General features: G+C 40.0%; 3 protein-coding genes and 2 non-coding genes across 5 annotated transcripts; 1 reads left to right on the forward strand and 4 right to left on the reverse strand.

The window, feature by feature from the left end:
• Positions 1 to 1,287: 1,287 nt before the first annotated feature.
• Positions 1,288 to 19,863, reverse strand: LOC124276111 (N-acetylated-alpha-linked acidic dipeptidase 2-like). Its single transcript, XM_046711769.1, has 18 exons — positions 19,644 to 19,863; positions 18,369 to 18,657; positions 17,527 to 17,652; positions 16,292 to 16,478; positions 15,904 to 15,997; positions 15,700 to 15,792; positions 13,964 to 14,049; positions 12,158 to 12,277; positions 11,859 to 11,944; positions 9,206 to 9,269; positions 8,717 to 8,784; positions 8,160 to 8,251; positions 7,935 to 8,025; positions 7,217 to 7,300; positions 6,263 to 6,428; positions 5,495 to 5,576; positions 2,741 to 2,833; positions 1,288 to 1,707 (listed from the first exon to the last, which is right to left on the reverse strand). Exons 1-18 carry the CDS (start codon positions 19,778 to 19,780, stop codon positions 1,503 to 1,505), a joined length of 2,163 nt encoding a protein of 720 aa, XP_046567725.1. The 5' UTR covers positions 19,781 to 19,863; the 3' UTR covers positions 1,288 to 1,502.
• A 2,121-nt stretch (positions 19,864 to 21,984) lies between these two features.
• On the reverse strand, positions 21,985 to 43,252 carry LOC124276112 (N-acetylated-alpha-linked acidic dipeptidase 2-like). Its single transcript, XM_046711770.1, has 18 exons — positions 42,938 to 43,252; positions 41,136 to 41,424; positions 40,038 to 40,163; positions 39,222 to 39,408; positions 37,636 to 37,726; positions 36,718 to 36,810; positions 34,890 to 34,975; positions 33,466 to 33,585; positions 32,406 to 32,491; positions 31,583 to 31,646; positions 30,331 to 30,398; positions 28,329 to 28,417; positions 27,610 to 27,691; positions 26,823 to 26,903; positions 24,857 to 25,022; positions 24,042 to 24,123; positions 23,741 to 23,833; positions 21,985 to 22,861 (listed from the first exon to the last, which is right to left on the reverse strand). Exons 1-18 carry the CDS (start codon positions 43,165 to 43,167, stop codon positions 22,684 to 22,686), a joined length of 2,211 nt encoding a protein of 736 aa, XP_046567726.1. The 5' UTR covers positions 43,168 to 43,252; the 3' UTR covers positions 21,985 to 22,683.
• Positions 43,253 to 46,667: 3,415 nt separating this feature from the next.
• LOC124276143 lies at positions 46,668 to 46,795 on the reverse strand. The gene has a single exon (XR_006898420.1). It is a non-coding gene; the product is annotated as a U4atac minor spliceosomal RNA (small nuclear RNA).
• Positions 46,796 to 48,203: 1,408 nt separating this feature from the next.
• LOC124276144 lies at positions 48,204 to 48,332 on the reverse strand. The gene has a single exon (XR_006898421.1). It is a non-coding gene; the product is annotated as a U4atac minor spliceosomal RNA (small nuclear RNA).
• Positions 48,333 to 48,807: 475 nt separating this feature from the next.
• LOC124276120 (uncharacterized protein YscB-like) lies at positions 48,808 to 60,225 on the forward strand. Its single transcript, XM_046711781.1, has 8 exons — positions 48,808 to 48,903; positions 52,839 to 53,075; positions 55,791 to 55,864; positions 56,789 to 56,872; positions 57,593 to 57,700; positions 58,290 to 58,397; positions 58,553 to 58,628; positions 59,048 to 60,225. The coding sequence occupies exons 2-8, from the start codon at positions 52,880 to 52,882 to the stop codon at positions 59,227 to 59,229; spliced, it is 828 nt and encodes a 275-aa protein (XP_046567737.1). The 5' UTR covers positions 48,808 to 48,903; positions 52,839 to 52,879; the 3' UTR covers positions 59,230 to 60,225.
• Positions 60,226 to 69,080: the final 8,855 nt, after the last annotated feature.

Raw genomic sequence — 69,080 nt, forward strand, 5'->3', positions numbered from 1 at the left:
CTGGGATCGACACATGATGGCAAGATTACGTCTCAGTTTAAACACACAGCCAAACACCAACCATGGCTTGCCGTTATCCTCATCCTGCTTCTTGTGATTCTGCCACTGGGGACCGTAATATTTTGCTATTCATCAATCTGCGTGTACATCTGTAAGTTGCGTCGGGCAGTATCTGCAGCGGGATCCTCCAGCCAAAGCACCGTCAAGTATTACCGTTGTGCACAAGGACTGATGATGATTTCCGTGATTTACATGACGTCATATCTTCTTGTGGTCGCCAGCAGCTTTGTTGACGAAGCGCATGACGAAACGCATGACGAGTCGCATGACCACAGCCAAGACGCTATGATCATAACGTTTAGACTAACTGCAAGTATTGTTCATTATACTTACACGTGTCTCAAGTTCCTTCTATTTATCTTGTGTTATACGGACTTCCGGGTTTGTGCCAAAAGCTCTTTTGTTTGATAAAACCTGAGGATAAACCAGCAAGTCGGGGTTAAAGCCTGAACGTGATCGTAATATTTTTTATTCCTTATCCCTCTTTTCAAATAACATCCTCCGCGTTTAACTCTGATTTACATCCGCCGCTTCTATTCGAGCCTTTGAATTGTAAACTTCTCTCAAGCTCCCTCGGGTACAATAAAACATCGTGAGTACGGACATCTTGCCTTACCGAACAATCACAGCTGGGTTAAACTACACATATAGTCAGTATCCATGATTCATTAAACCGGAAAAGCCGACGTATATGAACCGGACGAATTTGATGATGAAGGTACTATACTGATCAACGGAGTTTGAATTCAAATCCTATGTATCCTATTGTAATTATTGTAGTCCGTGTATTAATGATCCTCTACTTGGCTAGATTAAATACACATTTTAGGACTAGCAGCTGAAACACTTAAACGTCATAATCAAAACCTGATATTTAGGATCTGTTCGGAATTCTTTCCGATCAATTTTATTTTTCATTGTCGTCCTAATGTTGTTCTGACAGTCTACGGAAACATGGCAGAGGGTGTTGTTCTTGTGAAGAATCCTCTATGTTTAATTCCCCTTTGAACACATGCGTTTCTGGAATCAATTGACCAGAAAATTGTGGGTTGTGGGTAGTCTGTATATCGTCATTTTGAAATGTCTGAAAGAACTTTAATTATTGAAATGAACGGATAGCTGTTTTGTTGATGTTTTGTTTACAGCATTGTTTGAAGATGTGGCAAAAAGAACTGTGTCTAGAATACTCTCAGAAGACAGCAGTGAAAAGAAATTAAACACATCTCAGAAATTTAATGATTTTATTTTGGAAATCTAGGCTGACTTTAGCTACAAAAATCTATCTTTCAGTTGTATATTCCGAGACGTTTTAACACATTTACTCTGCAAATTCATTTACAAACATACAATAGGATATATGTTGTCTCGTCTCGATGTCTTGTGTATTTATTGTGATGAGGATGTAGTGAAATACAAATACATGTATGCTTGTCAATGAGTCATTAATGTTTTACAAAGTGTGACACATCTTTGAGTGTCGAAGCTGCTGATTGGATGACGAAAAGGAGAACAGAAAAATGGTGCTTTATACGTTCCCATTGGTCATCTTGATCATGTGATGTTTCCAACTCGAAAATCAAATCTGCAAGTCCAGGAAAACTTGATCCCTCATAGATGTTCAACATGCTTGGCGCCAAGAACACGTGTCTGAAATTTGTAAGCATTATGCACTTTTATTTGCTTGGAGGGGCACACTATCCTCAAATGAAGTTACATAACATTATATGTTTAACCCACATGGGTACATTGTGTGAAGCCCATTTCTGGTGTCCCCCGCCGTGATGTTGCTGGAATATTGCTAAAAGCGGCGTAAAACCAAACTCAGTCAGTCAGTTATATGTTTAACATGACTATAGTTTATCAGTCATGGCTCATGGGTATTTTAGGGACCGTACATAATCGATGGTCGATGGCTTGGTGGGGGGTTGGGGTGGGGTGAGATGATTTTAAGGGGGAGTCACCCATTTTGTTCTGGCGAGGTAGGGGTGATCATCAATTTTGTACACATGTAGAGGGGTGTTCAGCAATTTTGTATATAAAAATATTAAAAGATTATGCTTAAAAATTATAAGAGGGGTTGTCATTGATTTTGTACATGACATGCAGAGGGGGGAGTACTTTGCACATCATTTTTTTTTTTGGGGAGGGCACTTCATTGTACATGTTTCTCAATAAAAATCACATTGTACATGCTTCTCTAAAATCACCATCTCTCTCTCACACTCTCACTCTTTAGTATTTTAGGGACCGTACATAATCGATGGCTTGGTGGGAGAGGGGGGGGGTGAGATGATTTTAAGGGGGGGTCTTCTTTAACTTGAACATAGCATATCTAAATCACACAATATGTGGTGAAAACCTGCGAAGTACGTGAGTTCTGTTTGTTTAGTTTGTTGTTTAACGCCTGTGTGGAGGCGGTGGCGGTAAATAATCGAGTCTGGACCAGACAATCCAGTGATCGGCAGCATGAAGCGAAGTGCTTGAGAACATCGAATATATGGATAGTTCTGGACAAGGTAAGTGACACGATATATATTATATCAATGTTTATATTATAAACTGACACGGAACTATAGTTCTGTGACGCACATATCGTGTATTGAAATAGCTCATCAAAACATGATTCCATTGTTTCAACTCAAATACAACACATTTCCCTATAGACCGACTGCGTACATACCGGAAGTAGGATCTTCCCGGAAGTCCCGCGGGGTCAATAAAGGCTCTTTCCAGCTGCATCATCTGGTCATTGACCTTGCGTATAGCCAGGGGGCTGCGGAAATAAAGCACCTTCGATTTGGACAAAATTGGGGTTGTTGCAATAACTGTATTCGGGAAATTGGTGGAATTGGATTTGTTAGTAAAATGATGATCGATCCTGACCGTTGTGTTATAAAAGGCCTGGGGTTTGGCCTAATGCCCTGATCATAATGCATTAATATCTTGGTGATATTAGACAGTGAGCCAAAGTGACATATGTGATTTTTTATTTTGTCCATGTTATAGCCTGAGGTGCTTACATATTACTTAGGTGATAAACGTACTATGTTTGAACATTAGATGAATGATAGACCGACCTCATAGTCTCTAAATTTAATTTGAAACCTGGTTCGGTTTCAGGTGAAATGTAGAGACGATAAGTTCGTTCCGTTTTAAATGAAATTTAGAGACTATCAATTCGTTCTCACATTCATCTAATGTTCAAACACAGTATGTTTATCTCCATTCTACCATAACCGATTTGAACTCGAACTTCTTCGTTCCGCGGATGACACTGTGTAATCCGACATGACACGAGAGGCGAATTGAACTCTGTGAATAATGCCTGAACATTGACAGCAACGTAGTGTTTGAGGCGTTGGTCAGATATATTTTAGTTACGTCAGTTTGATCTGAAAGTAGTCGTATCGCCACCAGCGACATATGTGGTGAATAGCAAGAGCAAAGGCGGCCGCTATCGGCCACGTTGGCGTACCGCCACCTCCTTGTTAACGTTCTGTTACAGAAACTATTCTTACATGGTTGTCGGTATGGTTCAGAGTCTCGTTCACCTTTGATGAAAATACTGAGATGGTTCATGAATATACATTTCTATAGTATGCCAGAGGAATGGGTTCAAGCGTCATGGGAACTTAAAGATATCCCCTTCAAATTTGTATTGGTGTCGTAGTACTATATTCATAGATAAATTCATACAAACCGAAACATGAACCAATTCAGACAATGACCTACTTTTCAGCCGATCCGAATTTTCTCGTGTGAAAGTGAAAAGAGACACTAACAAAGAACTATGGTTACACGAAATTCCAATTCGTTGTTTCATAAGAAAATGGTATTTACAAATCAATTTTAATTTTAAAGTTTACAAAAATCGTATTTCTATATTTTATGTCGAGGTTTAAGCATCATGTCCTTAACTAAGACGTCACAGACTGGTTCACACTTCATCTGGCTCACTGGTTACATCTGTTATGTTTCTTTGCGCTTAGTAAGTGTATTTTTGTAACGTACAATGTGATTGATATAATACCAAGTCCGTACCAGACCGCCAAACTTGGCGTTTCTAATGGCCGAGCCTCGTTTTGAGATTTCCACGATTTCCGTCAGAGCACGCTGCACGACGTGTTTGCAAGGATTAGGAGCGTAGTGTTGCAATATACAAGTGATAAGATGTATCAAATACAGAAGTCGCTAGTGAAACGATACATCACATGTGCTGAGAATGGCCAACCCCAGACGCTAACACGAAGGTTAGCAATCCGGTTTGTCAAGTCTGCCTGGGATGGAGTGAGTGCTAAGTGTATCAACAACTGCTTCAAACACGTCGACATAATTCCCACGACAGCTGAGATTGAGGACGAAAACGATGATGACATCACCCTTGCTGAGCTGCGAAATTTAATGCAGCAATTACCAAGAAGTGATGGGGACGAGGTCCCAACTGCTGAGCAGTACGTGAACGAAGACACTATCGTAGACACCGGCCACGAGCTTACTGATGAGGAAATCCTCAACAGAGTACAGCCACCGACAGACGACCAGTCAGACGACGAGGACCAACCAGCAGTTGTCCCGCCAACAGTATCAGAAGCTCTTCAAAACGCCAACAGGTTGTTACAATTCTACGAATGTAATAGCGACGAAAGATCTGTGAATCTCGTGATGGACTTGGTTAAAAAACTGGATGAAATCAAACCGACGAAACAAACATCAATGACAGACTTTTTAAAGTAATAAGTGTGCTTCATGGGAAATGTCAAGATACTGAGTGAAGTGAAGTAAGATGTAATGTGAGTAAATGTGGTGAAAGACTGTTTATTGGTACATTTACGATCACTTATGTATATGTTATGATTAATTGTTTTTGCTTATGTTGACTATTGATTTATTGATATATATATAATACATGTACATGAATAAATTTTCAATATACATCGTCAATACGTTTTGCTTGTTTGATCCAGTTAACCGGACGATTTCTGAGTGTAACCTAAATGTCCGGATAAACGGGGTTCGACTGTAATACTGAATAATGTGTATGTATCCAGTTGAATGAGTTGGTGTCAGAATTCTGGACTGGTTATTGTACTAAGTTGCGCAATAGGACGGAACCCAGTCAGCTGGAAACGAGACTGTTGTGTAATCAATGTTTTGACTTGTGGTGTCGTACAGTATATTCATTCACGTACAATATATAAATTCACATCTTTCAACACATCATTTGACGAATTAAGATGGGTGCATGCTGTTCTATGTTGCAGTCAGCACACTAACGGCGTCTTAGACGTGGTTGAGTCTGGGACTGGCAAACCAGTGATTGATAACAAGAGTGCACCCAGTCCTGCACTTTGGCACCCAACCAGACATCGTAAGCTCCCAATCCCCATTAGCTGGATATAGCGAGGAGGGTTCTACATATACTAAATGAACTTACTCATTCTTGTTGATTGTTGTCGTTTGTTTCATGAAGTCATCAGCAACAGTTTGAAAGTCTTCAATGTTCTTTTCCAGAGCAGCTGAATAAAAAGCAAGAAACAGTAATGAGATTGTGGTAAACACAGATGAAAGAAAATAAGAAATTTGACTCTACCCTCTGCCCCAAGTGTGGTCCAAGTGTAATAATCTGGCTTAATATAGGATTTGAACCAGAGACCTGCGGATCCTGGCTGGGACAGGAACCAGACATACTCTCGGGCAGAAGAAAGTGTACACTTGAAAACTTTATTTGCCCAAATGATTACAAACTTTATCAAAATGTTTCTAGGTTGGAAACAGTCGCCAAAACACCGCTGTCTCAGTTAAATCCAGCTTTGATACCGGCCAAATATATTTCCTTTGCATAACCATTTCTTGATAGTTTCAGGGCGGTGGGGTAACTTAGCGGTTAAAGCGTTCGCTCGTCACGCCGAAGGCATGGGTTCGATTCCCCACATGAGTTCAATGTGCACATCCCATTCCTGGTGTCCCCCGCTGTGATATTGCGGCGTAAAACTATACACACTCACCCTTGGTAGTTTCAGTTTAAACCACCCTCAAACATAGGTGTATACCTATTTAACGTCTTGTAATATACTACAGATTATATTTATAACTACAGAAGAAAAACGTTGAATTTTTTAACGTTTCTTTTACAACAGCCAAAAGCCTGGACACGTTTTACCCCCATGATGTCATTAACGGCATGATATAGTGTACTACCCACAGTAGTTAGCTATTCTCTGTCTTAGCAGCTCCCCGTGGTTGTTGTGGAGTTCCAGCCTGCTCTGTTCCAGCATGACACCGTAGTCGCTGACGTTGTAGGGAAGGACAAGAGCGTCGGAGAGGCTGCGAGCTAGCTCCACCCACAGTGACGTCACGCAGGCATGAATCTGTGATGCATGTAACACAACCCTAACTATTATTATTTACTATTTGTACGACTAAGTCTAGCGAGTGGGGTTAAAATCAATGTAAATTATAGTAAAACACTACATTGTTAGATTCAGTCTCATGTGATAGTTCCAAGATGGATTCGAAGTCCGCTGGTTCTTTTGACGTGAACAAATTATAGATCTATGGGAGGAACGGATTTGTTGACAGAACATAAACAATTGCTACTATCCTTTGAAAGTCGTCAAACTGACCAGCACAGTGATGGCCTATTTTACCTGACCTGAACATCCGGGTTAGAGTTGGTCTTCAGCAACCCACGCATGTCGTAAGAGGCGATTAACGGAATCGGGTTGCCAGGCTCGCTGACTTGCTTGACACAATCATATCATCGTTTCCCAATTGCGTAGATCGATGCTCATGCTGTTGATCGATCATGACACTGAATTGTCTGGTCCAGACTCGGTTATTTACAGACCGCCGCCATATAGCTGGAATACTGCTGAGTGCGGCCTTAAACAAGAAACCAACAAAACCAAACCAACCTATACTGATGTGCAAAAGAAAGTACACACATGGTGCTTTGAGACTATCAAAACAACGTAAATATTTTGCTAGCAATGTTCCAGTTGGGTACGATATCTATGGTGTTATTGCAACACGTACACAATGTTTGTGACTTCTGAGTCGCAATCAAAACACTTTTCTAAATATTACGCTGTTTTCAGGAAAACATTGCACCAACGCATCAGGTGTGTACTTTCTTTTGAACGTCAGTTTATTTTACCTTAAAGTCAGGATCGTAGAACTTCTCCATGGCGTAGAATGTCTCGTACACAGAATGGTAGAGTGGGTAGGAGGAGAGAAGGGTCTGGAAGTAGATTTCAACGTCAACGGGGACGTCATATGCAACATCATTAACGGTAAACAGATGAATGGTATTTTACGCCGTTGTCATCGGTATTCATTCTCTACAACTCACGTAACTTGCGAACCTGTATTTGATCGCGAGGGGTCATACAATACTTAATTAGTCGACTGTCACAGGCATCTTGGGCCCGTTTCACAAAGCGATCGTAGCGCTACGACTGTCGTAAGTCTATGTTAAAGTATGGGAGTTACGACCACCTTAGCGGTACGATCGCTTTGTAAAAAGGGCCCCTGGTTATTGCCGCTGCATTCAGTCTCTGTAACAGTGGCATCCAAATGGCGGGTTAGCTTGGTGGTTAAAGTGTTCGCTCGTCCCGCCGAAGACCCAGGTTCGATTCCCCACATAGGTTCAATGTGTGAATCCTATTTCTGTAATACTGTCGTAATATTGCTGTCATATTGCTAAGAGCGGCGTAAAACTAAACTCACTCACACACTCACTCTGACTGGTGGAGTCCCGTAATCGCCCAAATGAGGTGACATAGTATCCATGTCGTGACCACTCGATCCCCAGTTAGTCGACTTTACCAAGTACAGGTTTGTTACAGTGACACGTCCTATATGCTATAGCTCACCTTATCATAGGTGTATGACATTCCAGATGAAGGGATCCCTGCCTTCTGAATGAACGGGGCGTAGTCAGTACCTGACCCGAGTTTATTGATCCTGAAATTATCAAATAAGGAGATATGTCTTAAAATATTCGATTTAAAGAAAATTATCAAAATGGTTCTTATCGTCGAGTCGATATCAAACCGATTTTCTTACATAACGACATAATGAACATTCGAAGAATTCACCTTGGTACATCACTTGCCACTCCACTCTGTGTCCAGGGAGTTGTGGTCAGCCAACGATCATAAACTGACCCCTCCGTTCGCGGGTCATCTACCTTCATTAAAACAAATCAGCAAATATCAAACAGAGTGCACTGATTGAATATACAGTCTAAGAGCGTAGGTCAACGCTGATTAACACTTGTCATCGTATCAAGATAGCGTAGATCGATGTTCATGCTGTTGATCACTGGATTGTCTGGTCCCCAATTGATTGTTTACAGACCGCCGCCATATAGCTGGAATATTGCTGAGTGCGGCGGTAAACAACCAACACCAACCATCCATTTGGCTACCTCCATACCACCAGCAAGGACACTCGCAGCTTGGCAATATTCCAGCAACATCACGGCGGGGGACACAGAAATGGACCACATTGTACTGTGGGGATTCGAACCTGGTCCGGCGTGAGAGCCAACGCTTTAACCACTAGGCTACCCCACCGCCCCCCACAAGCAAGGAGCCAACACTTCCAGAACCCCAGAATGAAGGGACAATATTACCTTGAGTGTGTAACTCACCCTTTTCGCTGCTTCATAAACAGCCCGGTACAGCAATGGCGTCGCATCGAAGGAGATTGTGTGATTTCCTGCATAAAATTATAACAATTAAACATCGCCTTTGGGAAGAGTGAGTGAGTTTAGTTGTATGCCGCTTTTGGCAATATTCCATGGGGTTTCACACATTGAACCCATGAAGGGAATCGAACCCGAGTCTTCGGTAAGACGAGCGAGCGCTTTAACTACTAGACTACCCCACCGCCCCTCGTTTGGAATGACGACAGGTTGATACATAATATGTTAGCTCCATCTCGTGCTCTCTAATCACAAGTACAGATAAAACAGATTAAAAGTTGTTTGAGTCCCGTTACCCCGAAGCCATAAGTATCATATTCGAAAATAACGCAGTATCTGATTAAGGAAACCCGTTAATTTGGACAATTGTTGGTAATCTGGATTATCAAAGTTTCCCTGTATCAGCAAGTTTGGACCAGCTTGCAGTGTCCCTACCACTAACGGCTGTATCGACGTTCAGGTAGGCGACTGTCCTCGCCCCCAGTGTCTTCACGTATTCCTGAAACACAAATATGTATCACGATTTAATGTACGGTTTTCCTGACAACGTCTTCAAACAACTCTGATGATATGCATATATGACTATTATTCAATTTTTCGTTAGGTTTGTACTAACATGTGAGTGAGTGCTCGAATACATGTGTGCAATTTACATAGTAAATTTTCATGAGTTTGGCGGCGGCGGACAATAGAAGTGGGCTTTACACATTATAACCATTAGTCGGAACGAACCCTGCTATCGGTATCATGACGAGCTAAAGCTTTAACCCACTACACCGTGTAAACTGTAACATTATAGACAGGATGACAGGATATTTCGATGTTCTGCATGGAATCGGACGGAACCCCAGTCTAAGTTTATACGTTGTAAAATGGTTAGCATTCTGAAATCAATGTATTCTAACGTTCGATCTTGTGTGCGTTGCAAAGACGGGGTTACATATCTTTTCGATTGCCCACTTGGTTTAAGACAAGGTTGATGCTTAAGTCCATTCCTATTTTCCTTCTTCATTAGTGAATTATATCACGATATCAATTTAGGTGGAAAACATGGAATCCAAATGTACCAGATCTTGTAGAAGTCCTAATCCTCCTTTTTGCTGACAACGTTATTTTAGTTTCGGATACTGTGGTCGGTTTACAAAATCAATTAAATATCTTAGAAAGCTATACTAAAGAATGGAAGTTAGCAATTAATTTAAGCAAAACAGAAATCGTGATATTTAGGAGGGCGGTCCTGTGGCCACAAACGAACGCTGTTTTATGATGGTAAGTTGATTAATGTATCCGATCAGTTTTCTTACTTAGGGTTTTGTTTTCAAACAGAATGAATTTGAAGAAATGTTCACAGAACTTAGCTTTACGTGGAAAAAGGTTTTAATACAAGTTTTATCGGTTTTATACAAAGTTGGACCTATGTCACCCAATGTGTTTTTAACATATTTAATACTCAGATTCAACCCATTTTATTACATGGATCTGTAATATGGGGTTTTCTGTGTTTCGATTGTATTGAGAGAGTACATCTTTAGCCTGTAAACGTAAGCCCAAAGACACCTAACTGAATGGTATATGGTGAATGTGGCAGATTTCCTTTGTATATTAATTCTAAAATAAGAAGTTTAGAATATTGGTATAAGATTCTAAATATGCACGAACAACCTCTGCCAAAATTAGCTTTACAATATGCTTTTAAATCTGATAATTTGGGAAAACTTGGGTAACTGATATCAGAAATTTATTAGTTTCTCACGGTTTCGGTTTCATATGGTTGTGCCAGACAATTGGCGATGTGAACAGGTTCATTAAATGAATTTCGTGTTAGATCAATACATATGTTCAATGAAGAATGGAAATCGAACTTAGATTCAAGCTCACGATATGAATATTACAGGATCTTTAAAACGTTACTCCAGCCAGAAATATACTTATCAATAATTACAACATATAGTTTAAGAACAATGTTTGTAAAGTATCGTTTAGGTTTCTTATCTTTAATGATTAATGACGGTTGAAAACCTCTGTCCGGAAACAAAGTCGATATTGTCCTTTATGTAACGTAGGGATAGAAAAAAATGAAATCTCATATTACGCTGATATATCCTTGTTATCACGAATTACGACAGAAATATATACCACACCATTTTCTTGCAAAGCAAACCCTATATGCGTATATATCTTTGTTACAAACTAATAATGAAAATATTCTTGTTCAATTGTCTTTGAATATAAAAAAATTGCATTAGCGAAAAGGGATCTTCTTATAAAAGCGTATACTTGTGTATAAAAATATATATGTAAATATCCAAAATATTCCTTTTATCACTGTAAAGCGGCCTTCACACGGTAAACTAAAGTTTGATAACAACACATGTTGTCAAACTCGAGTTTTAGAGTGTGAACATTCCAACAACTCGCCACCAACACCAATTTCAGAGTTGTCAAACTATTGTCGAGAAATAGGATCGGTCTCTATTCTGACCAACTTTTCCATCAAACTTTCTGGTTTTATTCAAATTGAGTTTGACGTGTGAAGTGTTGTCAAACTCGTGTTGTTCTGAAACAACCAATCGCAGTCAATGAAATTGTCACGTGACCGCACTGATAGAGACATGGCGCTCAAACGACGGGAAGGTTTGACAACATGTGTTCGACGTGAAAACACGAGTTTGAAAACTTTTAAAATTTCAACATGTGTTGTCAAACTTTAATTTGCCGTGTGAAGGCTGCTCATATATATGGGCCGGAGGCCTTTCATACAATAAACGTCTTTTGACTTTGACTGCTGTACATGAACAATGTCGGGAGCTTTCTCGGATATTCCAAATATTGAATGACTTGCATCAAACTATGATATCCAGAGGAAGTCCTTGTATGATACTCAAAAGAAGTTAAGATTCTGAAATATTCGATTAGTGACAGATTAACGATAGAAATAAGACAGAATCGGTGATTCTATCCCGGGTAGTATTTGATAAAAGAGGGTACACATAAACTGATCTTATGAGGCGATATTGTTGCCAATTCAATACAACCACGCTTGATTAATATATAAATTGAGGGGTAGATATTTTCACTAATACATTACCTCCACCCATTCGTTGGAGCCCAGCAGTCCGTACTCCTCTGCCCCCCAGCTGCAGAACACAATGGACCGGCGGGGACGCCATTCACCTGAAGAACATGCATTAAAGGTATACCATAACTGTGAGTGAGTGAGTCGCATTTAACTCCACATTTGGTATTATTTCCTTCCTGCACTACCCGTGTTGCAACAAGTGCACATCGAACCCAGTCGGATACAGCTTAGATGCAATAACTATGGTAGCATAAACTATTATGTTCTCTATTTCGATGAGAAGAAGATGAAAGTGCGGGTATACTGACCACTGCTGACCGTCTCCGCTACGACCCTGGCCGCTTCCATCATGACCGCAGAACCACTGGACGGGTCCATTGCTCCAAACACCCACGCGTCTCTATGGTTGCCAAGAATGACATAACGATCTGAAATTATTTTTTACAAAGTGCTTAATATAATATGACTCAATAAAGCTAGCTTATATGTGAGTGTTTTACCTTGGGTACAAAACAAATTATTTTAACTGCGCTCATTGAGTTAGACTGAATTATACCGAGCCTTGTCTCGTCACGACAGATCCATCATGTATACTGTACTTGATCAAGTTGTTAACCTCCACTAAGTCATATTGCTCCACACATTGCGTCACATTGTTAACCTCCATCAATTCACGACATAGACGTCACGTTGATAGCTTCCGCCAAGTCACGTCAGAGTGCGTCACATTGTTAACCTCCATCAATTCACGACATAGACGTCACGTTGATAGCTTACGCCAAGTCACGTCAGAGTGCGTCACATTGTTAACCTCCATCAATTCACGATATAGACGTCACGTCAGAGTGCGCCACATTGTTAACCTCCATCAATTCACGATATAGACGTCACATTGATAGCTTCCGCCAAGTCACGTCAGAGTGCGTCACATTGTTAACCTCCATCAATTCACGACATAGTACGTCACATTGATAGCTTCCGCCAAGTCACGTCAGAGTACGTCACATTGTTAACCTCCACCAAGTTACGTCAGAGTAAGTCACATTGTTAACCTCCACCAAGTTACGTCAGAGTACGTCACATTGTTAGCCTTTACCAGGTCACGTCACGTTGTTTACCTTCACCAAGTTACGTCAGAGTAGGTCAAGTCAAGACGCGTCCGGGAAGGGACGTCATCTGGACGAACCTTCGGCTAGTGGGTATCACCCCATGCTATACCGAACAATATCACACACCACGTCACACAAGCTGTACCTACCAGGCTCAGTGCTCCCCTTGATCACACCACGTCACACAAGCTGTACCTACCAGGCTCAATGCTCCCCTTGATCACACCACGTCACACAAGCTGTACCTACCAGGCTCAATGCTCCCCTTGATCACACCACGTCACACAAGCTGTACCTACCAGGCTCAGTGCTCCCCTTGATCACACCACGTCACACAAGCTGCCCTACCAGGCTTCCCCTTGATCACACCACGTCACACAAGCTGTACCTACCAGGCTCAATGCTCCCTTGATCACACCACGTCACACAAGCTGTACCTACCAGGCTCACATGCTGTACCCTCAGTGATCACACCACGTCACACAAGCTGTACCTACCAGGCTCAATGCTCCCCTTGATCACACCACGTCACGTCACACAGCTGTACCTACCAGGCTCAATGCTCCCCTTGATCACACCACGTCACACAAGCTGTACCTACCAGGCTCAATGCTCCCCTTGATCACACCACGTCACACAAGCTGTACCTACCAGGCTCAATGCTCCCCTTGATCACACCACGTCACACAAGCTGTACCTACCAGGCTCAATGCTCCCCTTGATCACACCACGTCACACAAGCTGTACCTACCAGGCTCAATGCTCCCCCCTTGATCACACCACGTCACACAAGCTGTACCTACCAGGCTCAATGCTCCCCTTGATCACACCACGTCATACAAGCTGTACCTACCAGGCTCAATGCTCCCCTTGATCACACCACGTCACACAAGCTGTACCTACCAGGCTCAATGCTCCCCTTGATCACACACCACGTCATACAAGCTGTACCTACCAGGCTCAATGCTCCCCTTGATCACACCACGTCACACAAGCTGTACCTACCAGGCTCAATGCTCCCCTTGATCACACCGATCGTGTTGTGGATCGTCCGTCTCTGGTTGCTGGTAGAGATCGCCATCTCTGCCTCCCTACAGAAGATTCAGCAAACATTATCCCGTGCAACGTGCACACTCAAGCGTTAGAAATAGTTCTCCAGTGATTACACTCGGCACGCACGCTTCGCTTTTACAATCCAAGGCAGTAGCGTAACATTTACTTAACTGACTGACTGAGTTTAGTTTTACGCCGCTTTTAGCAATATTCCAGCAATATCACGGCGGGGGACCATTTACTTAACATTATGTGCCATGTTAAGTTTAAAGTAAGGTTTAACCCAGAAAGAAATCTAGTGCGCGGTTCAACAAAGAGCGTTCTTGGCCAAAGATGATCGTAACCTCCATATTTTAACAGACCCACATGTCATATCCATTCTGAAACAAATATACCCAATACAGCCCATGCAAGTCTAGATTTCCACAGGGTTTTTTTATTCATCCATCCCTGTTACAAAGCATTGACCTTCATGCCAGGGAAATGAAGGTCATTGACATAGAGGAAATCTTTTTTAAGCATAATATTTGATGTAATCAGTACTTTACAGTTTACTTAGGTGGGTTTTAGTACAAATCACTCTCTCACACTCACTCACACACACACACACACACACAAACACAAGCCCCTTTAATATCTGACATAAACTTCAGATTATATTTTTTGGTCTTAGACATGAAAAATAAACATTTTACTATTACTGCTCTTCTGAAGAAAAGAAAATATGATACAACATCCAAGACTGATGAAATTTATCAGCAGTACAATTGCTTAAGGATATGTCTTTTTCTATTTTATATCTGACAAAAAGTTCCTTTAAAAATCTTTTAAACTGTGGTTTGCATTTCTGATGTTTACATTTGTATATGAATTTTTTGCAAACAACAGAATAAAGTCAAAAATTCTGTCTGTAACAATGTTTTCTTTTACACCAAACAATATCAATTCCATACTAAGGTTCATGTTACATATATGTGAACATTTCATTATCCACGAGCAGAGACCATTCCAAAATAACTGGGTAAACTTACAATCCCACAACAAGTGGGTAATTGTTTCACTATCAGTTTGGCAAAATGTACATAAATCATTCTCTGTGTACTTCAGTTTAAATAAGTAAGTATTGGTTGTAAGAATTCTATGTATGATTCTATATTGAAACCAACGAAGTTTAACTTCTTGTGTTGTTCGAATCATTTCCAATTACGATTATCAAACTGTGCTTCCCTGACCTTTTGTCTTTAAATCAGAGAATATCAGTACAGAATATATCTATAATCTAGAACAGCGTCAGATTGACCTTTAAGAAACTTCAAATATTGTTCGATACTGTTAACAATACCATAAAAATAAATAAACAATTGTGGAAGTATGGTACCTTTCATTAAATTCTTCAAATGATAAAAATTCTATATTCTCATCAACCAAATCTATTATTTGAGTGACACCTTTCTCATACCACTGTTTCATAAAAACAGGTTTATCATTAACTTTAAAATGTGTGTTATAGAATATTGGCTCTGTTAAAAAATCACTAATCCTTTTTGTCATATTTCATGAGTATAATTTAGGAACCTTTTTTCTGTTAAATATGTTCATTTCAGAGACAAGATGTTAGTCTGCAGGCGAACAAACGAAATCACAGCGTTGAGATTACTTTGCGAATCAAGGTTGGTTTATCCACTCACTTTAAAGTTGAGTTCCTGAAGCCCGGACCAAATCTGTACTGTATGTTCATACGACCCTGCCATTCAGTCGGTACTAGGCTTCCATCCATAAATCTGAAGACAGTGTCAAGGAGTATTAATGCACTGAAGAATAGAACTCCGAAATAATTCCGCTAGTGTGTTATATCAATGTCTATATGTTTGAGAAACTGAAACCTTTATTACTTCATGAGTTGTTCTGCTTCTCCGTAGCTGATGGGATGGACTGGGATCCTGGGCAGATGAGTTATGTCCGACTGTGGAACTCGGTAGGCTGTGTCTGGAAGGGAGAGAGTCACTAGGATTAAACAGCGGGTCAGCTTAATGATATACGAAATCCTTCATAACGTTACGTTCCATAGCTCAGGGGCACGGGTATGGTGCTGAAGAATCATTTTTAGGAGAAAAATGGGATTCGAACCCATGAGCCCGGCACCTTTCACGGCCGCAACTTTGAACAATAATTCCGGACTTTAGACAGGTCCGCCCGGGGATAAGGCAAGCATTTATAAGTACATAAGTAATGATTGTGTGGTTGTATAAATCCGGAACATTCATGACCCATATAGCTTACTTATTGATGGGTACCCGGGAGTTTCTGGATCTCCATCAGTTACGTAGAGGGAACCCCTCTGAGCCCCCGTAGGAGGCAGCCACCAACTGTTGGGATACACGTCACTAGAGTTACTCCCCTTAGCACAGTCTTCAGGGTCGGAGTATATGATGAGACCAATGGCGCCGTACTTTTCAGCTGCTTTAGCCTTTGGGGGAAATACAATAATTCATCAGAAAGCGATATGACAGATTGCCGATCTTTCAGTTCCATAAAAATCCATTGAGATTCTCTTTTACATATTTTCATAGAGATTTTCATAGTTCAAGTTTGTGTGAAAATACGAAAGAAAGCAAGTGATATCCGAAATGTTATTCGTGGTTGATTATCGCTGTGTGACCCACACACTCAGGCGGAGTGATGACTTAGCATAACATCACTGCCACATGCTAATTTGCATATCACGTGACCGGACTTTTCTCTTGTTTGTAAACAAGCGCGCATATTCAGAGACTGGTCTTAGGCAAACTTTTCGGCGCGTTCTTCACAATGTTTTACATTGTTACATATATATCCTTCCACAACTCCGACAGTAAGGTCTATGACAGTACATATTTAGATATCAAACTGGTTGCATCGTTTGCTCTCTGTTGGCTTCGATGACAGCACTTAAAGCCGTACAACCTATGTAAAGAAAGGATAGCTACGCATATCGAAATAGTGTTACATGTTTGAGGATATTTTCTCAGTGAAACTAAACCATTCTATCAAAGATGTTTAATTACATGTGTAGACTCGTCAAAATTAAAAGAGTTAAGAAATATGTAGTTTATATTGAATGGACGGTGCAAGATGTGACGAATCGTCACATCTTTCTGGCCTGTGGCAGAGGTACTATGCTGGCTGGCCCCATGGAACTCTGGGTAGGAGAGTGTGTGACCCATTGTATCCACTTTGAATCCAAATAGACATGTGTACGTGCGTGCGTGCGAGTGCGCAGAATTATAACAGAGCTATAACAATTACCTAAACCCATGCAAATGCATCAACCACGGGGCTACCTCACTGAAGTTGTGAATTGAAATGAGGTTTAACGTCGGGTTCAACCCTTTTACAGTTATTCAGCGAAGTGCACGTGTGTGTACGTGGTGTGTGACTGCATGAACTAGTCCGGACTAAGCCGGTTTGATATTGCTAGACCAGTGAGATACCGTGACGCAGGTTAACATGGAAGGGACGATCTGGATGACACGTACCTTATCGCCTCTGAAGATTTTGCCGTACCTAGCGATGGCGATCTTCCCCGTGACGTTGACTAAAGCAGTGTCGGTGACGTATTTAAAGTCTTCGTCACGGCCATAGTTGACGTACACTAGTTGTCCCTGAAGGGTGAGGTGGCAGTGACATTAGACATCATTAATCGACAATACTTGGAGCGTCATACATTTAGTCATAGAAGTATAACGGTTAAACACAAGTGTGTTGGTTTACGGGTTTTAGAATTATTCCAGCCCCGGTGAGAACTCAATAATACTCTTGACAGGTTGTGCTAATGTATAGAATCGAACCCGGTTGTTGGGAGTGACAAGCCAACCCTGTACCAACAAGAATAACTGACGGAGTTTAGTTTTACGCCGCTTTTAGCAATATTCCAGCAATATCACGGCAGGGGACACCAGAAATGGGCTTAACACATTGTGCCCATGTGGGGAATCGAACCCGGGCCTTCGGCGTGACGAGCCAACGCTTTAACCACTAGGCTACCCCACCGCCCCACCAACAAGAATAAACGGCGTACCAGAAAAGAAGCACATGAGTAAAATGCACTTTGTTGTTTGGGCATGCCCTTTGAAAGGTAAATAAACCACGGCATTGAAGCCTCCCATTATCATATCGATATACATGTATTGAAATGCCCTCCAAACTAGTGCACGTCAAATACTATATCCCCAACTTAAAGGGGCGTTTTTGTTGCCTAAGTGCAAAGATGTGTTCTCCTGTGTGTATAGTGTGTTGTCCCTTCCTGGTACCCACCGCTGTGATATTCAAGAAAATTGCTGAAAACGGCGTATAGACCCAACTCACTCACTCACTCTACCTTAACGATTCCTGGTGCCGAGTAAGCATTAAACGGTGGCACGACGTCGGGAACGTCCTCCCTCGGCGTCAAGATGGCTTCCTTCTCGGGTGACTCGTACAGCAACTCATCGTTCTGGCCTCGTAGGCGGACCACGTTAGGTCTCGCGGGATCTGGGTAGGACAGCAGTACGTCATAAGGCGTGATGGTGACGTCATCAAAGCCTTGTTGTGTCCACAGGTCAGCTAATTCCTTGGCCTGTCTGTAGTCGGCCGGCGTCCCCGCTAGGTGGGGTTTGGAGGTCAGTTGCCTTTGAGCAATATTAATGAATGTGTTCTATTATGTACGTATATATTTTAATAAAGCATTTATGTTTCCTTCGACCATATCTAAGATGATGCCTAATGTACCATACTAGAACAATAAGAATTTAAACAATTCACATTTCGATGAAAGAGGACGCGTGATTACACACGCGTGGTATAATAACTGATATGCGTAGGGCCGTTTCCTAAGACCATAATGCATACGCTAGAGCATAAAGTACCAAGTAAAAGAAAGTGTTAACTTGAAATTGGACCAAATATTTTAAAAAGTTATCAAAACCTTATAAGGCTGAAAACAGTCCCCAAAATACTTAAGATGCAAAACAAAACTGTGATACCAGTATCTAATACATTACCATTGAATAACCATGAATTTAATATATATCTTGTCTTTTTCGTTTTTAGACACCATCAAACATAGGTGTATACTTTCATGAGTCAGGCAGTAAACAGGCAACCTCTTCAGGGGACTATATGTTAAGTTATCGGTGGCCATGTATCTGGGGTAACATATTTATTGTTCGTACTCGTGTTGTAACATAAACCTAGAGTATTCCTGTGGAGTGGTGTTTGGTGCGTGGTTCTCATGGAGGTCAGTGCGGGGTACATAATGTTGTAAGCCATAGTCCTCAATATACGCCCATAAAGATCCAGTTCAGACATGGTCTTGAGAAATCCATGCTTATCTTAGAGGCGACTAACGGGATCGGATGATCAAGGCTCGTTAACTTGGTTGATACATATCATCGAATTCTCTATTGCAGAGATCGATGCTCCTGATTGTAATCACTGGATTGCTTGCATCAGGTTCGATTATTTACAGTTGCCGTCATGTCTCTGGAATATGTACCAACATCCCTACACAAGACGCCTGTCAGACATTGTAACCACCCAATCATCGGTTAGTGATGGATTTCAGAAGACCAATTCTACTTCAGAATCCCCACTGTCGCAGACACAGTTACCATACCTGAGGTTTTCCCGGATATTTTCCGCCTTGATCCTGGACGCCAGCTTCTGGTGAACGGTCTCGTCTGCTTCTTGAATAATCGCCTGAGGCATTCCGCTCAAATTCGCGCCATTTCCCTGAGAGGAGATGGCGAACATACCAATGAGCAGACCGACGATGAAGGTGGCCACAAGGCTCACTCCAGCCACGATCAGCTTCCTCCGAGATCCAGAGACGTTGGCCAACGCCATGTTGCAACGGCAAGGTGCGTCTTCTTGTCTAACCGCCAAGCCAGGAGAAGCGTGCGTGTTTGTGCTGAAATTTCGCGATTACCGGTCTCGCCATCAACGTGGTTTTGAATACATCAACTTTGAAAACTAGTTCAAGACATCCACATTTTGAATACGATGAATGGAAAGGAATGCGTGTTTTGCTGGGAGTCCTCGTTCAAAGACACATAATCAAGATTTTCAACCGTGTTTAGGAATTTGATCATAAGTTCATCAATGTATAATATAGCTTTGACCTATAAAAATCGTTTAAGGTCGCTTGGTCAAGGCTAATTATAGTACCACGAATTTGTTGTCGCTGTATTAGCTTGCTACCACACACAGAAGCATCTGTAAGTTGCTGGGGTTTAGCCGGTGTATTTCATCAGAGATAATAAAACATCAGCAAAATTACAACCTTGGACAATTAAGATCTTTTGAGAATCATGAATTAATTATCACATAAACGTTATGACAACGTATCTTACAATAAACAGTTGCAAAGATTACAAAAAAAAGTACAAGGAAACGAAGACACTTAACATTATATTCAAAAGATAATACACGTGATGTAGCGCAACTGAGAAAACTGTATGAAAATAAATTAAATAACTCATGCAAACACGCAATACAATACACAACACGTGCACAAGAATTTCTATACTTCAACGAGCCCGAATATATGTAATTTTGATTTACTAAACATATAAATGTCTAAACGTCATTATATTATATACTATAGCTATTCTCTATGTACACCAGGGGCGGTGGGGTAGCCTAGTGGTTAAAGCGTTGGCTCGTCACGCCGAAGACCCGGGTTCGAATCCCCACATGGGTACAATGTGTGAAGCCCATTTCTGGTGTCCCTCGCCGTGATGTTGCTGGAATATTGCTGAAAGCGGCGTAAAACTAAACTCAGTCAGTCAGTCTATGTACACCACATTGTTAGTATAGTGCTACATGACTGACCTAACTATAATCAATAACTTCACTGGTGCACTTAATACTGTGTAATTTAACTTGTTGAAATTAAAATCAACTGACAACATAGAATGCAATAGAAAGTTGGAACATAATTTAAGAACATACAATGAATGAAGTGAACATAACCTACCTTAAAATAACCAATAGAAGTATCTATTAATGGCCCGTCTTTATTCGGTGTATCTCATCAGTGGAATACCCCGAATAAAGGCCGTTATTTATACCACCGATGGTCTCGGATGTCGTGATATGGTCGCACGAACAATTGTCACTTTAAACAATACTTACAATGCTGCCAATCTACACTGATGACTATTTAAATCTTGAGATTACCTCGCAGCTTTGCAAGACTTAATGATAAATGCAGAAATGACTAAAATTATCTGATAGTTTTCTCAGAGAGCGTGTTTCTCGACAGACATGTAGTTTTAACGACTTGAACATATAAAGCTTATCAAGTAAACTTTGCAATCAAAACGAGCGTATATCGATCCCGACTGATTATAGACTTGGACCGGAGCATAAATGTAGTCTTAACGCTTAACACACACCGTATATTAGTTTACAACTTCGTAATGAAGGTCAGCACACATCAACGTTAACTTAGACAGACTTTTGGTATTCACAGTTTTTAGTAATACTCACAATATGTGTTGTTTAGTTCTATTTTATAAAGTCACAATTATGTATATAAGAAACAGGAAATGTGACCTATTTTGGAACTACGATAGAAGAAAAAAATGTTTCGGGGTGATAACATTTGTATCCTGCGGTATCTTCTCATACCTTACGTTATGTTATCATCACTCACTCACTCACTTATCACAATGTCATGTTGTTAAATCGTTTTAATATTGTGTCGAGCTTGATTGTTATATTATCATCATTATCAAATATATAAGTATCAGTTCTCGCACACTGTGTTTGAGAGAAATATATAAAAGCAGTTTGTAGATAATATCACATGAGCCACTACCAGCTATCTAAAATATGTACTTGAAATTCGAGTGTACACTCAAATATAATGAAATAGTAGAACGTCGAACGTTTACACATTAGTGAAAGGAAAATGACATAAACTGACGGGAAAAGAAGGGAACACATTGTAATGTGAGTGTATACTATTTATTGTTTGGTGCAAAACAAAATCCTCCGTACAATCTTGTTACACAATAAGTAAGGGAGTGAAATTCGAGATCTGTTCAATACTGCCCAAAACCTATTCTCCTAATACTATTTTCGGGTGTCATCGTTGTCTACCACTCCTTGTGCAGGATCTGCTGATTTGCACTGATTATGACCCTCGATGTCACAAAAGTGGTGAGTGAGTGAGTTTAGTTTTACGCCGTTTTAAGCAATATTCCAGCAATATTACGGCCGGAAACACCAGAAATATGTTTCACTGATTGTACCCATGTGGGGAATCGAACCCGGGTCTTCAGCGTGACGAGCGAACGCTTTAACCACAAGGCTTCCCCTCCGCCTCACTAAAGTGGTGAACGTCCAAGAAAAGTCTCATTTTGGGTTTTCAACACTGTGCGGCTAGGTCGTGGGGTAATTTTTAGATTGCTCAAAGCGGCGTTAAAGCCACACTCACTCACTCACTCACTCACTTACTCGTTGTACATCAGTAGCGCATGTTATTATTTCGTGACATGGGACACTTCAATCGTATTTTTATGTTTTTAATAATTTTCCACACCATGTAGTACCTAAACGAATGTAGTACCTAAACGAATGTTACCATTCGTAACAGATTCGCTACTCAAAGTGTGGAGATTATTTAAATACAAAATGGCTGAAATCTTTCAGTGACGAAGTAGCTGAATGGATGATGAAAAGGAGAATGGAGAAATTCTTTTTTTTATGGGTTTCCATTGGCTGTCGTGATCACGTGAGGCATCTAGTTGGCCCAGAAGGTCGACCAATCCAGGAAAGCTGGAAGCTGCATAGGCGTTGTACATGTTCGGGGCCAAGACCACGTGTCTGGATTAACCAAAAAAACATGTTCAATATTTGAGTACGATGTCTAAGTCATATTCTGATTTAGTTATATGGGCATGTTAGTTTAAGGTTAACGTAGCCCGTGACTTACGGTCAGGTCAGTCTTGAACTATTAAAATCTTGGGGTGGGGTGGGGGTGTCTTAGAAGAGCATCAAACATCCCAGAAGTGACAAATCGCTCTTGAATCAGTTCAAACGACACCTACGGAAAGGTCAATGTGTTTTAGTTCTGGTGCGGCCACATGACACAGTTTACGCTGTAGCCATGTTTTTACATAATATTGCTACCATTATGATTTTCGTTGTCGATGTAGTCTTTTAACTCGTGAAGATCAGGGTTAGAACTGGTCTTCAGCAGCCCATGCTTGTCGTAAGAGGCGACTAACGGGATCGGGTGGTCAGGCTCGCTGACTTGGTTGACACCAGTTACCGTATCATCAGTGTATGAAATAAGTCCCGTCCGACTGCCCGAGACGGGCTAGATTTCTGCCGGACGGTCTAATTTTACAGCTAGTCAGCCCGATGGACGGGTGAAAAAAAAATATTCAGATAACGTGTCCACTGGCACTGTCCGTTTAGTATTTAAGAAGGACTGGTTAAATCTCGTCTTGGCTGGTAAGTTTTTGAAGTTACCAGCCCAGATGTCTGGCTGGGTTTTTGGCTTATTTCATACACTGCGCCGTATCCCAATTGCGTAGATCAATGCTCATGATGTTGATCACTGGATTGTCTTGTTCAGACTCGATTATGTACAGACCACTACCATAAAGCTGAAATATTGCTGAGTGTGGTGTTAAACAAAGAAATATGCGTTAGTTTGAGTGAACGAACAACTAGACTACGTCTTCGAAAACAACGTACTTGTGATAGGCTCTTCCGGGAAGACCGGCAGGGTCAATGAAGGTTCGCTCCAGCTGCATCATCTGGTCGTTGACCGCACGAACCGCCAAGGGGCTGAAATACACAACCAGTTTTACAAAATGAAATTCGTGCAGACGTAAATGTTCATGACATAATAAATTGGGTGCAGCACGAGAACGGGTGATGTGACCTTCATTCAGCTTGCTAAAGGTAGGCTTACGATCTATGCCTCACATCAAAAGAGTCAACGTAAAATTCGTAATTATAAAAAAACATACATTGTATTTGAAATCTTGCATACTTATTTCTGTTGACTGCTCCTAGGCTGTTCATAAATTCAGCTGCTACTCTCTTGAAGTCCTTGATGTAGCTGTCAAGGGCAGCTATTGAACATAAAGAGAAAACAGGCTTTAAGACTTATCTAACCAATCACTTACGAATGACACTGTGCAGGTGCAGAATCGAATCTCTCGGAGTACTGAGCTAACGCTTTAACCACTACACGACCGACTCGGTGTGAGAACAATACTTATCGGCTTTACTCAATGGAAGGACTGGGATGATTAAAACATTAACAACGACTTACGACATTCGCATTATATTAAACGTACAACCTTTCTACTGGTAAAATAAAATAAAATTATCCCCTTATAATCTTTCATAAGTAAACATTGCTATTGTTGTCGTAGCCTTTTCTGTTTACAACTGACCGGATTGAACGTTTGAGAGGAAATTGAAAGCTCTGTGGTTCCACTTCCGGTCGCGTCATAAAAAATGTAGGTACTTATTGTTTCCTTGGCTGGCGCTCAACATTAAGGGTATAGAACAAGGACTGATAGGCTTGGTTAAGTGACTGAGGTTTTACGCCGCTTTCAGCAATATTCCAGCAATATCACAGCGGTGGACACCAGAAATTGGCTCCACAAATAATACCAATGTGGGGAATCGAACCAAGGTTTTCGGCGTGACGAGCGAACGCTTTAACCACTAGGCTACCCCACCGCCCCGATTGGCTGGACACAGTCACACACCTACTTATGTACACGTCACGGTAATTATGAGCGTGATGTTGAATCCCAATCGACCTTCACCCTTTTGCATTTGCTTACAACTCACAGTAGTTAGCCACGTTGAGCTTCAATATGGGTCCGTACTCATTATCTAAGTCGTGTCTGCTCTGTTCCAGCAAGACAGCGTAGTCGCTGACGTTGTAGGGAAGGACGAGGGAGTCGGAGAGGCTGCGAGCGAGCTCCACCCAGAATGACGTCACACTGGCGTGGATCTAAAGAACCAATGATAACGAGTCTAAACACATACTATTGTGTTCCTAAGACTCCGAATTAAGCACTTTTCACACTTATCATTAGTAAGTTTTTTGTGTTGATTGTTTCGCCAATTTAAGCTATACCTATAATATCGCAAAGGTTGATAAAAAATGGACAATGCATAATTCACAAGACGAAACACACAGCTGTTTCCATTAATATACTCTCCCAAAAAAGAAACGCATATAGGAATTTCAACTGTATTTTTATGTTTATTTTGAAACCTCTTGTAGGCGTTATGAGTCAATGAAATATAGCGAAATTGCACACTGGGAATGCAGACTTATCCGTCTTTGGCACCAGCTCGAGGAAAGTCAGTTTGAGTGTCACATGGAGACGTGTGGTGACGCTGAAGTCAATACCTCGTGTGACCACCGTGGGCATCCCAGAACTGCACGGCATCGCCTCGGCATCGAACGAATAAGTCTCAGAATCTCGTGTTGCCCAATCGCAGCCCACTCTGCCTGTAGTGCCTGTGCGAGTTGCTGAAGTGTCTGGGGCTGAGGGTTACGGCGTCGCACCCGTCTGTCCAGGGCATCCCACAGATGTTCGATCGGGTTTAAGTCTGTTGATCTTGAGGGCCAGGGGAGCACATTGATGTTGTGGTTCTGGAGGAAGTCTCTAGTGTGACGTGCTGTGTGGGGCCTGGCATTGTCCTGTTGAAACAACTCCCTCTGGCGATCAATGATTGGAAGGAGGTGTGGGCGTAGGATTTCGTCACAGTACCGTTGAGCTGTCAGGTTGCCCTGGATCATCACCAAATCACTTCTCCTACGGCAGGTGATCTCTCCCCCACATCATAACACTGCCCCGGCCGAATCTGTCCACCTGGGGAACGCAAGCGTCGGCGAAACGTTCACGTCGACGTCTGTACACCCGCATTCTTCCATCGCGTCGTTCCAATAGAAATCGTGATTCATCACTGAACCAGATTCTACGCCAATTCGGTAGGTTCCAGGCCTGAACGTTGGTGCACCATTGAACTCGATGTCGACGATGTTGTTGTCGAAGCACAGGGCCAAAATAAGGTCTTCTGGCACGTAAACCAGCCTCTCTCAACCTGTTCCTGACGGTCTGTGCAGAAAGCCTCCTCAATTCGGGTATTTGTCGAGCGGTACTGGTCGCAGTAGCAGTTCGATGACGCAGGTGATGTACCCAGATGTAGCGATCCTGCGCCGCAGTGGTCGCTCGAGGTCGCCCACTATGAGGAGCATCTGCTACCGAATTCTGCCGGCGATATCTCTCCCAGAGCCGTGAAATGGTGCTTTGGTGAACATTCATGCGTCGGGCAACTGCACGTTGAGACTGGCCAGCTTCAAGCAAACCAATGGCGATATGACGGTTGGCTTCACTTAGACGTGGCATTTTGCGTTCGTCAACAATATTCCAAATACAGTGAATAATCGACAGACAGCGATCAACCTTTTATACCCATCATTGACACTATCTGATCCCCAACTTTCACGTGCATTGCATGTGAATTGTGTATTCTGTGACACTACACGCCGAAATTGAAAATCATGCTATTAAATACGGGTATTTTACGGATGGTGCGTTTTGTTGTGATGTTTCAAAACATAAACACCATAGGACTCATAAACAGAGCAAAACCGTTTGTAAAATGAATCACGTTTTAATTCATTGCTACATGAAATTGCTATTTTCATGATGCGTTTCTTTTTTGGGAGAGTATATGACTTCTTGATATCCGATAATACATACTGGAAGTTTAGCATGTATTATTTCGCTGTCCAAACCTTAAAGTCCGGATCGTAGAACTTTTCCATGGCGTAGAATGTCTCGTACACAGAATGGTACAACGGGTACTGAGACTCGCTCTGAAACAAACAAAATGGTGTCCAATATCAGTCACCATACTCAATATTCAATTATTAGAATTTTTTTCGTGCATTTCTGACGTATGCGTGAATGCAGTTATAAAACGATAGTAATATTCCGGTTTTGCCACGATCGTCTGTGGTAATTAACCTAGTGGTTGATCGTATGAGCACGAACGGAGCACGACGACACACACACATCCTCATCAGCTGACCCTCGTGTCTTTGCGAGGATTCAAATTTTGTTTAAACATATATATAAATTTGAGATGACCCCTACTCGAAATGTTTCATTGTCAGGATGTATTGTACAGTGTGAACCATTTTGAGTCGGGGGTCATCTCAAGAACAATATTTTTTTAATCTTTAGTCCTCGCAAAGACACGAGGGCCTGTGCGAGGTCTGGATGGTGGTCGTTTGTTTGTTTATTGTTTAACGCCGCAATCAGCAATATTCCAGCTATGTGAGGGCTGTCTGTAAATGGTGTCTGGACCAGACAACCCAGTGATCAATCGATCTACGTAATTGGGATACGATGACATGCGTCAACCACGTCATACAGCCTGACCACTCGACCCCGTTAGTTGCTGCTGAGTAGTAGGGGAAACGGGATTCTAGACCACTGGCCCCCATGGTGTCCTATCGGTTCAATTAAGTTTACGACAAGTGTGGGTCGGTCTAGACAGTGACCTTGAAGGAGCGTTACCTTGTATCCAATGTTGGCTACCGGGATACCAGCTTTCAGCAGAAAGGGGTCATGGTCGCTCCCTGAGCCTGGGGGGTCAATCCTGAGTTAGGAAGCAAATATATCTTCATTGAAATGTGGCGATATTGTTTCTTTATTGCGGTATGTTAGTTACACGCCATGAACGTGAAATACACACAAATATATCTCAGTCAGTTACTTCCTTCCGGTCAAGAAAGTCAGGATACATGATAACGGGTTTGGGTAACTATAGTAACATCGCGTTAGTCGTATTTGGCACACGTCAAATGTTACAAACTAATAATGTACAACTATTGATTAGTATTGCTAAATGTGTTTATCATATCTTTAAAATGGAAAGTACAATGAATATACTGTAATTATTTACTCTTGGGTTACCATCCCTCATTTCTCTGTTAAATTATTGTATGTCAAACTTTATATGTACATCCACAAATACCCACGACTGTGCAATCATACAATTTTTTTGTAACCGTTGTTTTTGGCCCATGGCCTAAATAAATCTTCTGTCTGTATGTCTGTCTGTCAAGATACATTAGCTGTCGCTGCTGTAAGAAGTGGTGTGTTTGGTGTATCTTGCCTAATGGTTACTGATATCAGTAACTGTTTCAGTTTGGAAATCAACACTTAAAACGCAAGCACGCAAGTACGCACGCAAGCACGCACGCACGCGTAATATCCCGGTTTCGAGATCTCACCTTGGTTGAGGTGACTGTCCAGAAACTGTCTGAGGAACTGCTTTCAGCCACTCGTCGTACAGTGACCCGTCCCCTCGTGGGCTAACCACCTGGCCGTAGAACAGATAACAATAAGTTATATAGACAATATACATATGATAAATAACAAATTTAACGGAATGAAACTGGGAATTAGCTTTATATTCGTATAAAATTTGTGAAATTAACAGAGCTGAAAATAAAAAAAAATTAAAATTGCTTTTCATGACCTACTTACATCAAGTGACCCGGTTATGTTAAAGGACCTTACATGACTTACTTAAGTTTAATTATATTACATGAACTTGATACGTTACATGACCTAGTGACCTAGTTATGTCATTGACCTGGACGCTGCATGACTGATTACTTTACATGAAGTGGATCTTTCACTCGATTATATAGTAACCTGAAATTTAAATATTTCTTTTTTATGCTTATTGTTTATCTGGCTTCACCACTACATGAATTTCTAAATAACGATTGATTACCATAACATACCAAACGATTGATTACCATAACATACCAAACGATTGATTACCTTTACATATCAAACGATTGATAACCATTACATACCAAACAATTGATTGCCATTACATACCAAACGATTGATTACCATTACATACCAAACGATTGATTACCATAACATATCAAACGATTGATTACCATAACATATCAAACGATTGATTACCATTAAATATCAAACGATTGATTACCATAACATATCAAACGATTGATTACCATTACATACCTAACGATTGATTACCATTACATACCAAACGATTGATTACCATTACATACCAAACGATTGATTACCATAACATACCAAACGATTGATTACCATTACATACCAAACGATTGATTACCATTACATACCAAACGATTGATTACCATTACATATCAAACGATTGATTACCATAACATGCCAAACGATTGATTACCATTACATACCAAACGATTGATTACTATTACATACCAAACGACTGATTACCATAACATACCAAACGATTGATTACTATTACATACCAAACGATTGATTACCATTACATACCAAACGATTGATTACCATTACATACCAAACGATTGATTACCATTACATACCAAACGATTGATTACCATTACATACCAAACGATTGATTACCATTACATACCAAACGACTGATTACCATTACATACCAAACGACTGATTACCATTACATACCAAACGACTGATTACCATTACATACCAAACGATTGATTACCATTACATACCAAACGATTGATTACCATTACATACCAAACGATTGATTACCATTACATACCAAACGATTGATTACCATAACGACTGATTACCATTACATACCAAACGATTGATTACCATTACATACTAAACGATTGATTACCATTACATACCAAACGATTGATTACCATAACATACCAAACGATTGATTACCATTTCATACCAAACGATTGAGTACCATTACATACCAAACGATTGATTACCATAACATACCAAACGATTGATTACCATAACATACCAAACGATTGAGTACCATTACATACCAAACGATTGATTACCAAACCAGAAATTAAGGCTTCAATGCACACACTGCGCATATCAAGATCTACACTATGCTCTTGGTTAGTTCACCAGCAAACACTCCCGGACAATTTCAGAAGAGAAAGTCCTTTCTAATAAAGTTAAAATTATACCAAATACAATTAATGTTCTATTTTATTTGTTTGTTGTTGTTTAACGCCGCAATCAGCAATATTCCAGCTATACGGAGGAAGTCTGTAATATTCGAGTCTGAAACAGAAAATCCAGTGATCAACATTATGAGCATACATTGAGATACGATGACATGTGTCAACCAAGCCAGTGAGCCTGACCACCCGATGCCGATAGTCATCTCTTACAAGCATGGGTCGCTGAAGGCCAGTTCTAACCCGGATCTTCACTGATCCGACTCATTTCCTGTGACCACCCCAGAATGGTACCTACCCGCTTAGCCGCCTCATACACAGCTCTGTTCAGTAAGGGTGTAGCTCCAACTGACAAGCTGCGAGTTCCTGCAATTGCCCATATCCATTATCCAGTGAATATATATATAATATATATATATATACTCATGCCAATAATGGTTGTCACCCCCTTCATTTTTTTTAATTGAAGAGGGGTGGGGTGTGAGGTGTGTTGGGGGTTGGGATGGGGAGGGGGTGACAACCATTATTGGCATGTGTGTGTGTGTGTGTGTGTGAGAGAGAGAGAGAGAGTGTGTGTGTGTGTGTGTGTGTGTGTGTGTGTGTGTGTGTGTGTGTGTGTGTGTGTGTGTGTGTGTGTGTGTGTGTGTGAGATATGATCTATATCAATACAACCCGCTAGTGAATAGCCATGTCTGGGGTCAGTTTCGAATGACATTACGATAATAATCTTATTAAGTCAAATTACACTCATCTGCGATAGATTTGTTTGTTTGTTGTTTAACTCCGCAATCAACAATATCTCAGCTATATGGCCACGGACTGTAAATAATCAGTAACCGAACCAGACAATCCAATGATCAACATCATTAGCATCGATCTACGCAGTTAAGATACAACATTTGACATGAGTGAACCAAGTCAGCGAGCCTGACCCCCCGATCCCGTTAGTCGCCTCCTTCAACAAGTATGGGTTGCTGCGAGAGAAACTGTGTGTCTTTGATAACAGAGAAGGAATTGTAACAATTCTTCTCATTGTTTGTTTTGAAAGGAAAAGAAATTGAACAAAATAACATTCTGTACATACTATATATGATACATTGTAACAGGCTTTACATAGTTGCTATGTCAGTGTCTTGAGTGGTGGTTAGAAGTTCTGAGTTGTGTGTAGAAACTGAGAATGTGCTTCTTGCGATAGAATGTAATGACTAACTGCTGCTTATGTTGTGTAATATTGTCAACGGCAGACAATAATCAGTCTCCACCGTCTACCGAAACAGATTCCATAGGGCGTGAAACAGGGGTGAACTACCTCAGTGGATCACTAATAATCAGCGAGGACACCAGGTGTTGGAGAAAAGGGTTAACCATGATTATAAGCACCCGCCACCCACAACTATGTATTTAATATGTGTTTGTTTCCAAACGACAAATAACAGTACGTCTGCTAAGTATCGAGTAACAGGTATTTTAGGGAAAATAGATGACGTTCTTGTAACAGAGGTAGAAGTATGACTAGCGATCGATGTTGTAATTGGTCGGGGACTGTTTACCTGAAACAGCAATATCTACATTCAGGTAGGCAACGGTTCGAGCGCCAAGATTCTTCATATACTCCTGAAACATAGAAATGTACAGTCCTCGGGGTGTGTGTTTACTGTTCGTGTTTGTCAATTGGAAAAACAAACAAACACACACACACACAAAACACACAAACAACACACACACAAACAACACACACAACAACAACAAAACACAGACAAACAACACACACACAAAACACACACACACACACACACACACACACACACACACACACACACACACACACATACGACTGCCTCCGTGGTGTAGTGGTTAGAGCGTCCGCCCGGAGAGCGGAAGGTCGATGCCCAACCGCGTCATACCAAAAGACGTTAAAATATGGTACTTGTTGGTCCCTGCCTGGCGCTCGGCATTAATGGGTACAACAAGGACTGGTCGGCTCGGAGTCAGTATACTGTGTCTGAGTGAGGTATTCCTGCTTCTCTGCGGCATGGTATCTCAGTAGACTAGCACTATAAAACCAGCTTAAGTCTGGGCTAGTACAAGCAGCCGCACATACATGTATACACACGCATGCACGTCGTCATATGAGCGAAATATTCTCAAGTACGACGTTAAACCCAATTTCACCTCACCTCACGTCCATCCATCCATCCTTCCACCCGCGGCCGTGTCGACGATTAGTTGCCTAACCCGGACAGTGTGGGTTCGATTCCTGAATGGGACTCAACCTAATAAATATACTAAAATCTGCACTTTAGTTAGAAAGTGTAATCCAAGACAACACATATTACATTTGACCACTTCCTAAATGGCATTGTGTGTACGTACCTCCACCCATTCGAAAGATCCAAGGTCGCCGTATTCCTCTGCCCCCCAGCTGCAGAAGACGAGGGACCGGCGAGGACGCCACTCACCTGTGGGAGTGAAATGTATCCAGGTGGAGGAACAACATGTATGTGCAAGGTTACGCCCCTGATCCCGTCACTCCATCTGACACCCAACACCCCATCTACACCCAACAACACCCCATCTACACCCCATCTACACCCCATCTACACCCAACAACACCACTTGGGCAGCTTATAAGCAGATACAAATTTGAAGCTGAAACATCATTTGCCGTAGAAACATCTTTTATAATGTTGGTGTGAGATACCTAACAGACTGGACCCAGGAAGTCAAAGTAAAGAGAAAGAAAGAAAGTAAAGTACAAAAGAACGTATACTCTTGAATTGGGCATGAACCATTGCATTACTGTTTTGGCAACACGTACACAATGTTTGTGTGAGATTTGTTGTGTATTATATGTTGTCGGTTTGGGGGTGGGGGTGGGAGGTTTTTTGGGGGTTTTTTATGTTTGTTTCTATTTTTGGGGATGGCGTTGTTTTATGTTTGTTTTTGGTTTGGGGGGTGGCGTTAAGGGGTGGCATTGTTTTGTTGTTGTTTTGGTTTGTTTGCTTTGATGGGGTGGGGAGGGGTGGGGCTGTGTTATTTCTTTCTTTCTTTCTTTTTTAAATAATGCAAAAGTGTAATGTTTGTACTTTCTTGTGAATGTTAGTCTATATTTAATAAACCTATCATAAAACCTATCAATACCCATCATGAATTAAATATTTAAAAATATATATCCAATGGCTCAAAAATATGTTCCCCCCTGTTACGGTCACCTATCAGAACCCCATTATCTGGATACACCGTCTAAGACGAAGTACATGTAAGGTCTGGAAATATGCAGTGTCGGCAGGCGCTGCGGCCTACAACCACTGTTGTCACGACCTCGACATTCATAGATGAACGCCATGATGCAGCGTGGACGAGATTTCATTGCATATGTAGAACCTCGGTGTGTTGAATACACTGATAATAATAGCTATCAGAATCAACTGACCACTTCTGACCATCTCTGCCATGACCCTGGCCGCTTCCATCATGGCCGCAGTACCACTGGAGGGGTCCATTGCTCCAAACACCCATGCGTCTCTATGGTTACCCAGAATAACGTAGCGATCTGGAAACAGTAGTAACTTTAAATATGTTTAAATATGGAAAAATTTCATGGGTAGCCTGTTCGAAAAAAGTCGTTCGTGAAGCCGAACATGCAGGTTCGAGTCCCCAAGGTGAACCCGTTCTCGGTGTCCGTCACTATCAAATAAACGGATTTACGCTAAAGGGCTCGCAAACCTCTCTCAATCACTGAATGCAGGGAAGCATAGACAACGTTCAACTAGTAAGTCCATTGCAGTATATCATACTATTACACATTACCCGTGAAGATCCGGGTTAGAGTTGATCTTCAGTAACCCATGCTTGTCGTAAGAGGCGACTAACGGGATCGGGTGGTCAGGCTCGCTGACTGAGTTGACACATGTCATCGTATCCCAATTGCGTAGATTGATGTTCTTGCTGTTGATCCCAGCATGTCTGGTCCAGACTCGATTATTTACAGACCGCCGCCATATAGCTGGAATATTGCTGAGTGCGGCGTAAAACTAAACTCACTCACTACTATTACACATGCATAATGACCAGTAATTGTTATTATTTGCATCGCTAACACAGTTGCAATGATTTCACGTGTCAAACCAAACTCAGTCAGTCAGTCAGTCAATCATGTAACGCTACGACTATCGTGCCTCCTATACGTTAACTGATTTAGTTTGGTTTTACGCCGCTTTTAGCAATATTCCAGCAACATCACGGCGGGGGACACCAGAAATGGGCTTCACACATTGTACCCATGTGGGGATTCGAACCCGGGTCTTCGGCGTGACGAGCCAACGCTTTAACCACTAGGCTACCCCACCGCCCCCTATACGTTAACATATAGTTAGGACAGTAATAGCTCTAAGACCGCTATGAGAAACAGGGCTCAGGATCATATGATCCTACGTTCGAATCCCGGAATCGGTCTGATTCTGACAGGTCTGCTAGTGCCGTGCCTGTGGGGTTCACGACTCCAAGAGGTACGACTCCAAGACGTGCGTCTCTCCAGGTTGTCCCACGTCATGCAGACAGCCAATGATACCTAAAACATCGTTCACCGCAGCGATAGTCTAACTCGCTCATCATTGTCAAAAGTTGACCAGTATATAATAAGACAACAGTTTGATGAATCTATTTTTGTCACAATCTATGCTTTCAAATCGCTTCCAAACAATTGCACATCCCTCACGGAGAAACAGAACACGTCAAAACTGCATAGCTGAGAAGTATTCTCATAAATATGGCTTCTCTTGATAAGAGGATAGAGTCTATTCGCCCTATCCATCTAACAGTATCATCGTATAACTGTGTCTATATCACTTCACGCACCTGGTTCCACGGCCCCGGTAATGATGCCTATAGTGTTGTACGTGACGTTCCTTTGGTTCTGGGTTGAAATACGCATCTCCACGTGTCTGTGAGGATATTGGAAGTCGAAATGAGCTACAAATTGAAGGGCTCAGACAGTATATATGTGCCTCAAACGACATTTACCTCATAAAATTACGGGTAAATGGTTTTCAAAATGACAAGACATTGTCATGTGGGCTAAAGCAATATCACCTTTGTAGTGACGGACACGTCGTCACAATCACGTAGTGTCACAATTAGGCTTTCTCTTAATGATTTTGTTTCCAATTATGTCTTTCAAAGTTCGTAGAATCTGTGGTCGAAACAAAATGCAATTTATGAAGGTTTAATGAAAGCGAATAAAGACTTTTTGTGTCCATGGACAAGTCTATTGTTCCCTTCCAACTATGTCATGAGAAGCGAATAAAGACTTCTGTGTCCATGGACAAGTCTATTGTTCCCTTCCAACTATGTCATAAGAAGCGAATAAAGACTTCTGTGTCCATGGACAAGTCTATTGTTCCCTTCCAACTATGTCATCATAAAGACTTCTGTGTCCATGGAAGTCTGAATAAAGACTTCTTCTGTGTCCATGGACAAGTCTATTGTTCCCTTCCAACTATGTCATAAGAAGCGAATAAAGACTTCTGTGTCCATGGACAAGTCTATTGTTCCCTTCCAACTATGTCATGAGAAACGAATAAAGACTTCTGTGTCCATGGACAAGTCTATTGTTCCCTTCCAACTATGTCATAAGAAGCGAATAAAGACTTCTGTGTCCATGGACAAGTCTATTGTTCCCTTCCAACTATGTCATAAGAAGCGAATAAAGACTTCTGTGTCCATGGACAAGTCTATTGTTCCCTTCCAACTATGTCATAAGAAGCGAATAAAGACTTCTGTGTCCATGGACAAGTCTATTGTTCCCTTCCAACTATGTCATAACTATGTCATAAGAAGCGAATAAAGACTTCTGTGTCCATGGACAAGTCTATTGTTCCCTTCCAACTATGTCATAAGAAGCGAATAAAGACTTCTGTGTCCATGGACAAGTCTATTGTTCCCTTCCAACTATGTCATGAGAAGCGAATAAAGACTTCTGTGTCCATGGACAAGTCTATTGTTCCTTCCAACTATGTCATAAGAAGCGAATAAAGACTTCTGTGTCCATGGACAAGTCTATTGTTCCATTCCAACTATGTCATGAGCATGTATTATGAATCACTATCAAAACGGTGATGATACCAGGGAGTCTAAAAACGATGACTGCATTCTGCCCGCCGGTGGCACCCATCACAAGCGCATGCAAAGACTATGCAGAAAATGTTTTAAAGTAAGTTTTGATAATAACTTACTACTGGAAGAATAGAGGGGTTACGCCCTCATTCATTTATCTGCTATACAGATTAACTACGGTAATATGTTAGCATCGGATGGTAATGAACATTTTCAGAGTAGAATACCATATGGTATATACTGTATGTTAATATAGTTCTACTGGTGTGAATGTAATGATGAGCCCGTGAAGATATTCAGAAATCCATGCTTGTCGTAAGAGGCGACTAACGGGATCGGGTGATCAGGCTCGTTGACTCGGTTGACACATGTCATCGTATCCCAATTGCGCAGATCGATGCTCATGATGTTGATCACTGTATTGTCTGGTCCAAACTCGATTATTTACAGACCGCCGCCATATAGCCGGAATATTGCTATATGAAGAGTGCGGCGTAAAACTAATCTCACTCACTCACTGTAATGATGATATTTTAGGATGATGAGATAGTATAGCTCTAAAAGTCCGTACTTGAGTGTCTGGTTGTTGAAACCAGGTCCGTATCTGTACACGATGTTCATCCCTCCTGACCAGTCCGGAGTCACAACTGGCCCACTCATGTACCTGTTGACAGAATAAACATTTCCAATCATTAATTCCACTGGCTAAATATCTGCAACACTACTCCAGTTTTGATCGGGATGATTAGCTTTGTCATGTATATTTAGGGGCGGGGAGGTAGCCTAGTGGTTAAAGCGTTCGCTCGTCGCGCCGAAGATCCGGATTCGATTCCCTACATGGGTACAATGTGTGAAGCCCATTTCAGGTGTCCCCCGCTGTGATGTTGCTGGAATATTGCTAAAAGCGGCATAAAACCATACTCCCTCACCCCCATGTACATCTAAATAAATATATGATAGAGCTTGTATTAAGCTCGGTTCAATTGGCAGTCCTAAAAACTGAATTTGTATTCAGAGATTATCGATATGGCATAAAGACAGCGTTTGTTTGTTTGTTTGTTTGTTTGTTTGTTTGTTCACTCGACATTATTCCAACCATATATCGGCTGTCTGGACCTGGCATTTGACTTGAGCAAATTGGATGCATCAACTGAGTCAGCTGAAACCTAATTCGCATCATATACTAGTCCACCATGACTGGTTAATCACAAATTACTAAACCCGTGAAGATCCGGGTTAGAAATGATCTTCAGTAACCCATGCTTGTCGTAAGAGGCGACTAACGGAATGGGATGGTCAGGCTCGCTGACTTGGTAGACACATCCCATTTGCGAAGATCGATGTTCATGCTGTTGATCACTGAATTGTCTGGTCCAGACTCGGTTATTCACAGACCGCCGCCATATAGCTGGAATATTTCTGAGTGCGGCGTAAAATAAACTCACTTACTACAAGATAATACATGGACTACAAGACAGGATGCACTCACTTCATGATATTCTCAGCCTCGCCGTAGCTGATGGGGTGGACGGGGATGGCAGGCAGGTTGATCTGAGACTCGGGAGCGCGGTACGCCGTGTCTACGTAAAGAGACTAACGCTATATTACTTGCTGAGACAGCATAAAACTCGGGGTGTGTAACACGGTAATGTACATATACTTTTATTTTCCGGCTTAAGGCCCATTATATATTCGAACACACGCCCCGGAATCAAGCGCCTTATGATCAGCGCACAAAGTAAACGATCTAACCAACCCAGTCGAGATGTGGATTGTCTTTGGCGTATAAGGATTCTCGATTCAAGTTTATAACACGATGAAATTGGAATTTCTCCTGTGAAAATCAGGTGGTACTGAATGAAAGTATTTTACCACGTCCAGCCACTGAGACATAATACGTACATTTAGCCCACGTCGTCGGTTTAAAAAACATTGGGTAGGTTTTCTTAATCGGTTACGATTCAGTTGATTCAGGTAAAAGTCTTGAAACAAGGCCATACATTCGTTTACAACATGTATCCATGTCTTAGTTTTATCAAATCATCTGGAATAGGCCAGAACAAATGTATCATTTGATTGTCATCTCTGAGGTGAGGTGAGGTGAGGTGAGGTGAGGTGAGGTGAGGTGAGGTGAGGTGAGGTGGGAAGGAGGTGAGGTGAGGTGAGGTGAGGTGAGGGTGAGGTGAGGGTGAGGTGAGGTGAGGTGAGGTGAGGTGAGGTGAGGTGAGGTGAGGTGAGGTGAGGTGAGGTGAGGTGAGGTGAGGTGAGGTGAGGTGAGGTGAAATTGGATTTAACGTCGTGCTTGAGAATATTTCGCTCATATGACGACGTGCATGCGCGTGTGTGTGTATGTGCGGCTGCTTGTACTAGCCCAGACTGAAGCTGGTTTTATAGTGCTAGCTCACTGAGATACCATGACGCAGTGAAGCATGAATACCCCACTCAGACACAGTATACTGACTCCGAGCCGACCAGTCCTTGTTGTACCCATTAATGCCGAGCGCCAGGCAGGGACCAACAAGTACCATATTTTAACGTCTTTGGTATGACGCGGTCGGGGATCGAACCCGCGACGTTCCGCTCTCCGGGCGGACGCTCTAACCACTACACCACGGAGGCGGTCTGTCATCTCTGAGAGTCTCACTGGGAAACAAGCCGCTTGGTACTTTCAAAACGTTACTTTGCGTTTCTCTTGTGCCTTAATCTACATAATAGGGTGGCCTAGTGGTTAAAGCGTTCGCTCGTCACTCCGAAACAAAAATCCGGGTTTAATTCCCCACATGGGTACAATGTGTGAAGCCCATCTCTAGCGTTCCCCGCCATGGTATTGCTGAAATTTTGCTGCAATGGCGTAAAACCCAACAACTCACTATTCAACTGGGGTGGTGAAGTAGCCTAGTGGTTAAAGCGTTCGCTCGTGACGCTGAAGACCCGGGTTCGAGTGAGTGAGTGAGTGAGTGAACAGGCTTGTCCGCCGATGGACTTCACACATTGTAACAATCTGGCGCGAAGAACAAACGCTTTAACCACATGGCAACCTCAAAGCCTTTAAAACTCTCTTCAAAGAATGCTTACCAATAGACGGGTACCCGGGAGTTTCGGGATCACCGTCAGTGACGAACAACGTTCCTCTTTGAGCCCCTGTGGGTGGGAGCCACCAACTGTGAGGGTACACATCACTAGAGTTAGCTCCCATGGCATAGTCAGCAGGATCCGTGTATATAATCAAACCGATCGCTCCATACTTCTGGGCCGCTTTCGCCTGTCGGAATAGTTGCAATAGTTGAAATTGAGAGCAAAAAACTGGTTCAACTCCGCACAACATTTTCTCGCCTTGATTGGTCTCAAAATGAAGTCATGTATGTAGTTTGCTCCACGGCAGGTACCACCACAATATGGCAAAATCCTGGCAAGGATGATAGCCCGATAGAAATACGATCGGCTGATGGAACGATTAAATGTGCCTTAGCAATTCTTCATATCTTTGATCAAACGTGACCAGAACCAAAACACTGGAAAATTACATTTCTGCGTAGATCGACATGCTACAAATGTCTCAGTTGATGTCCAAAAAACATAATCTTTTTACCAAAAGTGTCATGTTATGGCGTGATAACTAAAGCAAATGAAAAGGAGGTACTTCAAGTTCTTTCGCATAACATACAATATGCTGCTAAACAGTACCAGTTGTCAGGCCAGTTTAACCTTCTACCAAATTCTATACAATTAACTCAATCCTAACTTTGATAAATAATACTTTATATTATATACCACTTAACATGGGGTGACGATTACCTATCCTCGCAAATCGTAAATGACATTGAGGGAACACCACGTGGAAGTATGGCCAACATTCATGTTGGTATTGTTGGCCATGTAGTGGGGACGTACCTTATCGCCTCTGAAGATCTTGCCGTATCTGGCGATGGCGATCTTCCCCGTGACGTTGATGTTGACGTCTTCTGTGACGTACTTGAAGTCTTCGTCGCGTCCGTAATTGACGTACACCAGGTCCCCCTGTATCAAGACAGATGTCACTGAACTGTTATATACAATATTTATTTATTCCTTTACTTATATGTTCGTTCGTTCGTTCGTTATCAGAAGCCAACTAGTCATAATGCTATAATCTTGTGAATAACTTTACCATCTACTGACATTCTTCTAAATGGTTTGGGATCGTGGGGTAGCCTAGTGGTTAAAGCGTTCGTCTGTCACGCCGAAGACCCGGGTTCGATTCCCCAGATGGTACAATGTGTGAAGCCCATTTCTGGTGTTCCCCGCCGTGATATTGCTGGAATATTGCTAAACGCGGGGTAAAGCTAAACTCTCAACGGTCTACACTCTTACCCGTCTAGAACGACGACCACCGTATCGCTACGGTACATGCTGTTCTAATATATTCACCTAAAACCCCCTACTTTCAAAAGAGACCCGTGAAGAACCGGGGTAGAATAGGTCTTCAGCAACCCATTCTTGTCATAAAAGGCGACTATGCTTGTCGTAAAAGGCGACTAACGGGATCGGGTGGTCAGGCTCGCTGACTTGGTTGACACATGTCATCGGTTCCCAAGTGCGCAGATAGATGCTCATGCTGTTGATCACTGGATTGTCTGGTGCAGACTCGATTATTAACAGACCGCCGCCATATAGCTGGAATATTGCTGAGTGCGGCGTAAAACTATACTCACTCACTCACTCACTTTCAAAAGTTGCACTAAGTGATCGCTGGGCGATTTCAACTTTTCAACACTCTTAAAAATTAGTCATAGGATCGCATCGTGGAACCACAAACCATTCGTTAAAGATATCTCATTTCAGACTGTCGTTACTAACGGTAAAATAGACCGACGAAGGGTACCTCAAGTACCTCATTTAACAAAGCGATGTTAGCGCCAAGATGTTCTTAACTCCAGAACGTTAACAGACTTACGACAATGCCAAGAACACTTTGTGCAACAGGTCCCAGTTTAGTTACAACAGTCTTACCGTAACTGTACCGTTCGCAGAGTAGGCATTAAATGGCGGCACGACACCGGGAACGTTCTCTCTGGGCGTCAAGATTGCTTCCGTCAAGGGCGACTCGTACAGGATCTCGTCATTCTGGCCTCGAACCCGCACCACGTTAGGTCTCGCGAGATCTGGGTAGGACATCAGCACTTCATAAGGCGTGATGGTGACGTCATCAAAGCCTTGCTGTATCCACAGGTCAGCTAATTCCTTGGCCTGTCTGTAGTCGGCCGGAGTCCCCGCTAGATGGGGCTTGGAGGTCAGTTGCCTGGAATACACATTGCAGAATCTAGAGTCAACTTCGAGTAAAGTATAATATCTAAACCATTTCCATTGAACAAGTTGGTACGTTTGGTTGGATGCTGTGATATTGTCATGGGAAAAATTAAGAAGGCAAAACCTTGAACCGATACAGGTTTTAGAGGGGCATGGTGCTGACACAACAAGGATCATAATCAAGGCGTACCTGGGATTCGAACTCACTATGACGCTATTACATGGAATTACCACCCTTTAGGCGTCTGGGTGACAGCATTCCCTGGTTATAGTGTCACAACAAGAACCATTTTTATCGTTTGACATGGCTTTGGATTCAACCACCGACATTCCGCACTCCAAGTGTACGTTCTATCGAATTTTCCAATAGGGCAGTCCAGAAATGAACACCACCCTGTGTCATAGTAAGTCCCATATTCCATTAGTCACTGGGCTAAAAGTGGAATCTTGACGATCAAAGATCTTTGTGATGAACATGGGTTTATATCCTTTGATCAATTGAAGCTTAAAGTTGGTATAAAAGGTACTCACTTAGATCTTGGATATGTTATATATATTTTACCTGAACCTTGGAAAAAGACTTTAAAGGAATATAGATATATAAACATTAATGACCTCACAATAAATTCACTCCAAAAGGATTTCATATCCCCAAGAAAAGGTTCAAGAATTATTTATGAAAAATTGTTATCTGAAAATGTTAAACCTCACATGTGCCAAAAATGTGGAAAACATTATTTGACTGTATTGATTTTGATTGGCATTTGATTTTTCATACTTGTGAAAAAATTTAAAGAGATATGAAACTGTTAGATTTTCAATATAAATTTCTGCACCGGAATCGTTTATACCAAAAAAGAACTTTTAGAATGAATCTGGTGGACAATACAATATGTTCTTTGTGTAATGATTCTGTTGAAACTTTATGCCATGTATATTGGGAATGTGATGAAACCAAAACTTTCTGGAAGAAACTTGAACAGTGGATTACGAAACGTATCCAAACACTTAATTTGACAAAATCTTTGATTTGGTTTGGCTTTAGGTAGAACCCATATTGAACCACATAATCTTATCTGCTAAGAGATATATTTACACTTGCTCATTGACAAAACAATTCCAAAAGTTGATAATTACTTAAGGATATTGAAGACATATTTACCACTGAATCATTCATTGCCAGAAGAAATAATAATGTTGAAAGCTTTTTAGTCAAATGGTTTCCTCTCATCCCTGAATTTAACCCTGAATGACTATTAAACAAAGAACATATCACTAACATTGATATTCAATGCACTTAGTGTACTATATCGCTATTGAGCCCACTAGCTTGTATGTGCACACATTCCTCTATATGCTTGAAGATGTTTTTGTACTCATCATATTGGGAACAATAAAAAAATAAAAAAAATTATTTTTTATTTAAATCCCATATTCAAACCAACCACATCTACAAAATCAGTTATTTACTATTTAGTCTTGAAAGCGTATATGTTATATGGTACCTGAGGTTTTCCCGGATATTTTCCGCCTTGATTCTGGAAGCAAGCTTCTCGTGAACGGTGTCGTCTGCTTCTTGAATAATCGCCCGAGGAACTCCACTTAAATTCGCGCCATTTCCCTGTGAAGAGATGGCGAACCTACCAATCAGCAGACCGACGATGAAGGTGACCACAAGGCTCACTCCAGCCAAGATCAGCTTCCTTCGTGGTCCAGAAAGGGTGGGCAGCGCCATGTTGCCGTCTGTCAGGTAATGTCGCGGTAACAGTGAGAGCAGAGCGCCTTTACCTGCATGAACGCTCTGGATTAATGAAGCAGGTCGTGACGTGATCAGAATAACACTTCCCGATGTTCTTTGCTTCAGTTGACTTTCATCCAGTTCTTCATCTTATCTGGTGGATGACATGTTATTTAGGTGAGAGATATTTAGATGTAAAATTAGGGTCTGAATATCTAGGAGCTGCTTTCTATGACGGACGGTCTAAATTTATAGGTAGCCAGCCGGATTGTCTGGTAAAAATTCGATAACATGTTCCAAACATCTGAGTAAATTCACCATATCTTAAAATATATTTTTCAAATTGAGCGTTACATTTAGACTGAGTTATTTTCTATGGATTGTCTGGTCTGGTTAAATCCATTTTGGGCTGGTAACATTTTGAAGATACCAGCCCTGATGTCTGGCTGGGTTTTTGGCGTATTTCATACACTGTATATATGCACAGTAGCATATAATACACAGTCTAAACCTAGTCTGTCATACAGACTTGTCGTAAGAAGGCGACTAACGGGATCGGGTTGGTCAGGCTCGCTGACTTGGTTGACACATGTCATCGATTCCTAATTGCACAGATCGATGCTCATGTTGTTGATCACTGGATTGTCTGGTCCAGACACGATTATTTACAGACCGCCGCCATATAGCGGGAATATTGTTGAGTGTGACGTAAAAATATAAACTCACTCACTCATACAGACCCTGGAAACAAATATACCCAATGCAGCCCATGCAAGACTAAAAGTACTGTCGGAAATGCTAAAAATGCTTTTGACTGATATTTAAAATTCAGAGGTATTACAGTTACTAAATAACAAATATCACTTCAAGAAACATCTACCTAATGTAGACCGAGGGAATAGAATTTTTGAGACATGCTCTAAAGCGTGTTTTACTGATGAAAATACCAAAAACTTAGAAAAAAAGGGGGTAGTGGGACGTTATTTGATACAAACATTAATTGCCTGTGTTACGTCATCAGCATCCACGGTATCGACAGGTGAAATTAACACCTGAGCACACGCCGGCGAGGGTCATCTCAATAGATGTTTTCTGCAAAATGTTGAATATGTGTACGTATAGTATACGTAGTGGTTATGTAAGGGATCATTTGTGTATGTGTGTGTTTTTAAATAAACATTCGCATTACTGTACATTGGAAAGAATCCTATCACATGTGTTATATTATCGATTGATTGTAGAAATGTGCAACGTGTATATAAATGCTTTGCATGTCAACAGTATATTTCATTGAAAAAATATGGATGTAATTCGGTCAGTTTAATCTAGTTGTGAACATTGGCCAAGATTTAACGAAGTCACTGGTGTAGCGTCTTTAGAATATATATATATTAATTATTATTATTCTCATAAAGTTTGTAGACCGCCCGTCTAAGCACTCCCTTGTCAAAGTTGTCAAGGATGGTTTTACGTCCCAGTTTTGCTGTTGAGACGGTCCCTGTCTTGTCTGATTTGTTTACAATATTGTAAACTTGTTGGTAAGACATACCAACAGCTCTACAAGTTCTGTAATAAACCCTTTCTAAACTAATGAAAGGTTTACCTCTGTCTTTTTCAAGCATAAAAAAACTTATAAACCTTTGCAACAATCGACTGCAAATCGTTGGCCATAGTGGACGCTGTACCATGTGATAAAGATGTGCATGCATGACGGGAAACTTATTTATCAAGACTTAACATTTATATTAATATTTCTTCAATAAAGAAACGATAACTAAGTAAAGTAACACAAACATTCAACATTTATTTGTTTAGGAAATAATGATAATTCATATTTTTACACCACCTGTATTATTAGCATAAATGTAAAGACTATTTCAGATTTCTGTTGAACTCGGAATAAATCTGAAGTTGCTGTTTTGGTACCAAATTCTCTCCTGTAAACTGCCCTTTAAATGCATGGGAATGTTAAATCGATTGAAATAAAAATTAGGTACACTATAGTCGAGTGGATATATTGACAAAATAGTACATTTATCACCTTTATATAAAGATATTAAGGCTAAAAAGCATTTTTTCTAGCATTTCCGACAGTACTTTAGAATGTGTGGCATGTCTAGATTACCGCGGTTTCAGTCCGCCGTGATTTTGCTGGAATATTGCTAAAAGCGGCGTTAAACTGAAGTCACTCACTCACTGAAACATTTCACGATCATAAGCACGTTACAGACATGAAATCAATACAATTCTTATGGGAAACAATTTAAATATAATAACCTTAGAACAGTCGTGAACACTTGTCATGTCTGATTAAAAGATGTATCTCTTTTCATTCACTGTTCTGAAAATGAAGAAAGTCTCCGGGCTCCTTTTTATTGCATTTAATTTTAATTTTAAAACTTTTATTTTCTGTAAAATATGTATATTTCAGAGACTAGCTGTTAGTCTAAGTCAAAACCACAACGTATTCATTCGTTTACGCGGGAATTAAATTTGCAGTGGTCTAAGGGAGACAACTTCAAATAGCTAATGTAGAAGTCGCGATCTAAATAGTCGTACCAGGGAACTGTTATTACATGAAGCGCTACTAAAATAACCACGTAACCATTTTTCTTATTCTTTATACGAAGTTTCAGAGCTAACTGTTGCTTCTTCGTCGGACGAATGCGCAGAGTGAATCTATATAGAGATAAAACATGTTTACACAACAACGCAAGGTGGGGCAACCCAGTGCCCAGAGGTCACTGCACAGAGGTGAATGGGGTATCTGATATCTATATATATAGAGAGAGAGAGGTGAGGTGAGATGAAATTGGGTTTAACGTCGTGCTTGAGAATATTTCGCTCATATGACGAGGTGCATGCGTGTGTATGTGTATGTGCGGCTGCTTGTACTAGCCCAGACTGGAAGCTTGTTTTATATAGTGCTAGCCCACTGAGATACCATGCCGCAGTGAAGCATGAATACCCCACTCAGACACATTATACTGACTCCGAGCGAACCAGTCCTTGTGTAATGCCGAGCGCCAGGATAGATAGACTGACTGACTGACTGAGTTTAGTTTTACGCCGCTTTTAGCAATATTCCAGCAATATCACGGCGGGGACACCAGAAATGGGCTTAACACATTGTGCCCATGTGGGGAATCGAACCCGGGTCTTCGGCGTGACGAGCCAACGCTGTAACCACTAGGCTACCCACCGCCCCCAAGGATAGATAGATAGATAGATAGATAGATAGATAGATAGATAGATAGATCACGAAGCCAACTGGATAGGATTCATATGCAAAGATAACAGTATAATGTATTATGACAAAGTGTGTGTGTGTGTGTGTGTGTGTGTGGGTGGGGGGGTTGTTAATTTCATCATGTTCGTTCGCCTTTCAAGTACTGTATAATTAAAAACAAAATAGTTCAGCATGTGGCCGAGTGTTCCCGGTTCTCTTGAAGAGATTTCTGCTATTATTTTTATCAGATATTTTTCCTTCCCATGAAGGCCCCAAAAATTGCACCAAACCCACCTGTTCAGGCAGGCGGTGCGGTAAATGTATTTCACGGGTGTTAGCAGTCTTGCTCTCACTTAGCGATCCTCGAGCAAGCTCGCAGCCCCCGATAAGGACGGTTGAACGCTAGTCCACAACGCTAGTCATGATGTATGTGGACCACTTGCTCAGAAAATGGGTGTACTGTCCTTGGGTCAATGATTTGAATATTTGTATTGATAAATAATATTATTTCAAACACATCTTAAAACCACATTTACAAACATTATGTCATTTGACTTGAACAAGAAAAAGACAACTGAACTGAGCATGTATTTTTTATAGCTTAAAACATTTCAGTGGGTGGAGGTATCCAAATAAATAAAGTTCAAATTAACAAGGGTTTGCTGTATTCATTTCATCTATTTATCAGAGGTCATTTTAAAAATAATGCTCATATTTCGGCGTGGGATTGTTCCCAAATAACTTCTGATCGTAAGAACAAGTAATGGATCGCCCCGCCCTTGCTTGATTGCTGTAATTGCTGTCTGGTAGTATGGACGTATAATATGTGTCACGGGTCACGGGTTATATGGTGTATCGGGTCCAGATTTGAGTAGTTATTTACAGGCTAACGTCCACAGAGGAGGACGATTGCCCTGTACAACGTTAAACAACAGCTAGCCTAATACGTGACGCACAGACGATGCTGTATAATATAAGGACGCAGTCTCCAATAGCACATCTGTTTCAATGTGCCTTCTGATTCAAAGGGGGGCGGTAGGGTAGCCTAGTGGTTAAAGCGTTCGCTCGTCACGCCGAAACCCCGGGTTCGATTCCCAACATGGGTACAATGTGTGTAGCCCATTTCTGGTGTCCCAGTGCTGAAGGCGGCATAAAACAGTACTCGCTCATTCTAATGAAAAGGAGCGGTGGGGAAGCCTGATGATTGAAGCGTCCAGTCGTCAGTTCTAAAAGCAGGGTTCGATTCCACATGTGAGTACAATGTGTGAAGCCAATGTCTGGTGTCCCCCAGAATATTGCATGAATATTGCGGCGTAAAACCATACTCACGCTAATGTAAGGAGGAGAATCGGGGCCAATTCCTCGAACCAGTTTTATATGTTGGTAACGAGTTCCAGGCTGTTTATGGTATACAATCACAATTCACGCTTCCAACCACTGGGTCTTAAATCATGATCTGATGACGAACGTCAAAAACTGGAGGGCCATTGCAACTCTGACATCCCGTAAGATATTGTTTACATAATCGAGAGACAGACGTTTTCACACCGGGAGAAAATATCGCTCACATGTCAAAGGGAGACAACCTCAAATTTCCTATACGCCCAACAATCGTATTGAGGACGCATTATATGAAGCGCTACTATAATGATTTCGAAACCGAAAATGTTCAGCAGGCAATAACATTGAAATGTAATCGGATGCAGGTAATATACGTTCTTAAACAAAGTTCCGTGGGGGTAGAGAGTGTCGCACTGTTACAAATATCTACCTTTATTTCATCAGATTGGTTTCCTTCTAGGAAGGCCCCAAAAATTGCACCCGACCCACCTATTCAGGCAGGCGGTGCGGTATAACGTATTTCACGGGTGTTAGCAGTCTTGCTCTCACTTAGCGATCCTCGAGCAAGCTCGCAGCCCCCGATAAGGACGGTTGAAATAATATACATGTTCCAGGGAGGTAATGTAGATGAACTATTTTCACTGAAAACAGGTGTTCTGACGTTGGGTCAATGATTTGAAGGTAAGTATCAAAAGATGATAATATTTTCAGTACATGTTATAACCACATTTATAAGTAATAGGTCATTTGAATATAAAAATAACAATATGACTGAATTATTCAAGGATAATTTTAAATATAGCGCAATTGATGAGAAGTTTTCGGTAGGGAGTAATCATTGTATGGAATTGCATGAATTCGAAAAGGTTTTATTTCATATAACAGATGCAGCCAATAGTTGATAGCACATAATACAGTCAAATCCAAATCATTGTTAATATATTCATCAAATCCTGGTCTCGAGTCACAAGTTATGACTGATACAAATTGAAGAATACAATTCTGACCAATAACTGCCCCCAGTATTTACATGTCGCCGAGTGACGTGACGTCACAAACAAGCACCTGTTTGGAATACCTGTATGAGAATGGTTTGTCTGCTTCATAAACAACCAGCGAAGCAGTGAATTGGGGGTTTTGTGCAGGAATATGGACTTGTAACAGTAAGTAGACAATGAGTGACTGTCATTAAAAGGGGGATTAAATGCCACTTTCCCTAATTCAAATACACAAAATTGATTTGTTGTGATTTTGGAAAGTTTTCATGTTAATGTGATTACTGAAGCGAATGGAGGGTCTCTACTCACGAAGTAAACACCGGACATATTTTGTAAAATTATGCAAATTCCGATATGGTATAGTACTGTTGTGGTTGGTTTAGTGTGTTTGTAGTTTGTTTTGTTATTTTTGTTGTTGTTTTTAATTTTCCAAATGATATTATATTTTCAAAGTTACACCACTGCACAGATATGAAAAAAATATTGTCATTCAGTGATGTAAGATAATATTTATGAAGAAATATCATCACAGTGGTTTCAGTATCATAGGGGTGTTATCAGATTGAGACAGGACAATTGACCCTGTCAAAGCTCTGATATATCCTGAGGTTATATAGTTTATAATGGTGGCTATATGACAGCCTTTGCAGTAGTTCTTCGTGAACTCTGACCTGGAATTATCTATATAATATCTGTGAGGTGACATTTTAGAAGCTGCAGCATCAATGAAGACAAAGTTAATGTAAAGATGTATATCAGTTCTGAGAAAATGTTTAAATTCATATCATATTTGTCTTCATGCTGTGAGGTAGGCTAGTGGTTAAAGTGGGGTTTTTGATGCTGAACCCCAGGGTTTGATTCCCCACATGGGTGCAATGTGTGAAACGTTTTCTTGTGTCAGCGGTTGATATATAGAATAAAACAATCCTCACTCACTCACTCATCAGTATACTTTAAAATATCTGGAGATACAAAGGAAGTGATTTGGCACTCATCCAGTAAGTGTGTGTCTAATTTTGTATAATACTCACTTTTTGTCAACACCATCAACAAAGAGACTATCCCATTAATTAGTTGTTTTCAGTGTAGAGGTGAAAATTAGTATATGTGGCAAACACCACTCCGTCTCACTGACACACATGTATTGTGTGGAGAGTGTTTAACTAGGCTGATAAGCTCCTACCAGTTGACAGCCTTCATAAGAGTGAGTGAGTGAGTTTAGTTTTACGCCACTTTTAGCAATATTCCAGCAATGTCATGGCAGGGAACACCAGAAATGGGATTCACACATTGTACCCATGTGGGGATTCAAACCCAGGTCTTTGGTGTGACGAGCGACCACCTTAACCACTTGGCTACCCCACCGCCCCTTCACAAGATATTTCCTCACTGCCAGCCTAGTTTCACACTCAATATATAACGACTTCAGGTACAAACAAATGTTCAACACACAAACATCATTACAGTTTTCTGTGTTTAACTCATGTTAAATTTAGGAAGCAGTCAGGATGAAGTATCTACTTATCCAATTCTTTTTGTTTTCTGGTTACTACTGACAACATATGCATGGGTCGATGTATCAGTTTAACCAAGTTGAAATTAGCAATGTTTCACTGTATTCTGTTCATGCATTTAACAAAGGACACATTTACAGTAATGCTCCTATTAAGGGTTAGAGTTGTCCACTATGGTATCTATGTATTTGATAACAAATATTTGTTTTGTTTTATAATTCTCATTTAAAAATCAGAACATGCAAATAATGTCCAACACTGTCACTAAAATGTCAACAGTTCCAGTCTGTTGATAGCTGAGCAGGGCTCCAGATAAGGGCCGTATCGGCGTATGTACAGATAAAAAATTTGCACGATACGGTAGGAAATTATTTATAAAACGTGGCAGATACGCACCACGACAATGGTGTACGGTCTTAGAATCATTTGCAGACGTATTTATCTGAAAAAGTATTGTTTTATTGTATATTGACCTGTTTACACAAGACTAGCAATGTTGTGGTGCATATATGAAACGAAACACAAGATTACTGATACTCCATTAAATTCCATTCAGTACTCTAAATGTAGGCTTAAGGTTTTCGAGTACTCCTATATTGAAAAAATCACGGAGTACGTACTCCTGGTGTTCAAAAATTATCTGGAGCCCTAGCTGAGACTACCAAGTCTCCATGAAGATGGCGGATACAGGGAAAGAAACCTTTCAAAAATTCCCACTAGACCACAGAACCAGTGAGGGGACAATAATTACTGGACCTGTCTGTACTTCACTGGTCCAAAATAACATTCGTCAAAATCAATACAAAATTCACTGACCACCACGACCACTGCAAACTTATCATTTAGTGGTCCTGATGACTTTTCACTTGCCAGGGACCACAGGGCCAGCATAAATTACGCACACTGTGAATAGCTTCTTTGAGTGGCATTTAGAAGTTGATTAGTATGCATGCTCCATGGCCTTCACCTACATGGAAAGGCCAAATAGAACATCAATAAAAAGACATTATCACGTTAACGTGATGTCTGTGTTAATTAATGAGAACATTAATACTTATTGTAGGCCAAAGTATATTTGTGTTACGATATTAACACTTTCATGTCGGTGTGTATATATCTATATTCTTTCATTCATAATCCTTAACATGTTCTCTTCTAAAATCCTTGTAATATATGACAAGTCTAAACAGGACTATTCTATCAATCAGTGAGGTGTGAAATGGGGTTAATGTGTTCAAAATTACTGTGGCGGTGGGGTAGCCAAGTGGTTAAAGTGTTCGCTCATCACGCCAAAGAATCGGGTTTGATTCCCCACATGGGTACAATGTGTGAAACCCATTTCTGGTGTCCCCCGCTGGAATATTACTAAAAGTGGCGTAAAACCATCTTCACTCACTCAAAATTACTGCACTTGAACAGCTATGTGCATGCATGTGTGTTCGTGTTTGGCACATTCCTACTTGCCTGGACTTATGATAGTTTTAGAAAAATTGCCCTCTGAGATACTACACCCATGTTTACATGGATACCCCTGACTCTGGGTCTAGCAGTTCTTGTTGTATCCCCTTAAAAATGGGGCGGTGGGGCAATCTAGTGGTTAAAACGTTTGCTTGTCATGCCAAAGACCTGGGTTCTATTCCCCACATAGGTACAATGTGTGAAGCCAAATTTCTGGTGTCTCCTGCCGTGATATTGCTGGAATATTGCTAAAAGCTATGTAAAACAAAACTCACTCACCCTGTATCCCCATAATGTGGAGTACCAGGCAGGGTAACAAGAAGTAACATTTTTCGTGACAAAACCAGGAATAGAACAACTGTCTCAGGAGATTCTCTCTCCTTGGAGCCACAAATCATTATCATTGCTGATGGACATAACAAATAACTTATAATATTCACCTCATATACAGCTTGTGGTGAAATGGGAATAAGATATTGCTGAAAGCAGCCTAAAACCTTACATACTCGCTGTATGAACCAGGAAATCAATCCCATTGTTGTTTTAGTATGTCACTGCAGATAGGTGGAAAATTGCTGATGCAGTGTTAAGTTATTTTGGTTATGTTGAGTATAACATGTCATGTGAGAGTCTTTCACATTGCTTTCAGATAAGCATATTGTAGAGTGAGTGAGTGAGTTGTTATTTACGCTGCTTTTAGCAATATTCCACCAATATCACGGCAGGGGACCCCAGAAATGGGTTTCACACCTTGTACCCATGTGGGAAATCGAACCCGGACCTTCAGCATGACAAGCAAACGCTTTAACCACAAGGCTACCCACCACCCCAGCATATGTTAGAGCAAACACACAGAACACAGTACATGGAGGAGATAAAAACAGTAGACTTTGAAATAACATTGCATTGAGATGAACAGAATTTTGAGATTAAAAGAACTTCAAGAAAAACAGAACATTGAGGTAAACTGGATACTGAGATAAACCAAATGTTGAGATCCATGTCTTATTTCTATTATAGAAAAGATTACACATATTAATTTGGTGTTAAGAGATACGACAACTATGAACAAAATAATTGTATCATACTATTCATGAAATTCATTTTTATCACATATGTATATTTCAGAAAAAGAAGACACTTAAAGAGGGAGGCTGTGTTATATAAAAATGGGATGTGGTTCATCGACAGTAGGGGTTGGAGATCCCGAAACAAACATCCTGAATAAGGTGGAAAAACAGCCACCAAATCATGCTGTGAAAAATGGACACACTTCACCAATAGGAGAAGAGCCAAAGAAGAAGAAGGAAAAGAAATCCACAGATTCCAATGCAAACATAGAGAATGCTGATTCGAATAATCCAGGTATGTAGGGCATTGACATCTTACTCTATGTTCGGATCTCTTTGATACCAGACAAAATTCTTGTTTCAGTAGAACTGAACTGTTTGACATATATAATCTATACTAAGTCAAAGCACAAAAGAAACTGTAAACAGCTTTATATAATCAATGACATGCTTCAATAGGGCAATAATTCAACACAAGCACTGCCCACACAGTTATTAGCCAATCTGGAAATATTAGTCTGCTAGTAGATTTTATTCAGTTTAAAGGATCCGGAATAAAAAAATAATTTGAGTGTTGACCATTCAAATGACAAGGAATTACTTGCGAATGATTTATTTTGGAATATCTCTATTAAGATACAAAAAAACTTGAGGTCCATCAAGGATAAATGAGTTCACGTTGAAAATTATTTGTTTGGATTCCAAATTTAGTATTTTGATGAAAGTAGGCAGGGAGGCTCTGGAGTTAATTATCTTTCTGTAAAGATTGTCAGTAAAACAGAATTTAAAAAATTGTTTTAGAAACAAAACTTTTGCAATGCTTGTTGAAAAGTACATACTTGTATCATTTGTATATAACTGCATCCAAAAATGAATAAAACAAGTAGTAAGATCAGATCTTAAACTCAGATTCGATGTCTATGTTTTTCCACTCCACAGAAATATTCTCATTCAGCATGTCTGTGTTTATAGGGAAGTTGCTATGTACTGTACAATGCAATAGCACTTTCAGATCCCATAGTAAATACCATTGAGCTGCACCTAGGTGCCCTTAAGAAGTATCAGTTGCTATGTACTTACCATATATAGGCAAGATGAAGTGTCATTGCAACGATGTTTCATATTTTGTTTATCGATTTTCTCACCTAATATCATTGCGACCATCAATATTTTATTCTAGTGTGTGGTTGTACAAATAGGCGTCTATTTCCCATTGGCATGTTCTAGCCAGGTAATATGTATTCAAACTGTATCTGTATTAAAACATGCATGGGATGACAGCGCCGATGTTGTCCGTAACACATGTAAATGTTTCCGTTGCTAAGATATTGTATTTACCGAAGCCCTACCCTTCATGAGCATCAATAAAATGTATCAGCTTTTTGTTCAGTTCTCAAATATTTTTTGTAGCTGAAATTACTGACAGCTTGAATCTCATTTGAGTAAGCAGAAATTCTGTGTTGTATTTAACTATTTCACTTGGGAAAATTGAATACTAGAACTGCTATATTGCGTTTCAGAGTTACGACTGACTGACTGACTGAGTTTTGGTTTTATGCCACTTTTAGCAATATTCCAGCAACATCACGGCGGGGGACACCAGAAATGGGCTTCACACATTGTACCCATATGGGGATTCGAACCCGGGTCTTCGGCGTAACGAGCCAACGCTTTAGCCAATAGGCTACCCCACCCCCCTCAGAGTTATGAAAATCAATTTCAACTACTAAGGTTAAATTTTGACAAGGATAATAAGATAGATAACAACAAGTTCTTCTACAGAACAATTCAGACTTCGGCACTCAGCCAGGGACAATTATTATTTTTTATGACTCCTGATAAAAAAAATATACATGTGTTACTCATGAGGGCCTGACATGTTTTTCAGACCTGTAATTAGTTGTAAAAAAACTCATCTTTTTAATGAATCCATCAGGTTTAACGATGAAGGAGAAGAATTCCAAAAGAAATAATGCAGAAATAGTTTTCACTGCATATTATCTGTAAATTAAACCAAACTGTCAAAATTAACATGACTTATTACATTTGTTGTCAAGAAAGTACATGTACAGATTCACAGACAGTCAGAATGGAATGGCTGCCCGACAACATGCTCTTAACTGCTACATGAATAATGGACTGTGTTCCCACCAACATGGAAACAAAATCTGATCTCCAAGGATGTAGTATCGATGTTCATTGTATGCATCACCGAGATGCTATTGTCCGGAACCTGCTATTGTCAGGAAGCAGCTATTGTCCACTCAACTCGTGACTTGCTGTGGCATTGTGACTGGTCAGCGAGCGCTGTTGGTCCACTGCTAGTCTCCCTTGTCAGGGAGAATCAATTAAAAAATATATCCAACTCAAGTCTAGGCTGATTTGCCCAGATGTCTCTGCTGTGAAATTATACCTTGTTTGGACTCAATGGGGATTTTATTTTATACCGTGTAAATAAATGTTTTATCAGATAATACATACAGCGTATAATCTCGAAATTTCTGTTTTATATGCAAACATAGAATAAGAAGAGGTTCTTTATTTTCTAAAATACACATTACAATCAAACCTTTCCTCATGGATGGTCATTACATAATAAAAAGTAATACAAGTTTGTGTAATGTGAATAATGTGAATACAAAATATTTGTTTTCGTATGTTTATTTTTGTTACTTGTGCAAGTAATTTGTTACAAGTTTATGTCTGTTTTGGTTATGGCCAGTACACCTGTCTCTAGAGCTGATGAGTGAGTGAGTTTAGTTTAATGCTGCACTCAGCAATATTCTAGCTATTTGGCGGCGGTCTGTAAATAAAGAGTCTGGACTAGACAATCCAGTGATCAACAGCATGAGCATCATTCTACGCAATTGGGATACGATGACATGTGTCAACCAAGTCAGCGAGCCTGACCACCCGATCCCGTTGGTTGCCTCTTACGACAAGCATCAATTCTAACCTGGATCTTCACAGGTCCTAGAGCTGGTATTATTACTGTGTCTCTGTGTTTCAGTCCCAAAGAGTGTTGCATTTGAAGTGGCTTTTGACAACAAACTGCTACTGAAGAACCCTCCTCGCAGATTACAGGTAGTTCAATGTTTATTTTGATTATTCACCAGTGATCTTTGTACTACGTGAACACCTGACTCTTAAATATGGTTGAAGGGTCCAGTGGGATAAAGAGGAACACATTTTGTGGATAGACAACGCAATAGATGAGATGTTTGGTGTAGCTGCTAACACCTAAATCGTGAGTGAGTGAGTTTAGTTTTACACCACACCCAGCAATATTCCAGCTATATGTCGACGGTCTGTAAATAATCGAGTCTGGACCCGACAATCCAGTGATCAACAGCATGAGCATCGATCTGCACAATGTGGATCAAGCTAGTTGGATAGTAGTCAAACAGTTTTTCTTGATTTCCACATTTGGGCGACCAATTGTTAAGAAAAATAGAGGTAATCATTCTTTCATTTTATATTATTATTCAGTGAAATTCTGAATCATCATGGGGCGATGGGGTAGCCTAGTGGTTAAAGCGTTCGCTCGTCACGCCGAAGATCCGGGTTCGATTCCCCACATGGGTACAATGCGTGAGCCCATTTCTGGTGTCTCCCGCCGTGATATTGCTGGAATATTGCTAAAAGCGGCATAAAACCATACTCACTCACTCTGAATCATCATATACTTTTGAGATAAGATATATGTGATTGATAAGAGACAGAGAGGCTCTTCAGGTTATTTCAATACAACTTACAGAAGTAGTTCAATGAGGATAGATAATCTGTACTTTCTCGTAGCTTGTAAATTGTTAAAGTCTTTAGAAGTGATACACATTAAGGCAAAAATTAATGGATGTCAACTTCATTCACCTGATGAAGGAGTAAGAATATATTCCAAAAAGAAGTTGAGCTCCATAAATTCTCTCCTTTTTGTAAATTGTTCTCGAAGTGTATCACTGTTGCCCTCAACTCATGACATTGTCTGAGTAGTTTCGTGTATGTTTACAGAAATTAGCCCCTCTGAATGTTCAAAAAATGACGCCTGAGTTGTTGGCGGAGAGGCAGAAGTTGGCAGAAGACAAGAGGGAGAAGGCAAGTCTCAATCTTTTCACCATCTTGACACTCTTTCTATTGTTAGGTGGTGAACAATGTCATCAGCAATATTCCAGGTGTATGACTGCAGACTGTGATAAATGAATGTGGAACATCAAACCAGTGATTGCTATTATGAACAATGACCTGTTTGGTTATAAGACCTGAAGTCAACCAAGCCACTGAGATTGCTGAAAAAATATTCTAACCTGCAGGAATATTAAGTTCTTTGAAAGACATGTTTAGAAGTTGGAGAATCAGATAAAGACAAAACTTTATTGATGAACAACTTCTTTATTCCGAAAAGTTTTGTCCTTATACAGGAATATTGACACTGATGGTTCAGTGGCCACTGCTTTGGCTTCGAGGGGTTTGCAGGGGCGGATACAGCTTTTTGAGAAAGGGGGGTGCACAGTTCTATTTTACCCGTTTTTACGAGAGTTTCAGTGGTCATTTAATAAACTTTCAGGACAAAAGAGGGGAGGTGTACCCTTGCTACCCCCCTCTGGATCTGCCTATGGTTTGATTCTCCTCAATGTTTGAAGCCCATTTCTGGTGTCCATTAACGTTCTGTTTGGGGGTAATTGCTCAAGGCATCGGTTTACATTTCATTCCTCATTCACCTGGCTGATATCACTTGTTAGTATGTATCAATCCGATAAATACTGTTCATGAAAATGTATCTACAATAAGAAGTAACTCAACATGCCGTTGTTGTAGGAGTTGCAGAGGAAGGTCAGCGCATCGCGGAAGTCGTCCAAGCGACGGAGGGAGTTGATGAGGGCCAAGGAGTTTGAACAGCAGCAACAACTACAGCAGGGAAGTCAGGTTGGTTATATTTTCTGAATGGGTTTGGAAGATGAATTTTAAACGTACTTATCACGTTATAAACTGGACACTTGTCTTTATGGGCCATGTCACATCTGACCTATTTCTTTGACCACCAAGTCAAGTCTATTTCTGTCACGGATGTCTTATGCAAGTCCTGTCCATCAGATATTCTTACAAAAGTAGCAGATTAATAGAATTGCTTCATTTGAAAAGTTGCAATGGCAACAACATGATCCTTAACAAGACGTGTACAGCTTCCTTACAACTACCTATAACCCATGTTGATTTTAAGATTTGTGATTTGCAGAATTCAGTGTTATGCTTTTGCTTTTAACTCCTTTTCATGAATGTATGGTCAGTGTGATAATGATCAATAAATATATACTTGTGATAGAAACAGAAAAAAACACCATTTAAATTGAAAAGGAGATCCAGTGAGTCGGGAGATCCTGATCCAGAGGAAAGTCTAGACTTGCTTCATATAGGGTTTGGCAATGTAGGTGGAAGGGAAAATAATTAGGTTTAGGTACTGTGAGACAGATCAAGTGTCCTCGTATCAATAGTCAGCTTTAACTGTGTCCATCAGATTGACGAGCAGCTGAAGATGGCTGAGGTGAAAAGAGAAGCCAAGTTGGAGGAGGTCCGTGTACGTCAGAGATTAAAAGAAGAACGAGCCAAGCGAGCAAGAGAAAAGGTCAGAATATTTCAGAAAGTTTCCTAATCCTATTTTGAAGGATTTAATCAATTTTATATTAAAACTTAAAGCCCAGTTTAAGGATTTAACAACTGGACATGATTTCCATGAACCTCTCCTCCATTAAATTATCAGGTTTTGTTTCTTTATTTCAGGCAAAGAAGTTGAATCAAGATAATCCTGATGTTGATCTGGAGGTGGAGAAAGATGATCATTACAATGCAAGTGACGGTAGGTGCACAATCTCACAGAGTTGTCTTCCTTGCAAAATAAATCTTACAGAGTTGTCTCCCTTGCAGTGTGACAGTTTGGGCTTTTAGTATGTATGTTCATCTGAAAAATATCTTAACCTCAAATTTCAGTTTGATTATCTTTGGCTTAAGGATTAAATAAACTGTAGCTGTTAGCTATAATTGCTATTCAAATCAATAAAACTACATGTAGTTAAAATTAATTTTACTTCGTCCAACAGCTGTATCTTTGGAATATTTTGAATAATAAGTCTTTCACAGTTGTCTCTGAGAGAAGTGACGAAGATTTTACTGTAGAAATGGTTGTCATCCTGCCCATTAGATGTTTAAATTACTTCCTTCATACAGCATTTTAAAAGCAAAACTCACTCAGTCTGTTACCTTTGCACCTGAAAATAGATTCCTGGGGATCAGATGGGGAAGGAAATCACGCTTACTTCGGAAGTCCCATGAAGAAATCTCAAAGGGACCTCCATCCAACAGCTAGTGCTAGCACCGTCGACAGTTTTGACAATGCATTCATGCGAAGACCCAACGAGGAGAAACCTCTGACAACAAAAGATGATTTCTTTGATTCATGATACTAAAAGTCTTTCACATACTAATCTGTATGATATCCTGAAACCAGATATCCTGGCTTGGTTGTATTGCATGTCTCCTGTGTTTGTGTAGACTATCCTGTTTTCTTCTTCTGTGTAATGTCCAATATTCTGATCTGTATGATATCTTGTTCTGTATGATATGTGTGTGTGATCTGTATGATGTCATACCTGTAGATATCCTGATCTGTATGATGTCATACCTGTACATATCCTGATCTGTATGATGTCATACCTGTGTGATTTACCAACCTGTTTGAGGTTATACCTGTATATTTTCCTGATCTGTATGAATTGTCATATCTGTGTGATATCCTGATCTGTATGATGTCATACCTGTGTGATATCCTGATCTGTATGATGTCATACCTGTGTGATAGCCTGATCTGTATGATGTCATACCTGTGTGATAGCCTGATCTGTATGTCATACCTGTGTGATAGCCTGATCTGTATGTCATACCTGTGTGATATCCTGATCTGTATGTCATAACTGTGTTATATCCTGATCTGTATGATGTCATAGTTGTGTGATATCCTGACCTGTGTGATGTCATACCTGTATATATCCTGATCTGTATGATGTCATACCTGTGCAATATCCTTGCAGTATGATGTCATACCTGTGAGATATCCTACCCGTATGATGTCATATCTATGTGATATCCTAGCAGTATGATGTCATACATGTATGATATCCTATTCTTAAAGGTTGTTCAGTATAATAGCTCGTTCTGCAGGATATCTATGCTGTGGTAGCGTCTTTCAAGGGTAGCAAAGTATTTATGGCCAGTAGTATTCAAAAAGGTCTATCACATAGGTCTGTGAATATGTGTGTGTGTTCCCTTCAAAACTTGTACCAACTATACCAATCAATCAAAACTAACAGATGAGAGTGCATGAACAGATAGCACTGAATGACTGAGTGGAATGACTTATCAGAGTTATATTTATTGTTGGAAATGAAATTTATGCAAAAGATTATACTATATTCTTAGCCCATATGTCTTTATATTTTATGATAATATTCAGTCGGTCATATAGTATTACAATGTATTTTAAGGAAGTCATAGCCATAGACTGTTGTCTTAAATTGATTCATGTTGATTTAAATAATGTTGGGTTTGATTGTTTTTTTAAATATCACAGATAGTGAGCGTTGCAGTTATGTTTCTTTTCATTGTTTATAGTGTTGTCATGGTAATGAATATTTGAGAATCAAAAGTTAACTGTAATGGCTTCCTGATATCATTGTGATATTCATTTATTTCAAATCGTAGATTTATTTTTTTCACATGTTGATGTTAACATGGACAGTTAAGAAACTGTTTTAAGCCTTCAGTAAAAGATGTCATTCATATGAACTCAATGTGAAACTGATATATTTATTCATTTAAAACTTTTTTTTAAAGTGTTATCATGTAGTTTTATCAATTTTATTCCAGATTCAAAACCAATTTGAAGTTGAACAGAGAGAAAACACTTATTTTATTTGCATTTTATCCATTTATGCTTATAATTTATTATATATGTAAATATGTTTTTTCATATTCACGTCACACTCCTGATGGTACCCTCTGTATATATAGTATATGAAGTGTTTATAAGATCATGCTCAAATTTTTATTTTACACATTTCTATAATACAGAAATTATATTTTACACATTTTTACAACAAAAATCATGAATGATTGACTGTAACATATTCTTATTCTGATACTGTTTTCCTGAAGGTTAGTTGACAGTACAATGGAGTTGTCAGTACAATGAAATGGTCAATGAAAACTGAAAGTAGCTGTATCTGAAGTTCAGAACATAGAATAGGTCACAATATCAAGTCTGAAATTTATGCTTCAAATTTGTAAAAAAACAACAGCATAATGGCTTTAGCCGGTTAAAATTAATTCGTCACTTTGTTTAATCTATCATAGCCACTGATACGTATTAATATTGTCTAGTAATTATCCAAATCAGTGTAGCCATGATTGTAACAAGTGATACCTAGGTCCAAGGTTGATGCTATCGTCCTCATGGTTTGGTAGACTGTCAGTTTTACCTGATGTCATGGCAATGCATACTATAGAAATGATAAAATATATAGAAGAGACTTAAAGGTGGTTTACAAATACACATAATATTTTCATAGCAACGGCGTAGCTTCAACTAAAAATGTTATGATCCACAAATTATTATGTAAGACAGGTGTTACAGCCTAGTTCTACTTACGTCTATATGCAGTCGTTGTCAATCAGCTGATTGTGTGCTTATAAACATGCAATGTGTTCTGTCTAAAGACAATGTACTAAACAGAGAGAAAAGTTCACATAAAATATCTTTGAACAAAATGAACTTGCCAAGTAATTGTTAGGTTTCATGTGCTCCGTACTATGATATCACTATTTCAGAAATATCTGCTTGCTGTTACCAAGATTTCTTGAAACGTTGTAATGTTCAAATGGAACTATATCTGATTTCTCTTGTGTTCTCAACAAAACCTTAAACAATGACTCTCTATGTAACATTTACACTACATTTGTCATATCTCTGTAGTATTAGTGTCACAAAAAAGCAAATCTATGTCTATGATATCAAGAGCCAAAAGAAATATTATCATTGCCTAAATACTTTTACATTGACATACATTCATAGCGCCAAAATCCCATTGTTGAACTGGTCTTGAATACTATACAATACTATACAAACTGTCAGTGGATTTATTGATATTTTATATCACATATGTACACATCTTGAAGGATATTTCTGTACAACTGTTTTACGTTGAAAACAGATTCACCAGTTTGTATTGTAACAATTGATGAATTATTAAAGATTTACTTTCCATGACTGTAAATACAATGTCTGTGTGTAAATGTTCACCAAATTAGGCCATTATGAATTACTACATTGTCATCTATTTTGCCTGTCAAGTGAGAAAATGGAATTGTATTTGACGTCTTTTAAGGAAAATAAGATAAAATCTGATACAATCAAACCACACACAAAAGGCAACATATGTTTCGTGACTGGTTGAAGTCATGGTGGCTGAGCGGGTTAGGCAGCTGACTTTGTATGCTAGCGATTTGGTGCCTGACTCTGAGGGTGTGGGTTCGAATCCCAGATGGGATTCAACCCAAGAAAGTACTAGAATTTGTACTTTACTAAGAAAGTGTAATCCAAAATATAACATATGTTGCATTTGACCACTTTCCAAATGGCATTGTGTAATCACACACACAAAATGTTTTGAGCAAAGATTTTCAAGGATAGATGTTGCAGCTATTCAAATTGGTTCTCGTTGTTTTATGGCTGAAATAAAGCTGATGCAATGCAAATTTTAATTAACTCGCTAAAGACAGGAAGCCATGATGATGAAAATATGGTGGTCAATGTATTCTGGCCTAACACTATTGTGTCAAAACTGTTTACATGTTCACTTAATGCCCAAATCTACACATGAATATTTTACTAATCTGTGATGACAGGGTAGACCATTTTTATGCACTTACCTCCATATTGACGATTATCCAGGGTAGGACATCTCCAGTCTGTTAGGATATACATCCAGGGGGCTGTTGGACAAAATAACCTTAGCTAAGGCTACCTTACATCTATGTTAAGGTATGGGAGTTAAGGTCACCTTAGCTAAGATCACTTTGTACAACGGCACCCTGGTCCTATTCACCACACAAGTTTTGAGTCTACTACAAATCTCAAAACTGCCTATTAAATTACACTGTTGTTTTGTAATTAAAACGTGGCGATTTCACCAGCTTGACTTTTGCATACCATCTCAGATATAGCCAGAATGTATTGTACAAATTGTAGCATATGACATTCTTCATTTTTCTCAGGAAAACATATTTTCCAAAAGCAGTTGTCATTAATAAATAGTTTTCGATATTAATGAATATGTTCAGGTGTCATTCTTCTGAGACCAGGATTATAAATGTAGATCAATACCAAATTAGCATCCAGAAGAGGCACTTGTAGATTTTAAGGACAAAGAGAGAAACTCAGTTCTCAGTTAGAGATTCAGCTGGTCAGACACTTACAAACAAAGCTTTCTGGGGAATAGTTCCATGTTGTATATCATAATAGAAGGGGTACCTGCTACACTGGATATTCAAGGATGATTGGATACTTTGTTCAATATGTAATACCAAAACAGCCATAGAATATTTTCCTGTGTGAAAGCAACCAAAAAGAGCAAGTGTGTGATAAAGGATGAATATGATTATTTATTGAATGTGCACCTTATGCCAAAATCTGTGTATTTTTACTCATATTCTGCGACTTGTAATTGATGCAGTTGATTTGCCAAATGTCTATACTTACAGTGTACTACTAAAGAAAGTTACGAGGCGGTAATCAGTTCGTGATTGTTGAATGGGGTAAAATAAGCAAGCCAGTTTGTTGCTACAATAAATATGATATTTAGAGAAACAAAATATATTATGCATTTTCTGTCAACTACACTTCGTTTCGATCCGTGAGTAGACGCAATATTTCTTTGAATAATGTGGACCAAAGTTATAATTATTGGTAACTGCCAGTTGTCTATGGTCTGTGTTTGCCGCGATTAGGACCCCATCGCGGGGGATCGACTTATGCACGAAACATACCATTTTGACACTGATTTTAAGGGTCAAGTTTGGGGGTCGCCTTATCCATGGGGTTGTCTTATAGACGGTCATATACGGTAAGCATCTCCTAAATCTTTCGTATTTCTATAGTTAATTTGTCATCAAGATGATCTGACAAGTCTCATTAAGCATAGTAACATGACAGAATCGATTCATCTGAATTCATTTTCTGTGGTATATATGTATTTGGTATCTCAGACAAATTTTGTGTTTCTTGTTTAGACATTTCCATGTTGAGGTTTTCAGATGCAGAAGGCTGACTACCGGTAACTATAAACTTTTACGATTTTTACTTGAGTTCCGTTTCATGAAAACAACTACTTAAATAATAGAATTTAAAACTCATATTGGCAGCTCCAATTACGAGTATTACGTAAGGGTAGGGGTCGTGGTGTAGCCTAGTGGTTAAAACGTTTGCTCGTCACGCTAAGGGTCCAATTTCAATTCCCACAATGTGTGAAGCCCATTTCTGGTATCCCTCACCATCTGATATTGCTGGAATATTGCTAAAGTGGCATAAGACCTGACTCACTCACTTTGTAAGGGTAACACCATTTTTCAAGATATTATTTGACAAAACACAGTAGTTGTCAATAACTGGTTGATGAAGGAAGGCAGTTGAATAGAATGATGCTTCTGAAGCTAAGGCGACTGGGCTTATACTTAGGTCTGTGCTTTTCATCAATTTTAAAATCCTTCGATGACCCAGGTGAACATATTTTGACCGTGGTTGACCAGTTTTATCACATGTTTACTGATTGAACCCACCTTGTGATATTGTTGATCACCTACCTCACAGTATTGTCTACTTTTCAAATGTTCAATGATATGTGTTATGATAAACTGTAAGCAGTCTGTTTCCAATATTAATATAAAAATATAATACATTGATCTACAATCTTTTCTCACTTTCCATGGTGCATTCAAAATGCATAAAAATTACTGGAAACATTTTGTTTTTAACATATTTTTAGGATTGCATATACTTCGTTTGCTTGTTCATGGTTTTTGAGACATTATATACATGTGATAGAATAATAGAGACAGCTTTAGTTCATTGTTTGATTGAATTAAATTGTTAGTACTTCTTAAAGTCTCACCCTAATTTGTTCAGTAAAACTTCATTCTCAATTTTCATTTCACTAAGTTTTACTGGAAATGTAAAAGAATATTGTTACCTGAATATATTTCAAATTTTATTGCCTTCTCATCAATTGTTTACAAAACTCTGTTGTCAAATGAAAAGGAGATGTATTTGAGAGGTTTTAACATTTTGTAGAATAAGTATTTCTAAAATCTATAAAAAACTGACCTTCCCAGCTGATAAGGACAGTGGGGTCGCCACATTAATGTTTTGCAGGAAGACATGTATTCCTTTTTTGAGAGAACACCATAATTTCCAAATGTTACTATATTTATTTGTTATATTGTCCAATTTGTTTTCATTTGCTATTAATTTTATCAATATTGAATGAAACTGTTTGCAACAGATATGTCATTTAATATGGGTTAATAAGATCCAAAGTCATGTGTGCTTAGATATTTGAAATGTTTGTTTGGATTATTAAGTTAAGTAGATTGTTGCATTGAATTTGTGTTTTATTCTGTGATACAAATAGTTTGTTAATTATCTAGCTGGGAAAAATACTTTTCAAGCAACTCTGTAGTTGTAAATGACTGTTAGTTGATGATTGTAGTGAAATTTGAATTGAAACACCAGATACTTGAATAAATTATCTATGCCCAGTTTGTGTGAATTGGTTAAACCAAATATATACACCCAGAATATTTTGATGTAGCTTCCGTACACACAGAATTTATACAGTTTAGTTGTATTTTGTAAGTTGATTTTTAATTGTAAACCAGAAATATTCTAGTGCCTTTTGTTATTTAGAACATGTATACCCTAGGAATATAGCCCATTATTAGAATCATTGAGTCCATGATACTTGATGTGTAAGATCAACAAAACTTGAGTGCAAAGAACATTGTATAATCTGTTATTGGATGCTTAGGAAGTGAAAATGGTTTCATAATTTGGATTTCACTCATATGTACAATGCCAAACTGCTTCAACATTTTATATTTCAGTCAAGTTTTCTCAATCTAAATCTCATTCACAATGCTCCCTTTTTCAGTACAATTTGCCACTTCTTGCATATCCCAAGGCAGGTAACTCTAACTGCACTTTTATGCAAGGGGGACAACTGTACAAATATTAACTTCTAAATTGTATTGTCAATTTTGATCACTCCAAAATTGTTAAAAAAGAGTGAAAGACATGTACTTTCTTTTCCTAATCATGAAGGCTTTAAATTATTAAATGGCTAATAATTATATATTTCCCATTTTCATGTCAGAATACAGATTTGTTTTTCACAAAGTTTCAGCCAAGTTTGTTTCTCACTGGCTGAAATTGTGTCATATCTGCTGTAATTGTCATGTTTATTTTGAAATCGTCTCAGCTTGTTAATATGTGTCATGTTAATTGTTAAAAACGAATGGATTTGTGTGTCCATTCCTGAAGTTATGTAATTTGTACTCTGAAATCATGGTTCAATTAAAGGAAGTAATACCCTGGAGGTATTATCCGAAACTAGCAGTATTATGTATGGAGGTGAAACGATACAACAGTGCATCGTTGCATCACAAGGTTTCATAAAAGTTACTGTGCATTTGTTTTGTATCAATACAAAGTGATACACTTGCAAGTTGACACTTGTTTATGGACACTCTTCAAACTCTGAGTTTTGTCAGTGAAATACTGCAAGATTAATTGTAACGAGTGTTTAATTTTACAACATGCCTCTACAGTTGCCTTTGCCAGTCGAACCTCCTCTAAAATATTCAGTCAACAGGCTTTCTGTGTCTTGACCTTCTTGTATCGTTTCACCTGTAATTGTGTATGGTAATGTCTCGGGGTGGAACTGAGGACCTCTCACCTGAGATAGTCATTCCTCCAGGAGAGGCACTGCTTCTGTCACCTCACTCACCTGGTGCTGGCAAGCATACTGTGTTCTCAATAAATGAGTGAAGTTGACTTGTTGTTATTTTGTTTATGGTGACCAGCGTGTGAAGGTTTCACTCCACTGGATACCTCTCTGTCGCGATCTCATTATCTCTCCATATGAGATGAATTCTGACTGCTAAATCAATATTTTCCCTTTTGAACTGCCTCTGTATTTTCATTTTTGAAATACATATCAGATTGACGGATCTGAAGTTTTTGACTGGCTGTGAATTGCTACATTCTAATTGGTGATTAGAAAGTTCACATTACATGACTTCCCATAATGCATTTGTAAGATACTGCCAGAGAAGCATTGAATCTTAATGTGATAAACATAGGAGTGGCTTTCAGTGATATCACTAAGCTTTGATCACAGGCCAACAGGAGGGGTATAAATGTGTCCCCAGAATATTTAGTAATATAATGCAGATATGAAAGCTTTCAGTGATATCACTAAGCTTTGATCACAGGCCAACAGGAGGGGTATAAATGTGTCCCCAGAATATTTAGTAATATAATGCAGATATGAAAGCTTTCAGTGATATCACTAAGCTTTGATCACAGGCCAACAGGAGGGGTATAAATGTGTCCCCAGAATATTTGGTAATATAATGCACATATGATCAGATGAATTTTATTCACATTATAAATGCTGCACTAAGGTTTGATCGGGAGGGGTTAAATGTATTAACTTGATCAGATGCACAGTCACCCTTTAGGCACAGTCACCCTTTGGTCTCAGGGCACACTTTGCTGCCCAGTTGCTTTTCAAGGTTTATATAAGGATCTGATAGTGACGACTCGTTGATTGCAACCACCAAATTCCTTTAAAGTTGCAAATATCTAATTCCTAGATCACTTGGGCTTTGCTCCCACAATGACTTCATATGCCATGATACAACAGAAATACTGTTCAAAGTGGCATTAGATCACTTGCACTTTGGTTCTTGAAAGACAATGTACATATTTACCAGTCATTACACTTCCCTCTTTTGGAAATCATTACTAAACTCCAAATGTCATTTAATAAGTTTTATTTTGTTATTTTGAGATATACATGATGAAAACATGGAATTGGAATCATGAACAGGTATTTCAAAAAGTAGAATACATGAAACAAATGGAATCATGAAAATATCTCAAAATGTAGACTACATGAAAAAATGGAATCATGAACATATCTCGAAATGTAGAATACATGAAAAAAATGGAATCACGAACAGGTATCTAAAAAAAATAGAATACATGAAAATGGAATCTGCATGAAAATTGAAGAAGCTACCTGATTATTCAGACAACATAGACTAGTGATACAGGCATGTTGAGCCTCTGTAAGACCTACTCCTACCTATACTGAAGCAGAGGTACATGCTACATATTGAACATATTATATTAGTGATTGTGGGTGTGTGGTCAGTTGTCATGGAGACACTGGGGAAAGTGGGTACTAGAAGTTGTCCTATGGCCCTGGGACAAAAATAGTTATGTTGTAACCACTGCGGCAGGGGGCACATAACTGTGTTGCAGCAATGGGGTGAGTGGCTGCTTGTGCTGTAGCCATGGGTATTTTTGGTGTAATCCTAGGGGAGCGGGTACTTGTCAGTAGGCCTTGAGAGTGGGTACTTGTGAGCAGGTCTTGGGAGTGGGTACTTGTGAGCAGGCCCGGAGAGTGGGTACTTGAGAGCAGGCCTGGAGAGTGGATACTTGTGAGCAGGCCTGGAATGTGGGTTCTTGTGAGCAGGTTGGGTCATAAAGGTAAATGCACTGTGCAGGCAAATGACATCTCTGAGTCACTGTGCAGTGCACAGGTAACTATCATGAGTTGCACGTGCATGGTTACTTTTATGACCCAACACTGCCGCTGTTACAGGTCATTGGCTCCCTCCCTCTGCCAGCAGTCTGCGTTCTGCTGTTTATTTTGTTGACAGTTACATAGACAGATTCTTTAATACAAATGCATAAAATCGGTGATTTCCAATGTGATTAGGTTGTCTAACAAAACATCCACTTGCACAGTTTGAGATCGATTGGGTCATTGGATGAAGAGATATTTACAAAAACCGGGTCCACATGCATTTCATGCCAAACTATGACTGTTCTATCCTTGGTGAGATCTGATACTTGTAATGTGACACTGAGCACAGCTGGTACTCGTGCTGAGAGATGATTCAAGATGAGAGT

Source organism: Haliotis rubra, unplaced genomic scaffold (assembly GCF_003918875.1).
Source record: "Haliotis rubra isolate DU_JTF1 unplaced genomic scaffold, ASM391887v1 Scf206, whole genome shotgun sequence".
In the NCBI taxonomy this organism is placed as follows: Eukaryota; Metazoa; Mollusca; class Gastropoda; order Lepetellida; family Haliotidae; genus Haliotis; species Haliotis rubra.

Bases quoted from the DNA above. Each gene is read 5' to 3' on its own strand.
- LOC124276111 (XM_046711769.1), bottom strand. From the start codon at position 19,780: ATGTTCGCCATCTCCTCTCAGGGAAATGGCGCGAATTTGAGCGGAATG. The intron at 17,653-18,368 runs GTAGAGTGAGTG...CTCACCCTTCAG, and splicing joins CGGCACCAGGAATCGTTAAG to GGACAACTAGTGTACGTCAA. The intron at 1,708-2,740 runs GTATGTACGCAG...TACAAATTTCAG, and splicing joins CCGGGAAGATCCTACTTCCG to ACACGTGTTCTTGGCGCCAA.
- LOC124276112 (XM_046711770.1), bottom strand. From the start codon at position 43,167: ATGGCGCTGCCCACCCTTTCTGGACCACGAAGGAAGCTGATCTTGGCT. The intron at 26,904-27,609 runs GTAACGCTCCTT...TGTTTGTTTCAG, and splicing joins TAGCCAACATTGGATACAAG to AGCGAGTCTCAGTACCCGTT. The intron at 23,834-24,041 runs GTATGCAAGATT...TGTGTATTTCAG, and splicing joins GGAGCAGTCAACAGAAATAA to CCCCTTGGCGGTTCGTGCGG.
- LOC124276120 (XM_046711781.1), top strand. From the start codon at position 52,880: ATGGGATGTGGTTCATCGACAGTAGGGGTTGGAGATCCCGAAACAAAC. The intron at 55,865-56,788 runs GTAGTTCAATGT...GTATGTTTACAG, and splicing joins ACCCTCCTCGCAGATTACAG to AAATTAGCCCCTCTGAATGT. The intron at 58,629-59,047 runs GTAGGTGCACAA...ACCTGAAAATAG, and splicing joins TCATTACAATGCAAGTGACG to ATTCCTGGGGATCAGATGGG.